The sequence below is a fragment of the Carica papaya genome, chromosome 6 (assembly GCF_054855325.1).
Source record: "Carica papaya isolate Zhongbai chromosome 6, ASM5485532v1, whole genome shotgun sequence".
Taxonomy (NCBI): domain Eukaryota; kingdom Viridiplantae; phylum Streptophyta; class Magnoliopsida; order Brassicales; family Caricaceae; genus Carica; species Carica papaya.
Window position 1 is genome coordinate 20,484,327 of NC_142314.1, and position 72,089 is coordinate 20,556,415.

The window sequence follows — 72,089 nt, forward strand, 5'->3', positions numbered from 1 at the left end:
CCCCAGATATATTGGACCATTTGAAATCTTAGACAAGATTGGTACCGCTGCCTACAGACTTGCACTGCCTCCTGAGCTCTCCCGGGTTCATAACGTGTTTCACGTATCTATGCTACGTAAGTACAACCCGGACCCTTCTCATGTCTTGGCTCATGAACCGCTTCCACTCCAAGAGGACTTGTCTTATGAAGAAGTACCGGTCGGTATCACGGACCGAGAGAGCAGAATACTCCGCAACCGGAAAATATCATTTGTAAAGGTCGTGTGGCAGAACCACACGCCCAGAGAGGCTACTTGGGAACTGGAATCAGAATTTAGAGCCCAGTATCCCCATCTGTTCGATCAAGAGTAAGAGGCAAATTTGGGGGACCAAATTTCTTTAAGGGGGGGAGAATTGTAACGCCCAAACAATTTGGGCACTTTTTGTTAGTATTAATTTTATTTAGTTTAATTTTAAAAAAAAAGAGCGCCACGTCAGTAGCCACGTCAGTGGCCCAGTCAGCAGCCCTGGCCAACCAGGACCTGCCGCGTGGCAAGACCACGTTGAGGGAACGGGCCACGTGGGCGATCTGCATGCGCGCGGATTGGACGGCCCAGATGCGTCCCCACGCGCACGGACGGCTCAGATCAAGCGTGCGCACGGACGACCCAGATCAAGCGTGCGCACGGACGGCCCAGATTTAATCAAAATGGACGGCTGAGATCAAAAGGCAAAAGGGTATAAATAGAACCCCCACACCTGACCACAAAAACCCTAGCCGCCTGCCCTCGCCGGAGAAGACGAACAAGACGTCGGAGGAGCCGGCCGCCGTCACCCACCGCCGCACCGGGGAGATTTTTGACCGCCGATCGAGGTAAATTTCATACCCCCGACTCGTTTTTCCACGCTGAGTTCCCCTGTGGCTAAATCGGAGCTAAAATCCCGGCCAAACGGCCGAAACCCATCGGCACCGCCGTGCACCTCCTCAGTTTTTTGCCTCCGATGAGGCCCTTCCCGGCCTCCGTTTGATGCAATTTATATATCACCGTGATCACCATTCTTTTTTCTACAGGTTGATCGAAGCCGAATCACCAAAACACGAACCTCGCCGGAGAGCCGCCGCACCCGAGATCACCGCCGCCGGTAAGCTTCGGTTTTTCGTAATTTTTTGACCCCCCGAGGGCCCTAGGGTTGTTTTATCACAGGGACCAATGTAAGTGTGGCCGAATTCGGCCGGAAACTGCCGAAAACGGCCAACCCGAGGCGAATCGCCGCTGCAAGCGGCGGTGCCGTCACCGGAGCACGGCGGAGCCTCCGTGCCGGAATTGCGATATTGGCCGAAAGGGGCCCTGGGTCTAATTTGGGATTTTTTGAAACACGTGCAGGTACCAGTAGTGCGTTTCAGTTCCCCGAAAAAAATTCAGGGAAAATTAATGACAGCCTGTAGGCGCACTGTGAAGCCGTGTTCGGACCCCGAAACGAGTAAGGACCCCTCACCCTATTTCCTATCACGGTATTAAAGTTCAATAATGATAAAATGGTATTTCTTGAATCAACGAATGTGTGAAATTGCTTAAGGTCGCTAATGGAGCCCGAGTCTAGTGTGTTTGTCGGTTAACTGTTATTTGGCCTATTTTACAGTTTTAAATGCAGTATGAGGTCTGATGTTTTCATTTCACAGTTTCATGTGCATATTTTACTGTTTCATTGATTATGGGTTGAATGACTGAGTAACGGATGCTGTATGTTGTCTTGTTTGGCATAAATTATTGTTTTGCTTGTTTGTGTGTGAATTGATGATGCTGACTGAGGAAAAGGGGAATAAAAGGTTATGTAAATTGATAATTGTATAATGTGATCAGCCTGACTAGATATCCTGGGAGATGGTGGACGGACCGGGTCCGTAGGGAACCCTACCGGGATTGTGGTCTCTCATACCGGACGGGGTATGGAGACCTTATGTGTTTTGGCGCCCATACCGGACGGGGTATGGGGACGGCCCGTTTCACCCTCATACCGGACGGGGTATTGAGGTTTATAGTTTTGGCGCCCATACCGGACGGGGTATGGGGACGGCCCTGGAATCAGGTTGTAAATGTTAAAGGTTCACGGGTAGCGGGACCCCTATGGATCCCCACGGATACTAGTAGGCTGGTAAAAGAAGAAAAATATGTTGTGTAATGATTGAATTACAAAAGGCATGATAAGTATTATGTTATACAGTTTATATGATTTCATGATGATGATAATGTTATTGCTTTTGTATATTGTTTTATCAATTTCATCGAGGTAAGTGGATGGTAAAGGTTTTATTATTGATAAAAGCATTTGTTGTAAATTATGCTCCATTGGTCTTTTTGTGTTTTCTACCCACCTTTACCTCCGTGACGGTGAGATATCGTGATGTCTTTACTGGGCTAGTGTAGCTCATTCCTTATTTAATCATTTCAGATCAGGAAGACATTGTTCCCGAGCCCGTTCCGCAGGAAGACGACGATGGGGACGCCAAAAGACTCCATAGTCATATTCATAGTTTTTACTTTCGAGTTTCTCTTTCAATTAGTTTGATCTTTTATATTTTGAGCACGTTTTTGGTTTTAGTGTAAGGGATGTTAATCGAAATTTTGACTTCGCTTCCGCATTTGACATTTTTAATATACATATTTCATTTTAAATTTCCGGGGTCGTTACAGACTGGGTGCATAGGGAACCCTACTGCGAACGTTGCCTCATACCGGACGGGGTGTCGAGAATTGGTATTTTGGCATTCATACTGAACGGAGTATGGGGATGACCTGTTTCACCCTCATACTGGACGAAATATTGATGGATGGTATTTTTGACGCTCATACCAGACGAGATATGAGACGGTCGGTTAGTTGACAATGTTGAATAAGGGTTCACACTTAGTGGGGACATCCCTATGGACCCCATGGATACTAGTAGGCAAATAAAAAAGGAAAAATTATTGTTCTGGTTAATTAAATATGAGATTATAATATTGTTTGTGTTATTGTCTCTATATGTCAGTTTTGAAAATTTCGCTACGGTAAGTGTACAATAAATGATTTTATTTATGATAAATGAATTTACTTAAATTAAGAGCTCCATTAGTTGTTTTCATGATTTTTACCAACCTTCATTTCTGTATAGATGAGTAGTCTGACATTCTTACTGGGTTAGTGTAGCTCACTCTTTCATTAACCATCCTAGATCAAGAGGACCAATATTCAGATCTCGATCTACAAGAGAGTTGGGAATAAGACGCCCAGTTATTTACTTTCTATCTATTTCTTTAATTTTTCGTTTATTCTTTTAGAATGGTCATTCCCGTATCCCTATTGGGTATTCTATATTATTGTGTAAGGAATGTAGACTCTAATACTATTTTTTCGCTTTTGCATTCAATTTATAATTTATTTTCTTTCAAGTTCCGGGCTGTTATAATTTTTGTGGGTAACAAAGTAACAATCAATTGTTTTCTAAAAGGCCATAAAAAAGTTCTTAAACTTAGCATAAAAATATATTCTGAAATACTCTTTTGATAATCCAACTCTTTAAGCATTGATATATTTAATTCACTAAACCTTTTGTGCGTAATGAATAGAAAAATATTGGATCTGACAATATCATTTATTTAATTATTTTTAGTAAGAACTTGTTGACAAGTCATGAGCATTAATCTTTTTTTTTTTTTTTCTAGAGAGAAGTTTGAAATCTTTAAAATAATTTATTTTCTTGTATATTCTATTTTTTAAATAGGAATTATTGAGATTATTTTATTGAAATCTTTGGATTTTATAAGAAAGATGGTAAATCTCTTGTATTTATTTTGAGGAAGGAAAACTCATATCAATTAATATTTATAAAATAGATTAACTAAAATAGTAAAAAGATCAATTAAAGAGAAAATGAGAACACAAGAATAGTAGTTAGTTACATAAAATCAAGTTTGCATGCTCTCTCTTCTATGATCTTTTAACTTATATAGTATATAGCATATTACAAATTTTTGGATCAATTTTAGCTTGTTTAGTTAATTTGCTCTCCATTGCACTATTTCTTCCTTTTTTTTTTTTTTTTTTTTTTTAATTTTGAAATACCAAATTCATCCCCTTATTGAGTGACCAAAACACTTGGCATAAAAATAGGGATTGGGTTGTTTCAAAATTGTTATAAAATCTCATAGTAATTTGTCCTTAATTATACCATGAATTGAATAGAGATAAGCAAAAGAAACAAAATCAAAACTCTATATTGGCCAACAATAATCCCCTCAAAAAGATCAAAACTTGTTGTCCAAAACCAACAAGAAGAAATAACATTCATTAAAGATACAAGGTATTAATTGATTGGTTAGCAAAAGCTCATTGTACAAACTAGAAAGAAAGGTAATTTATAACCATTTTTCCCATCATATATATATATATATATATGTATATGTATATATAGGCTTTGTTCGTGGATTCTTATGTAATATTAAATATTAATTTCATATATATTTCACCCTAAGGAGCTTTGTAGAACCCACATTAGCTTGTATCTCCATTGTTTGGAAAATTAGAGAACAATGTCATCCATACAAATGTATTTTATATTTATTGTATATAAAATAAAACTACATATGATTATTCTTTTTTTGAGGAAATAATAAACTATATGTTCTTTGTTCTAGCAATAATAATAATAATTGGGTGTGGTCATAACCTACCAACTAATTTTGAAGCTAACAGATTAGTTGGTAGAACATTTTGTTGATAAACCTAACTCCAAAAGGGATTTAAGGTTTATAATTAATAAAATTGTATGACTAATTAAATTTAGTTTGATTAATCAATTTAATTTGTCTCTTTTATAAGTCTTTTTGACTGTGAGTTGGTAGGTATAAATAGAGGGATATCATACATTATTTGGGCACAACACAGTTTTTAACTTGCATTATAAATATATCTTCATTGTACTCTTACCCACGTAAACATATCCCCACCTCATGCCAAAAATGAAGAAACTTGCATTATAAAAGTTAATATGTATAGTAGTGCATTGTTTTGAGCACAAGGCATAATTTTTTAACTTGCATTATAAATAAATATACATGCATGGATATACAGACATACAAACATAAATATTGACATCATAAAATGGTGAAATGTATGACTCTTTTCCCAAAGCTATACTTATTTTTAATTAAAAGTAGTTAATAAAAAATTATACTAAAAAATTAAAAATATGGTGCAATTATTATATTAACAGTCCAATTAGAAATTCTCTGTGTGACATTTGTCTAGCTAAAAGTTCTACTAAAACTGGAGTAGTCTATTAATTAAAAATTTTATTGAAATTAAAAATGATTATTAATTAATATCGTTATTTATTCACCAAAATTACTTATTGTACCAGGAAATTAAAGAACCAAAACCAGCTCATACAGAGGGTATATAAACTACTCTTTAAAAAAAAAAAAAAAAAAGTTAAAAGTACATTGAAAAGTAATGTTACTTGTAAGATATTTTAAAATTTTACTTTTAATTTTTTATTTGAGATGTATTCTCTTCTTTTTCTAGATTTATTAATTTATTTTTAAGAATTTAAGAAAACATACAGTTAATAAAATAGTTACATGAATATTTAAGATCCAACCAACTAAATAATCTCATTTGTCATTATCATCACACATTTTTTTAAATAATTAATAAACATATAATATTAAAAAAAAAACACATATATTTTTAAACAGACAAAAATATTATTAAAATATTTAAATTATTTTTTTCATAATTTTAATTTAATTTATAATTATTAATGCACATTAATACTGTTAACACGAAAGTATAAGTTTGATATGTGTTGCATTATAATTGGGTCAATAATTACCTCACATGTCATATATTTGATGATGAAATTTTTTTACTTTAAATAGGATTCTTTGGTTACAATTTGATTGTTTGGCTCTTCACCCTTTTGATCTTTTTTCATCTTCCACTAAGCCTTTTGAAAGCTCTATCAGAAAAACTCTACGGGCATGACATTTCTCAAGCCAATCTCTGACTCTAGTTCCCCTCAAGCTGCAATTTGCTTTTAACGGAAACCTTCTTCCTCAACAACCTTTTCCTCCTCTAGGTACTGTATAGCTTTGGTGATTGGACTTTCAACAAATGTTTCTCAAATATAAACTTCTGTACCACATGCACCTAGTAGAGCATTGAAACACACATTTTTAGAACAAGTAATGGACAACTTAAACCTGATACAATCTCTAGATTCATCAAACACTCCATTGTATGGGGGGTGACTTCTTCATTTAATCTTCCTCCATACGACTCACTTTCTCCAATTTGTTTGCTACTCCACTGTGTTCTTTTACCACCATCATCAACCATTTCTACTCTTAATTCTTAATCTGCCTCTACCTCCATTTAATTTCATATCTACTTCGCCTTCCGTCCGCTGCAACTTTTGTCCAATTCCAATTCACTATTAGCCGAATCATATCCGATTGTATTTCTACTATTAATTGTGTATCTGTCGTTACTTCTTAACTTATTAAACACTAATTTAAATGTCAGAGTAAAAAGATTAAACTACGCTGAGTTAAAATTTATTTTTTAAAAAGCAATTTTATTAACAATAATTAAAATTAAATCTTTTACATGCAAGATTTTAAATTAATATATTAAACACGTGACATCCTAGGTATATATTGATTTAAATCCACAAAATACTTCCGCTAATAACATTATTAGTATATATTAATGATCAATAACTCCAATTCAAAAATTTTTAAAAAGCACAATATCTAAAATTGTAAAAAATATATATATATATATATATTACAAAGATCATTTTGAATATTTTAAAATAGTATAAAATTAACTTAAATACTTTGGTCTCTTCAAACAGTATATAACAAAATAATATGTACAACATTTATTAATTTATTTGTAATTATAATAGTATAGTAGCTGTCATCATTCTTCTTTTCTCTATATAAAAATTAAGAAAATAAAAAATACACAATAAATACATATAACTATATAAAATTTAAAATGTAACCATTAAATAATGCCATCTAAATTCATAACCAGTTATTTCTTTTAATAATAATAAAATTTTACTATCTTAATTATGAAGAGACAATTCTTTGAAACGATGTATAGAAAATTGATTTGTGTACTATTTATACCTTTTTATATTTTTTTATAAGATGTCAATTGTCAATGTTTTTTGTTTACAAGAATTCTTTTCTCTACTTACATATAAAAATAGAAGATACAGATGGTTTAGTCCACTTCTTAACATTATTTAAAAAATAACAATGAACCTCCGTTACGCCATGCAAAAAGGATTTTCAAACCATGCTAACCACACCTTTAAAACGTTTTCCATTACAAATATCTTCCTTGATTTTGTCTGACAAAAGTTTTGACCTTGTGTGATTCAAATCTCTACTATAACAACCTTTTATCTTTCTGAAGAAAGCATCCAATAATCAGCAGTATATTTTTGTGTGTGTCACAGAATTCTTAAAAGGAGGCTGCACTACAATTTACCTATGCTTAACAAAGATAGGGGGTGGAAATTACCCGAAAAAGGCAGGCTACTCTATTCTGTATTTTGACTATCGATTTGACCTAAAGCAAAATGCTCCGTATCCTTTCTTGTGCTTATGCAGATAGTGGACGAACACCAGTGGAACATGAATGAAACAAATCAGATCATCTAGATGACGATAATAATGATGGGTGCCACCCTGAAGACAACCATTTCTTTCCAATCATGAACCTCAAAGAAAGTGGTTAACTAGAAATCATGCCTTACCCAAATTGGGCTACTTGTAAATCCATTCATTTGCCCGCCCTCCAGATTCATCCATATCTATGAATATGCTAACTGCCTGCAACAGAATAATGAGGAAAGAACATTAGTTTTGCATGCCAAATGATGATCAATTCAACAAAACAATGTACTTGACTCAGCTATGCATTTCCACTTTTTAACAATCTGCTTTGCTATGATCTCCTATGCTCTTGAATTCATTATTAATGCATTTTGAGGACTCTCTAATCTCATGCCAAATCCAAATAGCATTTCTTTTCTTCCTTTTCTGCTTTTTATTTTTTAACTTTCATTCTCAACTGTTATCATCAGACAACCATATTGTAGAGCCACGGGTTTGCGTACTTGTTCTTGTTAGTTTCAACTAGTGAGAGGAGTTTGATTGTGAACAAATGAGAATTCTCATGACAACTTGCTTCGAGGCTTAGGGCATGTTTCAAACAAATAAACTATTTCCATTGAATTAATTTGGATTTGAAATGTATTATTCCAATTTCCCTTGAAAATCCTATGAGTTAAATTTCCATCATATCATGGTTAAATTAAGCATATATTTCTAAATACTAGTGATTGTTAGGAGTACAAACTCCTTCCAATCAGACCAAGCAATTTGTCCCTTCAAAAGGAAAAAAGAGGTAGTAGGGAAAAGATGTTCCACCTACAAGAAATTTGGAAGTACAGGAAGAAAAGAACGGGCACATTTATATACTTTTTTGTTAATTATAATTCCGTTAGTCATTTTACAAGTTTGTAACTTGTGTCTTTTGTTGCAGCTCAGAAATGATCTGCTGTTTGAAAAACTAGGATTAGCTTGTAATCTTACCTTTCCAATCCGAGGCCGCTCTTTCGACTTCTCTAGGCTGTTACGAATGTGTGATACAGCTCCCCAACATTTTAATGTGTTTGCCACGTCATCAAGCCTCAGTATATACTCTTCTTCCGTAAGAGGAAAAGACCTCTGAATAAACGATAAAGAAAAAAAGATAAACTCATTATTACATGCTTTAATAATGGCTTTGGCAAAAAAAAAAAAAAACACATAGATATGCTCCAAATATCCCAGATATACTTTATGTTTATAGAAGTTGACAAACAAAATTACTGTTGAGAAAGGTATCTGAAAAAGAATGAAAGAGCAAAAGAGGAACACAGCTGAGAGAAGACATACCGAGAAGAAATAAGAGGAAAAGAAGAGGAGAAAAAGGAAGAAACAGAGAACAGACTGAGAAAGAAATCAGGAGTAAGACAGAGAAAAAAGCACCAACTTGGTAATGCCTGTCATACAATAGGTAGCTAGACAAGTTTCTAAATGCAGGCTGTGATTTTCAAAGAAATAAAAAGAGAAAACTTGATTCCAAGAATTAAGGATAGGAACGGAGAGACACTTGTTTCTAATCCTAGATTAAAAACTTCATTGAATAATTGGAAGGAATCATGCATAACAAAACTTATGCTGAATAGATAACGAACCAACTTTTTTTATTTCATAATTTAGAGATAAAAGATGATGACAGCTAAGGAGATAGCTTGAATCTAGAAATGATCCCTAAATTGAGAATATTATTTGATCTTTACGAACATTTGATGGATGTTAGAAATCACGAAAATATATTCAGTGTTCTCTAGAAAACTATTTTCTCGGTACTTGTATCATTCTATAAACGTGCAACTCTTACCAACTCTTACCAACTTCCACTAATCATGTGTAAGCCCATGAATTTAGAAAATGAAAACTAGAAAATTTATTCACATGCTAAATGAACCTAGATCAAGAAAATAAGACTTTTGAATATAAGGAAGGTAAAATAAAATGCTTTTGTTGTATGCTATGTAGAGAACAGCTTCAGTCAACACAGCCCACAAGCACACACTAACTGGGATTGAGGGAGACCAGGTTTGCAGCAACCTTTTCAAGCATCATTATGGCTTGGAGCTGCAGAGGAGCCACAGGATATCAAGGGGCTATTTACTTAGAGGAAACTTTCCTATTTTTCCAGAGAATTTTCCATTTTTTGGGAACAAGTAAAAAATGTTCAATTCACAAAAACAAAAATTATTTTCTAACCTTTCCAGTTTAGAAATCATTTGAAATATGCCTTCTACTTTCCTTAGAGAAAAAAAAAGGCGAAAATATTCTCAAAATAACAGGATAAAATCCTTTTGTTTACAAAGACAAGACAACAAAAATGGAGGGGAAATTTTTTCATCCATGAAAAAGCATATTTTAGCTGCATGTCCTACCAAAAGAAAAACTCAATTAATGGACTCAATGTTCATTTATCCAAGCCAAACTATTATGAGTTCAGAAGTTGAAAACATAATTATATAATATCACAGAAATTTCATATGCTCAGTGCAAATTGACAGCACAAGATTCCCTTACCTGCTCCATGTACTTCCACATGACATTCAGTGCAAGAAGACTTCTTCCCATGAACTCCTGTATTGAACCATGCACAGGGAATTAAATTCACCAGGTTCCAGAACAATACCTGAAGCAATCAGGTGAGAGAGAGAGAGGGGGGGCGGGGAGAGAGAGATCTCCATCTATGGAAGAATGATGACTGTACTAAATGAAGAGGTAACTATCTAACGAATGCACTGAAACTTTCCCATCTTGATATAGATGGATTGCTTGTTAAGAAAGAATGTTAGAGGACACACCACATCTCGAGGTCAGACTATAATGATCTTCTGTATCGTATGTTTTCATGACTTTTTAGGTGGTTGGGGATGGAAGACCTACAGAATGCAAGGCACGTGTGCTGTCTTGATTAATGGAAGGCCTTCTAATTTCTTCTCCTCTTCCAGGGGCTTAAGACAAGGGTGACCTGTTATCGCCCTTGCTTTTTTTTTTTTTTTTTTACTTCTAGTTATGGAAGCTTTTAACTAGATGATTTTAAAGGCTAGAGATAATTACTAGTTTTAAGGTTTGGTAGTGGGGGGAGGTGTGGGGAAGGTGTGAGTTGCAAGGACCAGCACACTTATTATTCGCCGATGATTCCCTCTTATTCTGTAGGTCTGACAGAGGCCATTTGTTAAATGTGAGATTTATGCTGGCTTATTTTAAGGCCAGCATTGGAGAGAAGTGATTCGGGTTAAATATGGGGGTTGTGATCGAGGCTGAAGGACTGGGAACGACAGGCAGATGTTGGGGACCAGCGTGTGGAGGTGGATCAACAGATTTTGGCACTCGTTTCATAAAGAATATTGACTTCAATGTTGGCAGACAAATTGTGTTTTTTTGGTGGATAGTGGTGTTATGATGATCCTTTATGTGTTAGGCACCCCAATGTGTAAGGTAGAGTTCCAAATTGTATTTTTCTATTTGCCATAGGAATCACTATCCATAAAATCACCAACTGCCACATCCTCCCCCCCCCCGTTCCCCAAATCGGTTGTTTAAGGTAGAATTCTTACTATGCATATTCTTCATAAAGAAGGAATTTTTGTCAACTGCTGTTCTTTGTGGCTTAAAGATTGGAGCCACCTAAACATCTTCCTTGGTGGACATTGTTTTGGGTGGTCTCCTCAATCTATTTTGGATGGCTCAGTGGATGAAATTGGGCTCGAAAGGAGATCAGAGTTTGTATCCATAGGAGGATGCTCTGCACTCTTATTTCTTTTTCTTTTTTTTTTTTGGTCAGTTGGGAAGAGAGGAAGAAAAGAGTTCTTGAGAGCATTTACTCTCCTTTTGATAGATTGAGAGATAGCAGGTCCAAGTCCCTGAGTGTTTTGTTTATAGGGAAACAGGTTACTCAAGGTTAGGACCTTGGGAACCTGTTAGATATTCTAACTTCTTACCTTTTGTAAATCCTTGGGTGCTTGTTTAAATACATCTTTTTTATCCCAAAAGAAATGTTTCTCTGAGTCATTAGATTTATCTACATCTAGAAAATCTATATAATTTTGCCCCGAATTCCGGAAAATTTTACTTTTTATATAGCATTATTATTTTTCACCTCTGCCCAACAGGATATAAGCAAGCTAAAGCAGACAACAGAAAATTGAGCTTCAGTTAATAAAAAAAGTTTGATGGTGACGAAGAACCAGAATGAAATAATTTATCAACTAATGACTTCGAATGGAAGATATTTTTTTTCTTTGAGAGGAAACTTCAGATTGAACAATAAAAACAAGCTAAAAGGAACATCCATGCTATGCATGTAAACAACTTTAGAACATCTTTATACCTATTATGACATTAAAAAATCCAATATACGCTTGCTTCTTTTTATTCCTTATATCCTAGTTACTAATTAGCTAACTAGCAAAAGGCAAGAAGTAGAACTTTGAAAACAATCCAAAATATCCTCTGGGACTTCAACAATACAGCAAAAACATGAAGTTGCGGGAAGATGAGGAAGAAGGAAAAAAATGTAAAACAAATGATTTCGGAGTGAGTAGGCAACAGAATAACCAAAGTCCTCTTTCTATGGGAAGGCAAAATAGACTAGCATGTAGGAGTATCATTAAATGCACTAGTAAGTAGAAAGATGTAACTTTAAGACAGAGAAGTGACCACATAAACTCTGCCTCTGCTATACCTCAAGCCCGGATAGAGGAAAAGTTTGCAGCACCTTAACAGTTAGCATAAGAATATAGCTGTATCTTTGCAAAGACAAATTGTAGATTAACTAACCCCAACTAGTTCGGGATCCAACTTTAATTAGTTGAGTTGATTCAACTATTTTAGATGTAAGTTCAGGTAGTGAACCGTGGGGAAATTAAGTAATGACAGAGAGATGAAAAGCAATTATGAACACTAATAGTTATAAGTTTTTGCAAGTAGAAAGGAATACCTTCTTTATTAGTTGAACATCATAAGATCTCCCATACTTTTTTCTTATCAGAGTTGCAAGGTCTAAACCACTGAAAGTGGAATCATCTCTACCCACAATTCTTTCAAGATTTTCTCTGATCATTTCATTGTTTATCTGAGAATAAGAGGATAAGGTTAATCAAGAATTATATTATGTAATCTAGAGTTGCACACATCACGATAACGTCAATTCGAAAATCTCAAGCATTAGGAGAAAAAAGGAGGCTTGGAACCTTCTGGTTGCAGACCAAGTAGAGAAAAAGTAACTTATCCAGTTGTGAGAGAAAGTAGGACCTCGTGAACAGTACAAAAATTCAGTCTCACTTACAGAAGCTCTTAAAGCAAGGATAGAAATAAAAAACTAAAGCAGGCTGCCAATTCTACCAATCAGTAAAGTCAATTCGCTTATCCACCCCATTGATGGATATAGCATTCAATTTTTGGAATATTTATCCATTTAATTAAAAAGCTGTATTTTGAAACTCAAACCTGGATGCCAAGAAAACCGATTAAGATAAAGCCCAAAATTAGGTAACTTATGCTACACATGCTACTTCGAGGAGACAAATAAAAGAAAGTACTAAAATGCTTGAACATTAAAGATGGTCATTACATATCAACCTATACACACTACAGTGGTGTATAAGCAGGTGAGGAAGTTTTAATGATACGCAAGAATAGAAGACAAGAAAGCCGTATTTATTGGCCCTCGGGCTTTTTCTTCGAGTAATTTTTACTTCAAAAATAAAATGGGAAATCAGAAAATTCACATATGTTGTTGAGTTTTGTCTTTGCAGGGAGATTATTAGAGTGAAAGTGGCATGTGAGAGCCCTTAATAGTTAAAGTGAACATTGTGATGAGTCCCATAACAAGAAAGTGAAATTGCAATACAATACGTATGTTCCACAGCTGTTGAATTAAGTCGGAATTATTAAAAATGAAACAAATTGACACGCATACCCCTCCACTTTCGCTTTGTCCTTTGTCAATAGTGGCATCGTCGGAGTTATCTGGATCAATGGTATTACCATCATCAACAGTACTGGAGAATATAGGCCTAGTTTTCATGACAGTTTGGCTGTAAGTAGTAGAATGGTGTAGACCATGAGGAAAACAGAATCTTCCAGAAGGAGAAAACGGAAGAAAACATCTGGAACATGGAACCTTATAAAAGCTTTCCCTGTAAAAATGTTCCTGAAATCCGATTAAGGAATTATAATTGTGGCTTGAGGTAATGCTCGTCATATCCTGTAATTAGTTAGAAAAGAAAATTGTGAAGAGCCAGTGGATTATGTAATAACCAGGAACAATATTAATATAAATAATTAAACTTAAAATTTTCTGAAAATTGCCAGGAACACGTGTATATCTAGCTGGTCAAGTTCCATTAATATAATATTTTAAGCAAACTCAAAATCTACTGGAAAAAAGAAAGAGAGAGAGAACCTGATGGAATCTGCAAGCGGAAGCGAGGAAGGAGGAATTTGGATAGCACTCAACTCAACCATCAATCATTTCGTTTACAGAGTTACGAGGTGTTGATGAAACAAAAGAGAACCACTGGTTTTGCCAGCTCTGGTCTAGAATGGGGACGGGACCACCCCCCATTTGTTGCTTGGAGGCAAATACCAAATGCTCCACGCCCTTGCGTTTTTTACATGACCTATCGATAATCCATCATTTTTAAATTCCTCCCCTAAACTATAAGTCATATATAACTTATACATACATACATATATATATATATAGTATGCAGCGAAATTACATAAAAGAAAATTCACAACTGATTTTTAAATATGGACGAGAACAAAAATAAGCTCTTTGGTTAATTACAAAGTGTTCTACATTCATTATTTCTTTTCTTCTATTTCTCTTTCAAAAATTTTATTTTTTGTATAAAAATGTCAAATTAATACAACTAGAACTTATAATCCTAAATATCATTTAGTGCAAACTAATTAATATTATTAAAAATTTTAACCCACAAATATAATTTATATAATGAAATTTGTATTATATTTTTAATAAAATACTAATGTGTACCTATAATTCTTCATAATGTTATTTTGACTTTTTTCTTCGTTGACTGATTACGACATATTAAAAGATAAAATGCAAGAATTTTCAGAATATATATATATATATATAATGCAACTATCAAAGAATTTCTGCTAGCCATCTCCATTGCCAACCAAAAGAGCCTGCCACATTAAAATGGCAAAGCATAAACAAAATCACTTTTGCCCTACATATATATATATATATATAGATATATATATGTAAGGACCAATTGAGTCGTGTACTACTCGAGCATCTATCAGAGACACTTGTTTTTTATCCAGTTGAAGATGAGTTTACAAAAAGAAAGCTTAATGACTTGCCTTCCTAGGAGATCTAAAGAAGAGAACTCTTTTCCCATTCACAAAAATCAACTACAACATCCCAAAGACGGGTCCTTCCAATTTCAAAGTTGCCAATCTATGGGGATGATTCCCATTTTCTCCAAAAGCTGGTTTGTGCGAGAAAAGTGCCTGTCAAAATATGGGAACAACTAAAATAAATAGATATAGCTACATGAACAATTTTCAATTTCTTCTCTACAATCTATGGAACATTAGTACAAATGGGAAAATGTTATGCTATCACAATATAATGTACCAATGTCAAATTCCTCCAAACATTATCATGAATTGTCAAAATCCATTGCCAATTTCAGACTGCCCGCTATATTATACCAGTAGTTAGTTATTAGATGTGCAGTTCTGTAATAAATAAGCATGCCAAAATTACATAAAAAATTAAACTTGAACCAACATAAATATATTATAGTTCAACATAAATTCAGAATGTAAGGTAGCCTTTCAGAAGGTGATTAGGGCCAACTTTGTGATTCAAAAGAGAAGTAGAAAACCATCCAGTCTAGAGGTCCACATGCCTCAGGCCTGTAGAAGAATACTAGTTCTGGCTGGAGTGAATTCTTGGATTGTACCAAGACGAGGATTGGCGCATAGGCTAAGCTTCTGGCATGATGTTCAGTGTGGTGATGAGGCCCTTCTTCACCAGTGTGTTCTCTCTTGCTAGAGGGAAAGACGCAACTGTGATTGACTTTTTCTCATATTCTTCTAGAAAGGGTGTGGGTTATGAATCCTTTGAAAAACCTCAACAATTGGGTGGTTAATAAATATGAGTCTCCTTCAGCATCTTAACCACTCTAATGCTCCTTTGATGGTAATCATAAACTGGTATTAGAGTTGGATGCTAAAAGGCTCCTTCGTGGTGAAATTGTTATGTTTGCACCTCGCTTATTTTGGCTTGCCATTTTTTCCAAATTAAGATTTTGGTAAGCATCATTCTAGCCAACTTGGCAAAAATTGATCTCTAGTTTTGAAGTAGTGAAACATCAAGATAGAAAGACTCAAACATGCTCTTTAAATGTTTAAAAAGTCAAGGCTTTCCATAATCGTCATAGAGACATTGAAGGTTAACTAATATGTTTCACGGGATCATAAAATCAATGAGGCAAAATGAAATTCCCGATAAATCTGTTAAATGGTGTCATCATGGAGGAAAACCTTTCAATAGTAGCATGAGGTGGAACAAGGTTATTGAAAGGAGGAAATTGCTAAACGTCATCAGCATGAACAAAAACAACTTGAGCAGAAGCCAATATTTCTTGAGCTGCCATTAGTGATTTAAGAAGAATTTCAAATAGAGAAAACTTAGGTGAGAAACTGAAGAATAAAGGTACACAAACAGAAATTAGAGATCAATACGAGATACATGGAAAGAAATAGACTGAACCGATAGATTAGAGAGGAGTATTAAAAAAAAAAGACGAACACAAAGAGAGATAAAAGGGAATAAAACCCTAATAAGGAATTTCTTAATTCGTCATTGTCCATTCTTTTTGTTGATAACTATTAACCTTTATGGAGGCATTAACTACAACTAATATGGAGAATTATAAAAGAAGAAATTTAAAAGATTACAAGCCCTATAATATTTAAAAGCTAACTAAAAGGAAACTAAAATATTATAATGTCTAAATAAACCTATAAAATGTAAATAACTTTTAAAACTAATAACAATGATAATGACAAAAAATTTCTTTAATAGAAAATTTTCATCATTTTTTTTTATTAAGATGGTATCCCCTTGGTGCTTTAGTAATATATACTTTTTCTTCTTCAAAAAACGTTCTCTTATTTTTTATTAGAAATTTAAACATTCAATTGGTAACCTTTTAACTAAACTTCAGAAAAACTATTGATCTCATAATTATATTAGATAATGTCACATTAGTAAATGGTGGATACACCTATCAAAGTTCTTAATCTAGAGCTTAAGAAATTGCAAAAAGAGGACATTTTTTTAATGTAGCAAAATAAAATAAGAATATTCTTGTAATTATATTTAATTCAAGAGAATATCTTTGTAAATCATTCAACCTTATCTCTAGACAATGCATGTATCTACATGTCTTCGTTCGTGAGTAGTGAATGCAATGGGTGCCCGTGAAATCAAACTAACCTGCAGCCAAAAAACCCTCTGTTTGCAGACAATCCAGAAGGATGCGCAGCTTTGAGTATGTGATGTTTTCTTTCATCAATCAACCTGCAAAGAGTCTTCCCAGTAAGTAATTTGTTCCAAGATAGTTTTAAAAAAATATTTTTTATTTTTGAATTTTTCTTATGTTGTTGGAGTGGAATATCTTCCTTTTTTTAGATATTTGCCTAGCATTCAAAAATCTAGTTGTCTTTTATAGGGAAGCTCAACAGTGGAATAGCAGGCAACCAATATCCTTAAATATTTAATAAAAGAACTTATTCAATTGACCTAAAACTTGTCACATCTTTCTTTCTGCTTAAGTACTTGTGAGGCAAATATATATAGGTTTGTCAAGCATCTGCTCATCTCCTTCCCATAGATTTCCAGTAACAATGCAGTTGCATGATTCTTTTAAATGTCAATTCATATACAATGGCATAACCAAAAGTGAAATGTACAAATTCTTGGAAGAAATTATGGGAAAGATGGGGGAGGAGAAGATAGATGTTTCAGTTGTAGGGAAATCTCTCGGTTTTAGGACAATGAGGGTTGATCGTGAATATTTTCTTGACAAAAAATAAAGCTAACAACATCAGCGAAAAACCTTGATTTATCTTGAGCAAAATTTCCCCAAAGGAGGAAGACAACTCCTTCCTTCTTTTGTGAAACACTTCTAATAACAGCATCTGTAAATTGCTCCCATCCTTTCTTTGCATGAGAATTAGCCTGATGATGGCGAACTGAACAGGAAAAATCAAAGTAATCAGGTAATACAAATAAAACACAAAAGGAATACCTTGTTCCAGAACCAAAGGAAATGAACAACACATAATTTTTAGTGTAAAGTTGTCGCTTCGTCTCCACAAGTACTGTTTTAACTCTTAGCATTCGTTAAGAGTTAAGGTGAGACACATGACTGTTAAATACAAGTGCAGAAGAAACATCAGTAAGATGAACCATAAGGTTTGACATGCAAGCTATATACACTGTTTTGCCTTTACATAATCAACCAAAACAAAAAAGATGAGTCATGAGCAACAACTCAAGATTATGCATTCTGAGACTTATTACTCTCTACACAACGAAACATTTTCTCCAAGTCATGATTGTTGCAATATAGAATATATTTCCTATATGATTATTTCCTAGTGCAGGTCTTACTTATATAGCCAAGTGTTTCTTTCATAATTATTTCCTTTTCTTCACATAGGAATCCATATATTTCCTTCTCTTGGCAGAGAGATCCCTGTAAATATTTATATAAATATATAGAGGTGGCAAACAGTCGGTTTCATAATATATAGTAAAATTAAGCTTTTTTCTCCAACATTGTATCATAGCATGGTTGGTTAGAAAAAAGAGAAACAATGTGCTGGTGACAAACACTCTTTCATTCCAGAACTCTATGAGAGAATAAAGCTAGTTAACATTTACAGAAATCAGTTTCTGTGCATCCACCTAAATTCAATCTTTCCGGCTCCTGGGGACCTCCTTGCCAATGGTCTAACAAGTGTCCTACTTTTCACGTGCTATTGATTGCAGGCACATAAAGCTTATATGCCACTTGTTCTTAGCTCTGGTGATCGACTCCAACATGCTCCTAATTGACTTGAGTAGTTCTCTACAATGTGTCTTCCCAGGGTTTTTGGTTGAACTGGTTTTATGGTGATTGGGTAGTGAATGGTATAGTTCATATAATAATCTTTTGAAAACTAAGCGCTCTATTCCAGCAGGATTTGCAAACAATTTTTTGTTTGTGAGGCTTTCTTTTTGGGTGTTAGTAACTATGGCTTCAAATAGCAATATAGAGAATAAGATGATCCCATCTACGCAAAGCTTAGGATCCCCAGCTTACTACCAGATGTTTGATAGGAATTATTGCATACAATGATCTAAATTAGTAATGATGCATATCACAGGACATAGTAATATGAATGTTGCCCAACCAGAACAAAATGATCAACCACTCAAAGAATCCATTTGAGTCTTAAATGGCTGTCCCAGTCATACCCTAGTCTAATGAGAATTTGATGTATCCGCTACATAAATCTATTTTGGGAAACAAACTAAAACTTGCCAAAATGTCTAACTGGAACAGGAAATTGATATTTGATAGTGATCTGACTACTGGCACTAGCCCACACACATTCTCCAAGTCCAATCTTTTATGGTTTAAAAGCACAGGAATAAAGCAAGGAGTAAGGTTATGTCCAACAATTCCCTTTAGTAAAAGTTCTTCCAGTTGTCTATTTAACGAAACACACCTTTGCGTTCATCATATAATATGGAAGATCAGAAAGTTAGAGTTTAGGGACAAGACTAATAGCATGTTGGATGTCTCTTATGAAAAGTAATTAATTAGGCAGCTCATCAAGAGTGACAACATGAGACTTTTCCCATTTTTAAAAAATTCATGGGCTGAACATCCAAAAATATCTCGTCAACATAATCATCCATTTGGATTGATACTAGACATCTTTCACTTACAAGTAAAGTCTAACCAATTAACCCTAAAAAGTTGAGGATGATGTTCAATGTACCCTTAAGACCCACTTCATGGTAGTACCACCAGCTCAATAACTATTTTTGTGTGATCTCTACAAACACTTCATAAATGCAATGAACATGCTAGTTCACTTCCATTTATCATTATCTCCTGCTCGACAACATCTTTATTTGCAAGTTGTTCAATAACTCACGACCATCATCTTCTTCATCACCTGAATACTCTATGGCTATTTGATCCTCATATTCAAAACGAGGAAAAGCCTGATTGCTTCAATGTAAGGGTAAATTGAGAAAAACGAAATGTAACTCATCCTTGATGCTAATAGTGTTAAAGATTAATATATAAATTATAATTTATTTTATTTGTTAGTGTGAATTCAAATAAGTTTTATCTTTTAATTAAATTATGTGGTTAGTAAGACTTTATTTTTTTAGTAAATTTGATTTATATTTATCTTTTACATATCGGATAGTTAGTGGTATCTTATTTTTAAGAGATTAATTTATATGTAATCCTATTTAAAGGCACATATAGTTGTTAATTCTTGAGTTAATGAAAATTCAAGTTTTCTTCACCTAAAAAAATTCCAACAAATGATATCAGAACTTTTCTTGATTATGGTTCTGTGAGGAAAAAATATAAAGAGAAAACAAATAAATTCCTTACGTTAAATATGACTTCAAGCATTTTTTCTTTGGTTTCACCTTCCATTTTCATAAGGAAAAATGATCAATTATAAACTCTGAAACTACAAACATATTTTCAATTCTTTTATTTGTTGGATTTGGCTGCAAATGATGGTGAACTCCTACCATTGCCACCTTATCCAACTGCGGTTCAATCAAAGAGTCACAATGAAGAAAAATGCAAGAGAAATAGTAAATTTTGATGAGTAGTGCATCAACAATCGAAAAGAAGTACTTCAAAATAAAAAGAAAACAAGACATATTAGAGAGAGGTACTCCAACAAGATAAATTTAAGACATGTGATTCATACAAGAACTATAATTTATTTTATTTATTAATTTGAATTCAAATAGAGTTTATCTTTCAATTAGTTTTTATCCATATTTATTTTTTAAATATCATATAGCTAGTGGGAGTTTATTTTTTAGAAAATATAATTCATATTTATCTTTTAAATATCATAAGTTAGTGCTATATTATTTTTAGGAAAAGTTTATAAGAGTTCCATGTTAAGTAGGATATTACGTTAAATATGATATTTCGTTATTTAGAGTTCTAATAATAAAGTAATATCATGTAATTAGAATCCTCCTACAATAAGAATAATTCCTTATATATATATATTCTAAATGTAAATACAAAAAATAAGAAATAAAAAAGCAGTATATTGTTTTTTCAAAAATCGTAATGGTATCATAATAAAATAAATCTGTTTTAAAATTTTAATTTTAGAGTTTTCTTCAAACCCTAAAAACCTTAAAAAGAGCCAGATCAGAGGAAGAGAGCCAAATCTGGGAAGAGAGGTCAGATTAGAGGAAGAGAGAAAGCAGCCAGTTTCTTCTTCGCCATGTGACCACATGCACCCAAGCTACGCCTCCCTTCTCCACGTCGATCTGATCACACCAAGAGAAAGGGATCACCCTCTTCGCACCTAGAGAGACTGAGAGGCATAGTTTGAGAGATCAGCATCACACAAAGCCGCTGGCCGCGACTCGCTGACCTTTTGCATCACACAGATGCACGCGGACTTGCCCTAATCTGCCGCGCACCAATCTTCCTCTTCCACCGCACGCAAGAATTTTTTATAGTCGCACTATGTCAAACCGCTCTAAGCTTATGAGCCGAGCCGATTTCAACATGAGTTGAGCTGTTGTTGAGTCGAACCGTTTTTCAACTGAGTCGTTTTTCAACTAAGCCGTATTTTGAGCCGAGTCATTTTTTAGGGGAGTCGAGCAAGATCTGATTCCAATTTTTTCTATCCTTTTCTGCCCCTTTTGGTGCATATTAAAAAGTTTATTTTTTATTATTGAGTATTGTTCTTCTTGTCTTTAGCATTCTAAAACAATATAAACAAAAAAGGTGAGTGTTGCTAGTTTCGATAACCCTTCATTACAAATCAATCCCGTAAAACTTGATAGACCTAATTATCTTAATCAAAATCTTATTTATTATTTATCAAATATAGAGGATTGCAGAGTTACATTACTAGTGAGATGAAGAAAGCAAATGTTGATAGTTTAGAATATAATAGATGGGACTTTGAGAGCTCATTCGTAATGTCATAACTCATGAATTCCACACAACCCCCCATTACTAGAATATATATGTTGCTTAATACTGCCAAAAAAATATAAAATGCAGCGTCTCTTATAAATTTACAAGTGGGTAATGACCTCCAAATTTATGAACTTCGGAATAAAGTTCATGGCACAAAGTAAGGAGGTACGACTATTTCACAATATTTTTCTAAATTAAATGGATTATGACAAAAATTATACTAGTATCAAAAGTTTTAGGGAGATTGTCCTACAGATACAATCAAATTTTAGAAAGCAGATTTATAATTTTTTAACTGATCTTAACACCAAATATGATCAAATACAAGTCCAAGTGCTTAATAAGGATCATTTTCCTTCATTAAAATAAACTTAATCTTATGTTTAGTAAGAAGAAAATAAAAAAAATGTCATATTTCACATTATACCAGCTAAGGTTGGATTACTTACTCAATCTGACCAATTTAGAGATATGCGGAAGTGTGATTATTATAACAGGCCAAAACGCACTAGAGAGATGGAACCACGAGAGTTCAAGCAAATTTTGTTAAAGTTAGAGAAACATCTTTTATACAGACATTGGTTCAAAAGGCATTAGTAGATCACACAAAGAGAAGCATGACGAAGATATTACAATGCTAACTGGTCCAATCACAAGATTTCAAGCCAAGATGCTAAAACATACATTACAAGTCTTTGTACCAAGATGGATACAATAAGAACTTAATACATGTGGACTGTTTGAATAATTAAATGAGCCAAAGAAAATTATTAATTTCGTCCAAGTGTGTAAACAGAATTAGAATGAATGTTTAGGATCATTTTGATCATTTTTTAGATAATTAAATTTTGTTCATATTTTCCTACACTATGCAATACTATGTTTTCCTATATCATTTAATACCATATTTTCCTACATTATTTAATATCATGCTTTCTTATGTTATTTAATACTATGTTTCCCTAAATCATTTCATAAATAATGAAATTTTGTTCATGTTTTCCTACATCATCTAATTATGAACTTTTGGCAAAATTTAGATGTTTTAAACTATAAATATCTTTTTTTCAATGTAATATGACAGACCTCGATTATTGAATAAATTTTATTACCTTTAATAGAACTTTGACAAGGGAGAATTCTTATTCTTCTTGTTGCATTAAGAATTGAATTAATTTATCAAGTTATCTTGTGGTGTTTATTCATTCTTACTTCTTTCATCCTCATCACTCAAGTTTTCAATTACAGGCTAATTGTGAGTTTGGTAGGGAGGATTTGTTTAACATTCTGAATTATTTATATTAAATGTATATGTAGAATTCTGCATGTAATTTTTGATTCTTCGGTTCTGCATCAACCTATCTCACCATCCGTTGGAGTTTTTTCAATAGAAGAGATTCAAAACCTGAAGCGCCTTCTAGCTCAACTTAACTCTTCATCAACTATTGGTATATCAAATATGGTAAAATCAAATATTGCTCATCTCCTTCCTATTTCCACTCCTGATACTTGAATTATAAACTCTGAAACTAACAGACATATGACAGACTCTTCTAAATAATTTCTAACATATTCTTCTTGTACTTAAGGGAAAAATGTTCGTATAGTAAATGGGTCATACACTCCGTGTCTGAAACAGGTTCTATTAATAGTATCCCTACTATTATACTATTTTCAGTTTTACATATATCTAGTTTTTAAAAAAAAAATTATCTATTAATTACATCATTAGAAATCTCATTTGTGAAATTAAATTTTTTCTGATTATTACATCTTTTAAATTTTTCAAATTAGAAAAATGATTGACACTGGTAGACTACAAGATACCTTATATATCTTGAATAAAAACCATAACTTAATTAGGAATCAAGCCACCATTGGGAATAAGGAAGTCAATATGAAAATACTGCTATGACACTGATGATTGGAACATCCTTTATTTTTTGTTTAAAAAAATTATATTATAATTTTTTTAAAAGAACTTCCACAGATTCTTTATTTTGTGATGCATGTGAACTTATCAAACATAAAATGAGCTCCTATCATTTAAGTAATAATATAAGTACTGATCCTTTTATGACTATTCACTCTTATGTGTCTACCTACTCAGAATATCTTTTTATCTGTTTATACATAGTTTGTTATTTTTATTTACTGTCGTACTAGATTAACATAAATTTATTTGTTAAAAACCAAAAGGTGATGTATTTTCATACTTTCAATCATGCCACAAAATGATATGTACACTGTTTAGTGCTAAAGTTAATATTGTGATAACTGACAATAATACAGAATATATGGATAGTGGGTTCCGCGCCTACTTGGATTCAAATGCGATAATTCATCAGACAAATTGTGTCTACACTAGTGAACAAAATGAGATTGCTGAAAAAAAAAAACACATATTGGAGGTAAGTAGGTCATTAATATTCTCTATGAATCTACCAAAAAGTTAATGGAGAGATGTTGTAACAGCCCCGGAAAATATTAAAAAAGAAATGAGTATTTAAATATATCGAATGCGGAAGCGAAATCAAAATTTCAGTTAACACCCCTTACACGAAAAAAAAACCCAAAAAAACGTACTTAAAATATAAAAGGTTAAACTAACTAAGAAAGAAAACTCGAAAATAAACTATGCGTATGACTACAGAGTCTCTAGGCATCCCCTTCGTCGTCCTCCTGCGGAACGGGCTCGGGAACCATGTCTTCCTGATCTGAAATGGTTAATTAAGGAGTGAGCTACACTAGCCCAGTAAGAACATCACGATATCTCACCGTCACGGAGATAAAGGTGGGTAGAAAACCACAAAAAGACCAATGGAGCATAATTTACAATAAACTCGTTTATTAACATGAAAACCTTTACCATCCACTTACCTCGGTGGAATTTATGAAAACAATATAAGAAAAATAATAACATTATCACAATCATGGAATAATATAAGCTGTAAAACATAGCACTTATCACGCCTTTTATAATTCAATCATTATACAACATATCATTTTCTCATTTACCAGCCTACTAGTATCCATGGGGGTCCCTAGGGGTCCCGCTACCCGTTAACCTTTAACATTCATAATAAGTTTCCAGGGCCGTCCCCATACCCCGTCCGGTATGGGCGCCAAAACCATAAACCTCAATACCCCGTCCGGTATGAGGGTGAAACGGGCCGTCCCCATACCCCGTCCGGTATGGGCGCCAAAACCATAAGATCTCCATGCCCCGTCCGGCATGTGAGACCACAATCCCGGTAGGGTTCCCTACGGACCCGGTCCGTCCACCATCTCCCAGGATATCTAGTCAGGCTGTCCCCATCATACAATTACCAATCTATACAATGTTTCATTTCCCTTTTTCCTCAATAAGCATCATCAATTCACATTTAAACAAGCAAATCGTAATTCATGCCGAACAGACAACATACAGTATCAGTTCTTCAGTCATTCAACCCATAATTAATAAAACAGTAATATATGCATTCGAAATTATAAAATGAACACATCAAACCCCATAATGCATTTAAAGCTGTAAAACAGTGTAAAACATGCCAAACAACAGTAAATCATTAATCACACTAGACTCGGGCTCCATTAGCAACCTTAAGCAATTTCACACATGCGTTAATTCAAGAAATACCGTTTTATCATTTTGAACTTTAATACCGTGATAGGAAATAGGGTGAGGGGTCCTTACTTGTTTTCGGGATCCGAATACGATTCACAGTGCGCCTGCAGGCTGTCCCTAATTTTTCCTGAATTTTTCCCGGGAAACTGAAACACGCTAACAGTACCTGCACGTGTTCCAAAAAAAATCCAAATTAGGCCCAGGACCTCTTTCGGCCCAAATCGCAACTCCGGCACGGCGGCTCCGCCGTGCTCCGGCGACGGCGCCGCCGCTGGCGGCGGCGAGTCGCCTCGAGTTGACTGTTTTCGGCCGTTTTTGGCCGAATTCGGCCACACTCGCATTGGTCCTTGTCAGAAAACAACCCTAGGGCCCTCGGGGGGCCAAAAAATCACGGAAAAACGGAGCTTACCGGCGGCGGCGCTCTCGGGTGCAGCGGCTCTCCAGCGAGGTTCGTGTTTTGGTGATTCGGCTCCGGTCAACCTGTAGAGAAAAGAATGGTGATCACGGTGATATAAAAATTGCATCGAACGGAGGCCGGGAAGGGCCTCGTCGGAGGCAAAAACCGAGAGCGGGCGCGGCGGCGCCGCTGGGCTTCGGCCGCGTATTCCGGCCGTTTGGCCGGGATTTCGGCTTCGATTTGGCCATAGGAGGAATCAGTGGAGAAAAACGAGTCGGGGGTATGAAATTTACCTCGATCGGCGGTCGGAAATTTCCCCGGTGCGGCGGCGAGTGGCGGCGGGTGGCGGCGGTCGGCCTCTGGTTCGTCTTCTCCGGCGAGCAGCTGGCGGCTAGGGTTTGTGGTCTGGTGTGGGGGTTCTATTTATAACCCCTTGCCTTTTGATCACAGCCGTTCATTTCGTTTTAATCTGGGCCGTTCGTTTTTGATTGAATCTGGGCCGTCCGTGCGTTTGAATCTGGGCCGTCCGATCGCGCGATTGATCTGGGCCGTCGGATCGCACCCACGCGGATCGCCAACGTGGCTCCTTTTGGAGTGACGCGATCTTGCCACGTGGCAGGCCCCGGTTGGCCGGGACTGCTGACCGGGCCTGCTGACGTGGCCCCCCCCTTTTTTTTTTTTTTTTTTTTTTTTTTTTTTTTTTTTTTTTTTTTTTTCCCTCCTCCTTTCCGGGCGCTACAACTCTCCCCCCCATAAAGAAATTTGGTCTCCAAATTTGCCTCATTACTCTTGATCAAACAGATGAGGATATTGGGCCCTAAATTCTGATTCCAGCTCCCAAGTCGCCTCCCTAGGCGTGTGGTTCTGCCACAAGACTTTTACAAATGATATTTTCCGGTTACGGAGTATTCTGCTTTCTCGGTCCGTGATACTGACCGGTACTTCTTCATAAGACAAGTCCTCTCGGAGTGAAAGCGGTTCATGAGCCACGACATGAGAAGGGTCCGGATTGTACTTGCGCAGCATAGATACATGAAACACATTGTGAACCCGGGAGAGCTCAGGGGGCAGTGCAAGTCTGTAGGCAGTGGTACCAATCTTGTCTAAGATTTCAAAGGGTCCAATGTATCTGGGGTTTAATTTTCCCCTTCTGCCGAACCTACTAATTCCCTTGAAGGGGGTGACTTTAAGAAACACCCGGTCACCTTTCTCAAAGGCCAGGTCTCTCCTCCGGGTATCAGCATAGCTCTTTTGCCTACTCTGAGCTGTCTGGATGTTCTTCTTGATCTTAACTATCTTGGACGTAGTTTCTTCCACTAAATCCGGGCCAAACAATCTTCTATCGCCCACTTCCTCCCAACAAATCGGTGACCTGCACGGACGCCCGTATAGCGCCTCGTATGGGGTCATGCCGATGCTTGCTTGGTAACTGTTGCCACGTGGCAGGCCCCGGTTGGCCGGGACTGCTGATCGGGCCTGCTGACGTGGCCCCCCCCCCCTTTTTTTTTTTTTTTTTTTTTTTTTTTTTTTTTTTTTTTTTCCTCCTCCTTTCCGCGCGCTACAGATGTAGTTCTCTCAGTTGTTTATCTTATCAATAAAATATCTTTACGAATCCTGAATTTTAAAAGTCATATGAAAATTTTGCAAGGAAAAAATTCATACATTGTTTCTCCAAAAGTGTTTGAATGTGTATGTTTTATTCATGCTATAAATGTAGATAAGCTAGAACCTAGAGTTCTTAAGTGTGTATTTGTTAAATATTTTTTTAACTAAAAAGATTACAAGTTTTATCATCCACTGTCTACAAAATACTTTATAACTATGGATGTTACATTTAGAAAAATCGAATCTTATTTTAACTCAAACCCAACATCTCTTCAGGAGGAGAGTGAGAAGGAAAATGTGATACCAAATTAGGTAACACTTGACAGTCATATTCAAGGGGACAGTTCTATTGCAGAAGGTCTTACTCAAAAAGAAAATGTTGAACGTCTGAATAAATCAGACTTGAAAAGGTATTCAAGGAGAGATAAATCATAAAAAACCATCATGCAGTCTGTCCCAGGTCAAGAATCTTCTCTGGTTCCAGAAGATACTGATGAGTTATCTTTCTCTTATGATTTAGTAGATAAACCTATTGCTATTAAAAAGGGAGAGATTACTTGCATTAAGCATCTTATATCTAACTTTGTTGCCTATGACTCTCTATTTCCTTCCTATAGAGTTTTTGTCTTATTTATTATCTCTGTATCTATTCTACAGGATTTGAGAGAAACTTTAGGAGATCCTAAGTGAAAGAAAATCATGACTGAATAAATAAAAACATTGACAAAAAAGGAAATATAAAAACTTGTTTCACCTCCACAGAGAAAGAAGATGGGTGTAAATGGATTGTTCACTATAAAATGCAAAACAAACAGATTGACTGAAAGGTACAGAACTAGATTGATGACTGAAAGATTTACTCATACCTATAAAATTAACTCTCATGAGACTTTTGCACATGTTGTGAAAATGAACACAATTAATATTTCTATCTTATGCAACTAATCTTGAGTGGAATCTACAACAATTTAATACAAAAAATATATTTCTCCATGGAGACTTAAAGAAAGATGTATACATGAAAATTCCACTTGAATTTGAAGATGAAATGATGCAATGAAAAGTTTGTAAATTAAAAGTCTTATACTAATTGAAGCAATCTCCAAGAGTATGGTTTGAAATGTTTAAAAAAGTTATGATCTCTTTTGGATATCAACAAAACAATATTAATCATACCTTATTTATCAAACATCATGGGGGTGAGGTCACTCTTCTTTGATCCTGAATTACTATAGTTGCAAAACCTAATAAGTGAATTAAAACTACTTAAAGAAAAGAACTATCCCTTTTTTGTGACAATAAAGCAGCCATTAACATTGCTCATAGTTCAGTTCAACGTAACAAGACAAAACACATTGAAATTGATCGACACTTTATAAAAGAAAAAGTGATTGATGGCTCCATATACTTATATCATGTATTTTTTGATAATCAAATGACAGATATTTTCATTAAAGGATTATGTAATAAATCTCTTCAAAACCTAATTTGCAAGTTGGGCATGTATGATATTTTTGCACCAACTTGAGGAGGAGTGTTAATAAAGGTTCCCTATTAAGTAGGATATTATATTAAATAGGATATTTCATTATTAGAATTCTAATAATAAAATAACATCATGTAACTAGAATCCTCCTACAATAAGGATGATTCTCTATATATATCTTAAGTGTAAATACAAAGAATAAGAAATAAAAAAAGTAGTATATTTTTTCTTCAAAAATATTCAAAAAATTAGTTATATGTAAGTCTATTTAAAAGCACATTAAGTTGTTAATTCTTTATTAAATGAAAATTTAAGTTTTTTTTCATCTAAAAAAATTTCAATAAATAGTTATAACACTAAATGTAAGGCCCGTAATATTCATTAAGAGAATCCCTTAAATGGAACGCAATAGAAATGACGATTATAGGGCGAGGGTTGGAGAAACTAAATTCAAGGATCCTAATTAATTTTATTTTGAGATATTGACCTAGATTGATATTGGATAACCCACCAACACTTCTTAGCTAACTTGGTCAATTTTATTTTAGCAAACAAAATCGTACAACAATGCAAAATAAAAATATTCTAGAACTAACATATCTCACCATAATGAAATATTAATATAACTGTATTTTTATGTAGTATTAACTATATTTAGCTTATTAGGAACGATTAAAATAACTTTATTATTGTTTTAGGAATTTTCTTTCTTATTTAGTTAAAAATTTTATTTTATTATTATTTTCCTATTTAATTGTTCTAGTTATTATTATATCTATTTTTCAAGTTATCTTTGTCAAACACCAATCAACTTTTAACTAAAAACGTTTGTACTAATCATCTATTTTAATAAAATCTTTAAAACTCATAACACAAGTTACAGGCGCCTCAAACACCCACTTAGACTCTAATACCAACTAACGATAGGTCAAGAGTTTGAACACTATATTTAGAGAAATTTTTAAAAAGAAATCTTGAATCTTAAAATTCAAATCAACATCTAATTGTTTGTCTAATAATCATATGAATGGTCTACCAAACAACTAAGCTAGGGAATCTGCTGAACAGGAAAAAAAATCAGGGTAATCTACTTAATGGGAAAAACTAATTAAGTAAAACGCTATAATAGAAAGGAGCTAGAAACGAAAATCAAATCTTCCAATTCCTTTTGAAATAAAACTTCTCAAAAGGTTTCTTTTCCTTATCTACATCAATTAGTTTCTTGGTCATTGAATCAAAGAGGATTCAGTAAATACTACCTAAAGTACTGAAGACACCAAGTCAATGAAGCAAGAAATATTTACATGTAAACTATAATGTTCTAGAAATAAATGGAAATATTTTCAGCCAATGGTCCCTGTCTATTCCCATATTTACTAACAAACAAAACTTCTCAACCTGAAATAGACCAAAGCCCTTATCTGCTTGAAAACTCTGAAGTTCTTTGAAGTCCTATAAATGATTTCAGAGTTTACGACTTGATTCTGGATTAGTTGCCCACTCTTTATTTCCTGGTTTGCTTCCTCAGACTATTATTGCTTCCTTAAAACATTGCTTAGTCTCTAAAAGGTAGTGTTGCTTAATTTGATCCCTTATTATGCGTTATAACTTTAGACAATAAAGAAAATTATCTTTGTAATATTTCAGTGAGAAACAAAGTACATTGAAATCCAACCAATACTTGCATTAATTTATTTCTCATCACATATTCTTCAACAGGAAACTTTATTTCGAAAACAACTCTTCCATAGGAAATCTTGTGTTCTTTTTAAGAAGGAACCCTTCTGAAATGTTTAACCATAATTGTCTTCTGAGTTTTAAAACCATGAAATAAGTTACCAAGCTCCCCATTGGATAATGTAGTGAGGATATAGATTGCAAGTGAGTTTTATCAAGGATATTACCTGTAAGAACAGTGTTGAGCAAGAGAACACCCTGAAATAAAATAAAATTTACATCAAAGAGAGAAGAACAACTGTTGCAACCTAATCTGCATTTTTTTTATGGAAAAAGAACACATTATTTAGAGAGAGAGAAAGAGAGTACAAAATAGTGGGAGGATAATACATCCTCCGAAAAATAAGAAAGAAATCCAAAACAGAGAAATATGCAAAACATCAATCCAATAAGTCTTCCCAATCCCTTTGCATGACGAACAAGGGTTACTAGTTACCCTGAAAGAAACCATGCGGCGCCTTGTCTACAGTGAGGCTATCTAGACCGATATGAAACTACCGTGTTCCTTTTGCATATTAAGTATCATATGAAACTAGTTCATAGAATAGAACAAAAAGAAAACAGAAACTGTATTTCATTCAATAGAAGGTTCTAACCTTATCAATAAACATACATGGTGTAAAAGTATAATATCACCTATATATACATGAGAAAATCCTCCCAAGCTACCTTCGAAAAAAACATCTGCCAATTCCATAAATTTAGAAGACATTATTACAATGCTTCAAAAATTAGCAAGAAAAATTAGGTGCATTAGATTTTTTTTTTGTAATGCTTAAATTCTTTATGTCTCTTTGAAAGGGAATGCATGTGCTTCTAGAGTATTATTTATGATTTGAGTTGTCCTAAAAAGAAATCTTCTCTAGTTGTGAGAAAGATGCTAACTTTTATCTCATTCCTATATCACTAGGAAAAAGGACAACGAAGAACTAGAGTTGTTGTTTCTTTTTTTTTTTTTGAGAAGAAAGTGTAAGTATATAACAAGAACTAGGCTTTTTGTTTCTATCCAACCTGATTTAAGACAATCTACCCCAAGGCACTATTTTGTATCACATCCAATTAAGAATGTATTAGCTATCCAACCTGATTTAAGACAATCTACCCCGAGGCACTATTTTGTATCGCATCCAATTAAGAATGTATTAGCTATTATCTACTTTATCACAAAGCATAAATTAAAATCTTGAAAGCTGCCACTTCATGCAAATACTCGAAATAGGATCCAGAATACCTCCTTAAACTCAGGACAGTATTAGTGGAACCATAACTGGGTAATATCCCTTCTCCAGCTATACAAGCTAAAGATACACCCTCAAATCCCCCTTCTTAGAAAGGTAACTAGCTTTATTAGCAATTCATTCTCTGCTATTATGGAATAAATTCATGCACACCATCCATGTGATTTGATAAGATTGTCAAAAGCCTGGGAACATCAATTGATAGCTTCAGCACCATATTGATCTGGTTAACTCCATAATAGTCATTCTCTTCCAGAATCAGAATTAGGAATATTGCATGTCATAGATAATATCTTAAAATTTAAAGAAAAAAAAACAAACTTAAGATATTAACTCCAATTTATATGTCAGTAGCTCTTTAAATTTCCAAGTCCTATCAGTTGATTTTGAGGCCATTTATAGAATTGTAAGAATGTTTTAATTGAAGAGCAGTAACTGAATGTTAAACCCATGCTCAAATCCACTAAGTGCAATACCACCTGGATATCTCTTTCCTGTTCTTTTATATTGACCCATTTTAGCAGAAGAAGAACAAGTAAGCTTCTAAAAAGGTTAAAATGATTGCACAAAACAGAAGAAAATGCCAATTCCAACGTTTAACATTAAAGCAATTTCACCTGTACAGCCCATTTCTCCAGATTTCCATGAGATGGAATGGAACAACCCAGATCTTGCTTAAGTTCCTTAAATATGTTCATCAGACTAGAAGGGAACTTCACTCCTTCTGGCACCGAAAATGAGAGACCCATTGCCTGACCAGGTCCATGGTAAGGGTCCTAGCAAGAAGAGAATTGGAAAGGGTGTCATAAAAATATATATTTACAATCAAAGTACGGGAGAATAAACTAAATAAGCAAGTAATATGACATTACTAATAAAATTCAATCCCTAAACAAGATAATGGTAGAAATGAATCAAAACAATATTTTTCTTAAAACTTTCACCAAAAAATCCATCAGACATATAATTACTAGGTACCCAACAAGAGCAAGATGGGATTTTTTTTTTATAAAATAAGAAATATATAGAAGATAAAGGAGAAAAAAGTACAAAAATAGAGAATAAGATACCCTACAAAATCCTCCTAGAACCAAAAATCACAGCAAATTAATCTTTGTAGAGAATGGAAAAATAAATAAATTACGACTTAAAAGTTATAAACTTGTCAAGTATTTAGCACAAAAATGTCCGAAATTTAGATATTTAAGAACAGATAGTCACATTTGTACATGTTTTCTTCAACTTATAATCACATTTATACATGTTTTCTTCAACCTAATTAGAACAAATAATCATCTCCTCACATGATGATAATCTCTAATTCTACATCATCATAAGTCCAAACATGCACATCAAGTGTTAGATACAAATCCCATACGCACAAAAATGCCCTGTCGTATCTGACAAGGGTTTGACACTAAAACTAAAGAGTCTGAGCACAAAAGGCCAACCTAAACATCTCTAGAACACAAATTTGTCACGTTAGATTTTAAGATATTAGCATACAAAACAAGCAATAAAACGAATAAGGACATGTAATTAGGGTCAAAATTTTTACTGATCTCCAATGCAAAGCGACTTGGAAACTGCGAACAAGGATGTTTGATGAGCTCAAGTCACAAAGGAATGGCAGTGAGAAAAGCTGCTAAACCTCTTTGGCACGGAGCTTTTCATGTTCGGATGATATAGAACGAAATCAAAGAATCTTTTAGGACCATATACCTATCACATCCATGTTTCTGGGATGGATAGACACTTCTAATTGTTTAATGGGCACAAGCTCATGGGGAATTTTTTAATATGCCTATATCAGTGTTATATAGGAGTTCGGAGGCAACAATATATTAATTTTTGGTGTTTATTGTTGTAACTGTATCTTACTTTGGATCCTTCTTTTAGAAGGCTCTAGGAGGATATCTTATTCTCCATCATTGTATTTTACCCTGAAATTTTTTGTTCATGGGTCACACATTTTAGTACTGGCAAAGATTTAGGGGATCTAATTGATATACTGGTTGATTTTAGATACTTTACATATGGGTCTACACTCTCGTGGTTTTGAGTAGATGATCATACTTTTCTACTAAAAAAAATGGGTCTGGCAGACAGGAAATGTTTTACACATAATCAAACCCAAAATTTCATCCGCATTGTCAATTCAATCGTATCCTATATCCGTTACATTTTTTTATTCTTCTTGCTTCCATTAGCTTTTGTTGTTATTTTGTTTCCCAACACCTTGCTGACCAACCAAACAGGCAGAGCTCAGAAATATATAGAAAAATTATTCAACAATTACATAGATTACTACAACTAAGGTGGGATTTTAACACTCTCCCTCACGCTAAGCGTCAAACTAGAGAAAAACCATGAGCTAGAATTTAGGCTGATATCATAATAAAATCTTAGAGAAAAAAGATTATGGGTTACATGGGATTTTACGCGAAGTAAAAGAAGAGTGACTGAACAGATACCTGGCCAATAATGATAGCCTTAACTAGATCAAATGGAGTACAGTTAAGAGCATTGAAAATAAGCTGTTGTGGTGGATATATCGGCACCCTGCCAGCGCTGATCTCGTTTTCAACAAATTTCTGCAAGCTCTTCGCGTACGGCTTCTGTAGCTCTCCGGGAAGGGCTTCCAACCACGAGTCCTCCACCAAGAGCTCTTCCAATCGCACATACCCTACACCCTCGGCTACAAAGCCACATAATATTTCCCGTTTATTCCAAAAGAAAGCGAAGAAAGAGGAAACCTTAGAATTAAAAGTTAAAAGAGGATGGGCGAATTGAGTGCGTACCTGTGGATTTGACGACTCTTTGTGAGCAGATTTTGATATTACGCTTGGATTTCGCAAGGAATTTGTTGAATTCCATACGCGACTTTTGCGCGGGGGTAAGGCCGGAAGGATTAGAGTCGGGGATGAGCCGGGAAGATTCAGATTCAGGAGTGGAGGATAATGAGTTAGATAGAGTTTTTGCCACTTTGAAAGGACTGAGTTGTTGCGGTTTGGAGGGATCCGGCGAAGAGGATAGCTTCAGACGCTTTGCGGGTTGGAATAGATCCATAAGGGTTCTGGAGGAAGCCATCACTCTCTGCCTCTGCAGAAAGAGTTTTGGCGGGAAAAATTGCCCAGATGAATGCAAATGAATACGAGGACCTTGGCTTTACGCCTTTTTGTTTCGCGCTACTGGAGCTACTGCAATCAATTAGGAGCCAGAAAATGAGTAAATAATAAAATATTCAAAGTAGATGTGAGTGAAAGAGAAAATATTAGTGACGTGTGTAAAAGAGGCGTGGAAAGTTTCGGTATGGATTTATACTGCCTCATAAATTTTAAATAATCAAGTTTAACTAAATTATATTAATAATTAAGATATTATCTAAATATTATTTTATTTTTTGAGTAAAATTTATTTGAACATTGTTGGATAATACAAAATGGCAAATTTTTAAATATATTTTTTGGTAAAAAAATAATTAAGTAGGATGAGTTTACTATAATGAAAGTGATGAATGATAAATAGAGAATGTCACGTTGTATGGTATATAAAATTAACTTATAAAAATAGGTAATTGAATTTAAACTTACTTTCGGTATGAGATATGTAAAGATATAAGTTTCTTTTTCGATGATATGTTTAAGAAAGTTACATATTTTCTCGTATCAACATTAGTCATTCAAATTTTAATAATAAATTAAAAAAAACGAAAATAAATATCATTATTTCTACTTTTAAAAATTTTTCCTAACTTTTTAATAAATTACTTTAAAAGTAAACTAAAGAAAGAAGAAAATAAATGTCATTATTTCTGCCTTTTAAAGTTTTTGTTTGTTTTTTAATAAATTACTTATTTACTTTTATATCTTTTTTAAACAGACAATTAAATAATAATTTAAACTATTTTGTCATAAATATCTTATTTTAAATTCTTATCAAAATAATTGCTTATTTTTTTACAAATATTATTTTATCTAAATTTATAGTTATTTGTTCTTAATAAAATTTTTATTTTGATTAACTTAGATAATGAAAGCTTAAAATTGACCTTATATTATTTAAAATTATTCAAAGAAGCACTTTGAAAAATTTTGGGTTGAATTGAATATAAAATTATTGAATGTGATTCAAACAGGAAATTAGTTGTGATAGATAATGTAGCATTTTTTACAGTATGGCAATGATATGACATCTATAAATAATTAAATTTTGAAATTTTTTTCTTTTTGTTTTAAGACAATCATTTTCTCCAAAAACAAATTAAATTATTAAATAAAGTTGAAAATATAATTTTAATTTTTTACTTAGAAACCCTTATATAATATTCTAGTCCAACTTGTAGGTCTATTCCAAATTACTTATTATTTTAAACTTATTTTTATTCATATGGTTGGTACACTAAAAAATAGGTAGTTTTCTCCCTCCTTTATATGATCGTGGAGCTACGTCTCACTCTTCATTCATTTTTTAAAATTAAAACCCTAAAAATTGATTTATACTTTTCATACCTCTATCTTCGTCTCCTCTACCTCCTAAATTTCATCATTATCATGTTCATATCTTTCATAGTCAACTAAATAATGTTGTTATTAAGTGGCACATACTATGTGACCAAAACATTCAAAATTTAAAACTTTTTTACTTAATTGTTAATTAAACGAATTATCACATTTTAATCCAATCAAATATAGGTAAAGTTCAATCTCTCATTAAAATATAAACATGTCAAATCAATGTGACTATATTTTCTAAGTCATGTATTAAACTCAAAACCAAGTTTTAGATTTAGAATACTTAGTCGTTGTGTGGCTAAAATCCTTTGAGAAACAGTTTAGAGGATGTCTATATCTCCCTTTAGCTTTTTTTTCCCCTCATATATTGATTTAAGGTAACATTTAGGAAAAAAAAAGCATTTTTCTCTTCCTTAAGGTTTTAATTGTAACTGTAAAGGTTCAGAACTTAAAGAACTAGAAATATTGAATTAAGTAATTATAAGCATAAGTAATTTAGAGTTTATGGTTTACATTCTTTATGTAATAAATTGGAATGTCCAATAAAGTTATGAGAATGTCCTTTTTTTTTTTTAGTTTCGGTAACGAACTTAAAAAAACGTAACTAAAGATCCTATGAAGTTAACCTCCAAAGGACAATTCTGATTGGATGCAGGAAGCAACTTTTATTCGCAACCTTCTTGCAGTTCAGGATCTAATATGAAATAGTTAAATGAGGGGGATGACCTACAGTAGTACAGTAAGAATATCACACCTAATACCGATACGAAAAATCAAATGTTGGTAAAAATCGTCAAACAATCAATAGAGCCATTATTTTTTTTAAATCAATTTGTTTAACTTAAAAATCGTTATTTTATACTTACTCTTATGAATTTGAAGAACTGACATATGAAAACAATAAACCAAATAATATTTTTATTACATATTCGAATGAACAATAACAATAAACTTACCTTCTTACCTACTTACCAGTACTTCTGTAGATCCATAGGGATATCTCCCTGCGCATGAACCCAATATCCAAATTATCAATCAATTGGCAATTCTCATACCACATCCGATAATGGACGCTAAACATACCACCACCTCGATATCTCATTCAGTATGAGAGTGATTTATACCTCCTAATCCCTTCCGGTATTGGATTTCTTAGCCCCATTCGATTAAGGAATTGTCCACGGTAGGATTTTTTCTATGCACCAGGTCCGTACACAAAACCTTAGGGTACCCGATAAGCCCTTTTACAAGCACGTTCACATCATTCACTACCCACCAATTATAACTACAATCCTATTTCATGATTACAGGAGAAATAAAACGATGATTTAGTAGAGTATATAGTTTAAAATTGAACATTTAGAGAGAAACATAATCAAACATTTATTTCAAAACTAATCAATGATAGGGATAAACAGTTAAGTAAATTAATAAACGAGAAGACAATTAAACCTACGAATTTAAAGTGCATGCACTAAACAAAAAATAACAGTCTCGCAATAATTGAACAATATCGATAAAATAGGTAATTTTGTATTAACCTGTTACCGATTCTACTTGTGACCTGTAATTAATTTTAGGGTGTTCTAATTTTTACAAAACACTTTGTTATTAATTATTTAAACTTTAATTTACCATAACAGAGCGGTGAGGGATTCTTACCCAGGATCGGTGTTCGAAACATCATTATTTTCACTGTGTCTCTTGACGGTTCCCGAGTTTCTTAAATTTTTTTTGAAGATATTAAAAATAGCGTCACGTATTTCAAAATACCCCAAAAAGGCCAAAATAAGTATTTTTAAACTTTTTCAACCGGTTTAGGATTTCGGTGCAGTAGTGGCGTCGTGCTCCAACGCTGGCTCCGCCGCCCACGACAGTATTTCCTCTTAGCCTGGCTGTTTTCAATCAGTTTTGGCCGATTTTGCATGAAAATTTACGAAAAACAAGGTTAGGGAGCCATGTCGATCGAAATAAAGAAAAACCGAGACCCTATTGGGCGGGGTTTCTCCAGTGTGGCGACTCCGTCGTTCCTCTCTTGCGGTTGGGGTTTTTCTTCGGCTAACCTACATAAAAAAGAGACGATGAACACATTGATCAAAGAATCGAAGAAAACGAAAAATGTGAATGGTGTCAACAGAGAGGTTTTCGGTTTGCGACTACAGCGGCTTGACCGAGCTCCGTTCACATTTTTCGGCTCACTCATTGCCCTTTTGGCTCCGATATGGATGTGGAGAGGGTCGAAATTCAATTCTAAATGGAAAGAGAAAAATTTTACCTTTTTCGTCGTCGACGGTGACTCCGGTGCGGCGGTGACAGTGTTTCTTCGACGACTGAGCTTTCCTCCAATTGCCTTCCTTCTTCTTCTCCGGTCAAGGGTGTCGACTAGGGTTTTGGGAGTCGACTGAAGAGAGGTTTAAATACCTCTCTTCCCCTGATCCTAACTGTCTATTCGCTTCAACATGGAGCAAGGAGAGTCATTCGATTCGAGACCCGTTTAGGTCGATCCATGTGCGACTCTAAGTTATCCATTGCGATTAAATTCAGCAGTATAATCGCACCTGAAGAAGAAACGGATCCGGGCCGCCTGTGCGCACAAGATGCGATATGGGCCATTGGATCCGCTGACACGAGGATCGCCCGCGTGGCCTCCTTCATGGACGTGTGTCCACGTGTCTTCCACGCGACGCGTGGAGACTGGCTGCGTTGCTAACGTGGTGGTCCACATGGCCAAACTTTTAAAATTTTTATTTTTACCCCAGTTTTTCAGATTTTTTTTCAAATAGGTCCTCCCTTATTTATACTTTAGCTCTAATTTTTTGAAAATATTTCAAATACATCCAAAACCTAATTTTCATCAAAAATTCTTAAAAAATTAAAATTAAAATTATTTTAATTCACTTTTCTTATTAATATTAAATTATCTCAAACCAAATTTTCAGGGCCGGGTCTAACAGTAACTCTCGCTCTAATAAAGTTCTGCAAATTTGATCTATTCACTTAAGAAGAAGATTTAAAGAACTAAAATTATAATCTTAATTTCAATAAATCAATATTTGAACTCTTTGAGTAATTCTATAAAGATCAAATATGCTGGCAAGGTTGACAAGACCATAGTTATCACACGAGTCCATCGGCTTCCAAACAATATATTATAAGGAATGATATCAAGTACTTAAAAATCCACCAAAATTAAGAAAGATGTCATATATAGAGTTAACCAGATTTCTCACATGATGGATCAATTGGTTGACTTACAACTACTTTAATTGATTGTATCAAGATGTCAAACTCCAATTGTATTTGATCACAAATAATAGCAAAAAATGTAATATGATAACAACAATAATGAAAATAAAATTTTATTAAGCAGTAATTGTGGAAGATTAAAATAAAATTTAATTTTTTCTAATTTTATATTATTATTATTATTATTATTATTACGACTACTACTATTATTATTATTATTTTATTACTATTAATATTATTCTTATTGTTGTTGTTGTTATTATTATTTTATCATTTGCGTTTTTACTATTTCTTGTATTATTTTATTTTTTATTTATATTCTATTTATAGTGAATGAAAATAAGTAAAATTTTTTTAAAAAAATTAGAAAATAAAGAAGTCAAAGTAAACTTTCTTTTTTTAAAAGAAGAGAATGAGAGATAAGAAAATATTATAATTTGTAACTAGAAGCTCTGCCATAGAATAGAAGATTGGCCCAAAAAGAGAAAGAAAATAAATAAGAAAGAAAAAGAGGAAGAAGACTCAATCCATTAGTTCAAGCCCATAGAGAGGAAGGAAGAGAAAAAGGAGAAGAAAAAAGGGAAAGCCTAAATGTGTGAAGACCTAGTCCAACCATGTGTGCCCAAAACTAATGGACTCTAAAATGATGTTGCTTCAAGTAATTTTTGTTTCTTTAATGAAGATCAATGAAATAACATCATTTTGTGATGCAAAAACTAGAAACCTGAGAGTTTTTGGTTTTTGAAAAAAAAATAGAGGGGGTTGATGGTGGTGACTAAATAAAAGGAAAGAAGATAAGAAAAAGAAAAAATGAATAAGATGAAATGAAGGAAGAATAAATGAGAAGATTTCATGCATCTCAAGGAAACTATCCATCATGGGAAATTTCAATAATTTTTTATAACAAAATTTCCTAAGATATCATGATGTTCAGTAATGTGAAATAATGCTCCTTAGTCAATCACTTAAAAATAAAATGATATTTCAAAAAACAAACGTAAAGTGTCATATATCTTACTAGCGACTACATATAGTGGTGTTTTTATATTTATTGTCTTTAATCTTCTTTCAAGACCCTACAATTCTTTTTTAAATCAACCATTTTACTACATTTTTAACATTTCATATTCCTACCATTCTTGATTTGTTGTTCCCATTCTTTGATTTTTCCTATTACCATGTCCCTTTTCATTTTTCTAATGAAGTATCTACCACTATTCTTAATATTAAGGGGCAAGTTTAATGATGAGGCTTCCTTATAATCGTTTTTAGTTATAAAATCTTTTGTTTAACATCAACAAACTCTGATTTTACGTTCTCAATAAAATTGGTAATTTGCCACTCTTATGCTTCTTAGCTATTGGGTAACAAGGCTAGGAGAATTAAGGTAAAAATCTCATTAACAAACATGATCTCCATAGAGATATTCATATATTCGACCATAGAAGCACCTTCAGGCATCCTCAAATTAAAAGGCTATTTTAGTAGATGTATTTTATTATTGTTAAAGACTTTTTATACATCTCTAATAGGGCCTTTATCAATTTTGATGTAACCTTTTTTATTGCTACATTTGTGGGCAATATTCTTCAACAACGCCAATGAATCACGCCAATACTTTTTTTATCAAGGAGTTTCCATTCTTTATCCTTCATGCTTAGGGGTTTATCTCCTAGTCTAAGTGAAATTTCTTGCTATAAAGATAGTCGACCACTTGCATTCTCTAGAAAGAATAATTTGAACCATCAAATTTAGTAAGACCAGTGCCAACCCCTCTTTATTCTAGGTTGTTCTCAATTCGAACCAACCAAGCTCTAATAACTAATGTTAGGAATTAAGTCTCCTAATTATAAGAACACTAAGAACAAATAATTGCAAAGAAAAAGTAAAGGGAAAAGAGATATCAAGATTCTATATAAGTTTGCTCAAAATTTAGTTTATACCATATTTTTGTCACTATAGATTCTACAATGATGATAAAAACATATAAGATTATAAGAGAAATTGTACATAACTTCTAATTTGCATTTTCCAATCAATATCTCACAATTCTAGTGTTTAAAAACTCTGTAATTGAGTTCTCTAACTCTCAAACTCCTTCTTTATTATATATTTTCTCATAGTTTGTATAAGAATATTTATATTATTACATGAGAGATAAATCCTCATACAATAAGGATTTAAATTTCTATTTCAACAAGGATAAGAATTTGAGTTATTATCCTACTAGGACTTTGAGCCATTCTCTTCTTTTTACCATTTTTTCTATGGCTTGGTGGATTTTCAAACTTAACAAGTAACACATTATAAAGTGTAGTGGTAATATAATATAGATTATTAGTGATATTTAATTGCATATATGTAAATATAGTATAGATTTTTGGTAACATTTAATACTTCTATGTGTTATGAAAATTTAGAATTTTCATAATTATTTTCCAAACACAAATAATATTAATGAAATCACTAAATTAATTTTTTTTGGCACTATAATGCCTTAAAAGATAATACCATTTGTGTCGTAATTAATAAATAGGATCATTAGTATCTATAATTGAACAAAAAATTATAAGAATATTTTATTATGATTTTATTAGAATAGGTCAGAGATATATATACACATACAAAAGAATCTATCTAAGGTAACTAGTATAAATTAGTCTATTAATCTGTTGCCTAAGATTACATTAATATATATAGAAAGCCAATTACCTATAGTTATACTAATATATATAGAAAGTCAATTACCTGTGATTTTGTTATTATACAAGAAAAGTATGTTGTAATATTGTAACACTCTCCCTCGAGTTAGGGCATAAATATTAATTATGCTCAACTTATTATAAAGACATTCAGTACGAGTTATATTTAAAATCTTTGTGAATATATCACCTAGTTATTTTTTTGTCTTCACATAGCTAATAGAAATCAAGTCTTTTAGAATCTTTTTATAGATAAAGTGACAATCAATCTCAATATGTTTGGTTCTTTTATGGAATACCAAGTTTGAGGCATTATGAAGAGCAATATGATTATCACACTAGAGTTTTGCAAGTGACATAGGCTTCAAATCCACTTTAGCTAAGAGGTGATGTATCCATAAGAGTTCAAATGTGGAATGGGTCATAACCATGTATTCGAACTTTGCACTAAACTAGAACACAATGATCTTGTTCTTACTTCTCAATGATATCAAGTTCCTACTAATAAAAATACAATAACTCATAGTTGATTTCTTATCAATTTTAGATTTAACCCAATTAGCATCTATACAACATTCAATATGAGTATGCTTATGATTGTTAGACAATATGCCAAGTTCCAAAGATTCTTTTAAGTAGCACATAATTTGTTATAGAGCCTCCCAATATTTGACTGTAGGTCCACATATAAATTAGCTAGCAACACTGATAACATTTGTAATATCTGGACGAGTCATTGTGAGATAGTTCAATCTCCCAAGTAATCACTTGTACTTTTATGAATCATCAAGGCGATCACCATTATCTTTTATAAGATGAATATTTGGCTTTATTTGTTGCATGACTTGGCTCCCAACTTCCCATTTTATGCAAATAGATTAAGTGTATACTTCTTCTGAGGAAAAAAAAATATTTTTCTTGCTTTTTATTACGTATACTCCTAATAAGTATTTCAGCTTACCCAAGTCTTTGGTGTGAAATATGATATACAAGAATGACTTGAGAGAAGATATTCCTACACAATCATCTCCTGAAATGACAATATCATTAACATAAATAATAAGAAATATAATATCAGTTGTTGATTGTCTATAAAAGATTAAATGATCATATTTGCTCTTCTTCAGCCTAAATTCCAAAGTTACTTCAATAAATTTTCAAACCCACACACGAGACTCTATTTTAAACCGTATAAGGATTTCTTCTAATGACAGACTTTCCTACACTTTCCTTGAGTAACAAACTCAGGTGATCGCTTCATATACACTTCGTCTAGGAAATCATAAGAATGAATGTTTTTTTCATATCCAACTGGTGTAAGAGGCAATTTCGAAATGCTGCAACAGAGATGAATAAATAAACATATGTAAGTATGGCTACCGGAGAAAAAGTATCAAAATAATCTATCAAATAAGTTTGAGCATAGCTTTTTGCTACGAGTCTAGCTTTAAGTCTTGCAACATAACCATTAAGATTAATTTTAATTGAAAATACTGATTTGTACCCTACAACCTTTTTACCTTTGGGTAAATCCATTAAATCCCAAGTATTATTTTTATTGAGAGCATTTATCTCCTCAAATATTGTATTATACTAACTAGGGTGATTCAAAGCCTTTTTAACTATCTTGGGCATGTAAAATGAATCTAAAGAGGCAATTAAAGAGCTAGACAAATAACACAAGTGATCATATAAAATAAAATTAGCAATGAGATAAGTAGATTTAGGAAGAGTGCATTGACATTTACCTTTGCGAAGACTAATGGAAAGATCAAAGTCATGTGAGACAGAATCAGATGATAAAGAAGTTGGTGCAAGACATGTATCATTAGTTTGTGGACTTATTGAATAAACATGAACTATTGGCAGTTGTACTTGAATCGAAGGCACACCAACAACATGATCAGAGTGCTCAACTAGAGTTATAGATACATCATTAGAAGAAACATTATTATTTAATTACTTAGTAAAAACATTTCGTGTGAACATATAGATAAACCACTCACTATACTCTCTTGACTTGTAGATATTAGATGATAAAAGGAATAACAATGTATTCTCTGAAAAGACCACATCAATGGACACCAAGTATTTATTGAGATATGGAGAGTAACACTGATATAATTATGGTTTCTCAATATATGTACATAAACATTGAATTAGGTTTTGACTTTAGCACAAAAGGCACAAAAGTGAAAAAATACTTCAAAATAATTTTTCATAAAATATATGCAAGTTATTTGAGAAAAATCGTCCACTAAGGTAATAAAATATTTAAGCTATGTTTTAGACACAATATGATAAAGACCCTAAACATTAGAATGAACCAAGTCAAAAGTATACTCAACTCATTTTTAAATTCTTAGATCTGACGTGTTGTGATGATGTTTTGCAAATTGACATGACTCATAATTTAATGAAGGTACATCATAAAATTAAGGACATAGCTTCTTCAATACATGGATAAAAGGATGTCCCAATCAATAATGTGATTCAAATAGAGGGACGACAATAGAGCAGGCAACCGATCGAGGCACCTGGTATCAAGAGTGTAAAGACCATCTGATACATGTCATTTACCAATAATATACTTTGTCATAAGATCTTAAAAAAGAAAATGAACGAAAAATAATGAGATACAATGATTAAGGTATTTAATAAGCATACTCACGTAAATTAAATTAAAAAAAGTTAAAATAGACTTAATATAGAGAATATAGTAATAGAGAAAGTTGGTTTTATAGTTCTAGAATCCACGATATTATAGGTTGAACCATCAATAATTGTTACAAAAGAAAGTGTCTTACATGATCAAAAGCTATAAAAGATATTAGGTTTACTTGTCATATGATTTGTAGCACCATAATCGATCACTATTTGTTTGAGAATGAAATAAAACATTTTTTACTTAATTCAACAAGAGTAGTAACTAGAGTGGATCCCTTTAAAGATTCCTAATACTGAGAGAATTTAATATGTTTCTTAGTTGAAACCTTAATAATTATTTTAGTAGAGGAGTTAACAGTTGCACCAACAATTTAGTGGTTTGTATTCTTTGATTGTAATTATGCAATTTCTTGTAGTGCCACTCTGTGTATCATTGCTCATGATAGTATTAACAGACAATATTACTTAAATCATTGTTGCAGTTATTCATAGGTTTGTTTCCTCCCTTGTTATTATTAGTTGTGTTTCCTCTCTTGTTAATATTCCTCCCTTCACGTGTGGCAATAAAAAAATTATTTTATTAGTTAGATGTAGTATTCTTTGTGCGTAAAAACCTGCTGAAAACTTTCTGAAGTGTTGTGATCTCAGAACAAGAGAGAATATAAGATTTGGCAGTTTGAAATTCAAATGAACAGCCAGTTAAAAAACCCATTATGGCCATCTGCCATCTCTAGGTTTGTTGTACCTTAATATTGGCACTAAATGATGAAAGTACATTGAGCTCCTCATATGTCTTCTTGAAGTCCATAAAATAAGTTGTGAATGATTTGATCCCTTCTCAGCTCGGTAGAAGCCCTTGCAAACATCATATATGCGATACATAACTCACTTATTTGAATACAAGAACTCTAGATAATCTATTCATTTTTTAGCAAACTCACAGTGATTGATTAATCAATTACTTCATTATTAATTGCATTTCTAATTTGTAAGAACAAACGTTCATCATCTCTTAGTCAAATTTTTTTAGTTCCATTAGTAGAAAGGTCTTAAATCAAATGATCATCCTCGCCAACATTATGTAGGTAGACCCTAATAGTCTTGATAAACTCCAAATAATTAGTGTGATTCAGTTTATATTTAGCAATTTTAGACCAATATGGAGCTATCTTACTTATAGAGATTTTGTTATCACTTATTTTAATTCAAAAATTAAAATGTTAGATGAAAAACGAATAGAGAGTATTACCACTATTAGAAACAAATAACCACTTATGGGAGAACACCACTACGTAAAAAAAACCACCATCATGCGCCAAAATAGAAACCACCATGAGTAACCATTGAAACCCTACACACCATCATATGCGCTGCCACCGAAACTCTATGTGTCACCACTAGAACCACCACGCGTCGCTGCATTTTGACTTGAAATCACCATAGAACCACAGTGCACTTGTCGCATCTCATAGATCTGCGTAACTTTTTCATGCATAGAACCCAATAACATAAGATTGTCATAACCCATCACGACACGTAAACCTATGTTCTTCCTCTAGATAGGACCACTGTACACTTAGGGTAATGTGAGCATAGATCACTTTAGACCACTTAGAAGAGATATCATCATGCTAAGTGGGTCCATCAAAGGAGCCAGACTAAAAGATTACAACAAGCTCTCCAACTCTTCACCCAAGCTTGAATTAATGAGGAAGATAAGCTTGGATCCATTAAAGAAGCTCAAGAAAATAAGCTACCCAACCAATTAACCCAAGGGCATAATGGTCTCATTAACTTGCTTTAAGCACATGATAGAAATAAACAAGAAAAGGAAGTAATTGGCCAAGAAAAAGGAAAAAGGGAAATTTTGGGCGGCTATCAAGGGAGCCTTCATGGCTAGCCCTAATTTACTATAAATATTCCTCCTAAATCACGCATAATCTCTTTTAATTAAAGGGAAAGATCATATCTATCATAATTAAGAATTTGGATTTTAATTTTAATTAATTTTCTATATAATTGCAATTTTAATTAATTCCTTAAATCACTCATAATTTTCTCTAATAAATAAGGAAGATCATATCTATCATAGTTAGGAATTTAGACTTTAATTTTAATTAATTTCTTATATAATTGCAATTTTAAATTAGAAAATCTTTATTACATTTTTATTCACATAGACCATCAAGTCTTCATTGTAAGCATTCAAGATTGAAATCAATAATATTATAAGTCTTATTCAAGAAAGGTATCTTTATCTTTTTTATTGAATAATGAGTGAATCTACTTATCAAGGTAATTCCTTATAGCGTTTTTCTATTCTTCTTTTAATCATTCATTTCTTAGTAATCTTAGTTCCTATCTTTTTTATAAAGAGTTAAGTAAATAAGGTTTTCATAGGATTAAATTATATTTGTGCCTTAAATAAAATTGTGTGAGTTCCTTATCACGTTGGTTAATCTTGGGTTCTGCATTATTTGGTATCAGAGTCTTGGCTCCATCTAAACTTTATATCTTTTACTTTTGCACTTTTAATTTTGTTTTGCACTGTTTCTTTTATATATCTATTAAAAAAAAAGAGAGAGTAAGTCTCACAGATCGATCCAAGCAAGAAGCAATGACTTATAGTTATCTTTGTTTGTAGTTCCTGTTGAGCATCAATCTAACCACTAGTTATTTACTTTATTTGCAATTTACATTTATACATCATTAGAAAAAAAGAAGAGAAAAGAAAGAAAGGAAACTAAGGAAAGAAATCTCGATCAAGTAATCTAGTAATTGAGAAAGTAGTTACCTTTTTGGTGTTTAACTATTCTTCTTACTACAGTGCAAGAACGAAACTCTTTAAAGGCAAACAAATAATCATTCTTTTGCAATCAACGCGCATTCATACTTACACATATAATCAAGAAACAAGGTTCCATCTTTACTATAGAATGCAGCATACAACAAGTATAAATTGATAGGAACATATTTCGGATTTCCCTTAAGGGTAATACTGAATCCCTACATCTTCTATAACTATCTTTTCTTGTACTATCAATTTTTTTTATTGCTTTAAGCTCTAGTTCCTTAATATATTTAAGTATTTAATTCGCATCTTAGTGCTTGAGATCTTAACATAACACAATCTCTCTTTATCCGTGTGTTAAAACTATTACTTATAGTATTTAAACTATATTATTTTCATAGGACTCCTTGTAGTATCTTGAACAATATTTAAAAATATTTTAATTCAAAAGGGTCTAATAGACACTCAACTTGATGGCAAAAGACAGAGTGGTAAAATACAATAGTGGGCGAGATTATCAGAGGATAAAAGCCAATTGAGTGAAATACAAGAACTGGTGAGAAATTTTTGTTATTAACCCTTTTGCAGGATATCTTCTTAAGATGTCAAGTGAACATTAAAGTCCCACTGACATAAGGCTCTTTATAGAGGCTATGTAGGTAGAATTGGCATGACTTAGTCAGAAGGTAGATAACTTGAGTAGTGGTTGAAATAAAACAAAACACAAGACCCGTAACACAAGGTGGCCTAGAGCTCAACATCCTGAAGATAAGGTTGAGTCCTATAATAATGAGGAAAAAATCAAGTAGAAAAGAGAGAAAGATAGGAGTGATGGGAATATTAGCTCCATAATGATGAGAATACCACTTTTCAAATGAAGGAATGATGCTGAAACATACTTGGAGTGGGAGAGGAAGATTAAACTAGTCTTTGATTGTCATAACTACTATGAAGAGAAAAATATCGAAGTAGCAGTGGCAGAGTTCACTTATTATGCCATGGTGTGGTGGGATCAACTACTTCTTAGTAGATGGCATAACGGAGAACGACCAGTCTTCTCCTGGAGAGAGATGAAGGCATTTAAAGACAAACGGTTCATACCCTCTTACTAATATAGAGAAATGCATTAAAAATTGCAGCACTTAATACAGAGATCTATGTCTGTTGGGGACTACCATTAGGAGATGGAGATAGTCATGATAAGGGCCAATATTGAAAAAGATCTCGAAGTAACTATGGCGAGATTTTTAGAGGGTCTCAACAAAGACATCACCAACATTGTAGAACTGCAACACTATATGGAGGTAGAAGACATGGTCTACATGACCATGAAGATTGAGAGACAACTGAAAAGTAATGGTAAATGGACTTTCCATACCATTCCTACCTTTAACTTAACGTGGCTAAGGAAAGAGGAGAAGAAAGTAGTTAAGGTAAAGAAAGAGAAGGAAACCACACCCAACTATAAAGGTAAGACACTTATCTCATCTCATAAATATAGTATTATCAAATATTTCAAGTGTTTAAGATCTGGGCACATCACTTCCCAATGTCCGAATTAGAGGGTTATGTTATTAAGAGACAATGACGAGATCGACAATGACTCTAAAAGTGATAGCATGCCATCATTAGAACATGTGGATGCGGATCATGAATAAACAGCTCAAGGAGAGTCCTTGGTCATAAGGAGAGCCCTCTATATCTAGGTGAAGGAGGAGGATGATCAGAGGGAGGACATATTCCATACATGGTATCTCGTGTATGGAAAGTATGTAGTATGATGATCGATGAAGGGAGCTGCACCAACATAGCTAATACAACACTCGTTAAAAAATTGAGGTTGACTTGTACTAAGCATCCCAACCCGTACATGCTATAGTGGCTAAATAAGTGAGGAGATATCAGAGTTAACAAGCTGGTAATGATAACTTTCACCATAGGAAAGTATCAGGATCAAGGTATGGTGTCATACCTATTCATGCCAGTCACATTCTCTTACGTCGACCATGGCAATTGATGCGTCCTATAAAACACTAGTAAGTGCACTAGTCTTATCAGTAATACAGATATGAAAATTCAAATATCGTCTCACGAATACCAAATTTTATAAACCAATTATTATACTAAAAACTATTATTTGAGAAATAATGATCAAATGAAAGTAAATTATAAGAGTAAATAAAATTGTAGAAAATTAAATAATCACAATAATTAAGATAAATAAATGAATAAAATAATATTAGAGTCCACAATCTCCCTAAACTTGCCTAAATATCAATATTGATAATGAAATCTGAGTTAAGATTGGTGGGTTAATTATACATCATGGTTAACTTTATTTAGGGACAATCTTTCATGTTTAAATGAAACTTTTATTGAGACACTTTATAAAAATCAACATATAATCAGCCCAATTATCCGACTTTATTCAGGAACATAAATACATGCCACAAGTCAATTTCAGATTATCTATTCGAACAAATCTATTATTAAACTTGTTATAAAAAATACTAATAATCATGCATTGAAATCCTATTGATTAAAAACCCTAACTCTTCTATTCGACAGATCATTAAGGAATTCAATTAATAAATTATCAATACAAGCATTAAGCTTAATGAATTTGCATAAAACTAACTCAAATATCATTAATCAAAATCAATACCCATCATAGTTTAGGGTTCATGTTTTTCCTAATGAAAACAAATCTACTCCATAAGTAAATCTAGAAAGCAAAAATTAAACCTAAAAGAAAATATGATAAAATAAAATCAAACTCCAAATTGTGTCTTCTTCTGGAGCTTGATCTCCTCTCCAATAGAATTTTCAGTCTTCTAGAAAGAAGAAGAAACTCTTTGACTTAGAACAATCTCCCCAATAGAAAAGTGCAGCTCTCTAGAATACTAATAATATGTCCTATATATATTAGGGTAAATAACAAAATATCCTAAATACAAATTCTAAGTGAAATAGGAAAGAAAATAAGGCATCTTAAACAATTTAGGAAAAGTAAAAATTTTGTTCTTCCCATGCATGACCATCTGCATGACCATATAGATTTCTTCAAAATTCTATGGAGAGACTTCAGGACTGATGTACATCACCACCTACATGAGCATGCATATTCCAGTGCAAATTTATGCCCTTTTGTGCCTTCATCCAAAACTTTTCAAATTATCCCAAAATCACCTAAAATTCATAAAATAAATTAAAATAATTAAATAAATTAAAATCAAATGAAAAATTAATGAAAATTACTCAAAATTATAAAAAACTAAAGCAAAAACAATCCAAACTATGTATAAAATACACACTTATAAAACCACCCCACACTTAGCTCTTTGCTCATCCTTTAGTAAAGTTAAAATTAAACCAAAGTGAAGAATCATCTTAACACAACAATTAAACTCTTAAATTCAATAACATAGATCTCATACTCAACTTCAATCGACAAAATCCAATAGAAACTCAATTAATGAAAGCTAGAGAATGATAAGATTATATTAATATAGAAGAAAGCCTCATTCATCCATAAACATACAAGAATTGCAAATCATTAACAATAATGCCCTCTAAACTCTAAAATTAACACCTTTTTTGGTTTTGATATCTTTTTTATTTTTATTTTTAGCACCTTATTAGCTTGCGTAGAGTGTGATATAATCTTTTGACTCGAGGGCAAGCATTGGTGATGCATGCACCCAGTTACTCAAATAGTCACAACTTTATATGGTTACTAACTCTACTCATAACCACCATTTTATTTTTCGAGCCAAATCGGTCCACTAGGGAGTAAGTCCCCCTACCAAAGGCAACTGCGTTCCTAGAGCTCAAACTTGAGACCTTTGGTTAAGCTAGCATGGCCTCAAATCGCTAAACTACGCCACTTGGTGTAAAATTAAGTGAGCAGCTGAGTAAGTTTCCTTTTTTTTTCTTGCTACTAGTTCTACTCATAACCAACATTTTATTTTTTGAGCCAAATCGGTCCATTAAGGACTAAGACCACCTTACCAAAGGTAGTTGCATTCCTAGTGCTCAAACTTGAGACCTCTGGTTAAGCTTGCATTGCGTTGAATCGCTAAATTATGCCACTTGATGGTATAAAATTGAGTAATCAGCGAACTAAGTTGTTATGGTGCTTTTTTTATTTTTAAGAAAATGGGGACAAATAAGAAAGTATAAGGAACACAAAAATTCGTAAAAAACAAAATCAATACTACTTACATCGTTCACTAGGTTAATATATTTATCAATATAATATAAGAAATTCTAAAATTTTTAAAAAATTTAGGTCACTTGGAATAAAGATGAAATCCATGGAATGTACTAGATCTACAAGATTGAAATAAAGAATTTTAACTATTACATCAAAATTCTCCAACACTTAGTTCAGCAATTTGTCAACAAGCTCAAGCTTGACAAGAAAAATACTAAATATGCATGAATTCACAAAATCTTCAATTACCCCACCCCACACTTTTAAAATAAGTGTTGTCCTTAATGCTAAGAAGAATAATCAAAGGAGATAATAAAGATTGAAGCATAAAAGTATAGAATACTTCCCTAAAATTTGTTTCGTAAAGACAAACTACTTGTAATCTCTTCTAGTGTGATGGGGAAGAATGATCATGGTTGGTATGTTCCTAGCAGTCTTCTTCCATGTAATCATCCAATTACTGCTCAATTCTATCCAGGCGATCATCGTGGCTATAATGATACCTGAAAGCTCTTCAAACTTGGCATTTATATTAGTAGTAAAAATTTCAATTTCAAGAGAAATAGATGAAGAGAAGGTCGTTGGATTTTCATTTAAATCTATAGTTTGGTCAGCTTGGTGACCATCTGTTTCTAGTAAACAATATTGGTCCCCCACTTTGTTACACAAATATATAGTCCTTAATGCTTCTAAATCTATAAATTAAATGTCTACTAATGGGGTTCCTAACTCAGTAAGTCTCAAATGATTTATTATTGCATTTATCATTCCCCCAAATAATATGTCATCTTTTTTATGGTTTATTACAAGGACAAAATGATGGGGGAGAAATTCTCCTCTATTTACCTATATTCCATTTTTTATGCACCAAATAACAAATAAATCAAAATAAGTGACCGTTTCATTGCTAGTTCCTCTCCCAAAAATAGTGTGGCTGAGCACCTGATGGATATACTTGTGTGAAGGTTTAAGAAAACTATATGCTCTATATTGGCTAGCTCTAAAAGTTTCTGTATTAGGTACGTATGTTCTCCAAACATCACTAGGTGAAAAAAATGATTGTTCATTGCTAGTTTCTTTAAGGTGCCTTAGGCCATAATTTGGGAACATAAAGACCTCATTTATTTCTCGTAAAGTAATAGAAAAATTTATGTTACACATCCTAAAGGTAATCCTATCATGGTCATAATTTAAGAGTACTAAAAAATTTAATTGTTGATACATGATATGAGGGCTTTTGTATGCTGAAAAATTGTGTCCATCCTATATTTTCTATCAACATAGATATCTCATCAAACAAATTCAAGTATTGTAAGGTTTCAGGATGAAAGTACTTGTTGGCGCCAATTGATCAAATTTTCAGTTTCTCATACCTTTCTTATTGTGCTGCATTGACAAATTGAATTGAAGTTGATCCTAATGTGGGTTGGACAGGTGTAGTATTTTTTCTTTCTCTTTTTGTAAGTTTATGTTCTATTGTCTTCATTTGGGAGCAATGCTTGAAAACCCGGTGTGGATGAATCTCTGCAACTAAGGTTATGAAAGAACGGGGGTTCTTATTAGTAGATGAAACAGCAGAATTACAAAAGTATAATTATATAAGGTAATCGTGCGAGGGAATCACGTGATTATCGGTAAATAGTGGAAAAAAATGCGACTTTAAAACGCAACTAAAACATGATTAGTGGTGAGGGTCGCAGGTAGTGTGCGCAACTAGTTACCAATGGCGACAATAGTGAGGTAAGGTGTCGCTGTGCGTGATGAGATCGCGTCAGTAAGCAAAGGTCAGCAGCGAACGACAGCTGATCATGAGCTGGGTATGTACTTTGTGGATGTTGGCTGCAAAGGATAAAATAGAAAAAAAGAGTTAGGGTTTTTTTATTTTTTTTTTCCAATTTTTTTTTTACCAGCATGAACATGCAGTTGCCCATGCTGTTTGCTACCTGGAACTCTCATTCTCCGTCACCCTTTTTTTATGCATAACCATATGCATGACTATGCAGATGGTCATGCACCTTATTTTTCCCTTTTTCTGGTTAAGTTTGATTGTGCCATAGCAACTGAATGGCCATGCTAATGCTCATGGAACTTGCTGCCCTTTGTTGTTTGTTATGTCTAACACCTCCAAGACCCTGTCAAATAATGAAAAACTCACTTAGACTATCCCATGAGACAAATCTATGAAGGAACTTGATGCTTAAACTAAACATACCACTTAGAATTGACTAAATATACTGAAAAAATGAATGGTTACTCTTAAAAATTAAAACTAAGAAAAGAAATAATTAAATATAAAGGTAGAGAAGTAGTTCTAAAGTATAGTCGTTAGCTTGACTTTTTTTTTAGAGCTCAGTCTCTTAATTTGAAATCTTTGGCTGCTGGATTGAACTGCCCTTCAAAATATGGCTTAAGTCTATGTCTATTAACGTTTAAAATATTTCCAGATTTTGGATGTTTGATCTCTATTGCTCCAAAGTCAAAAGTACTTATCACTTCATATGGCCCTCTCTATTTGGATTTAAGTTTACAAAGAAATAACCTCAATTTACTATTCTAAAGTAGCACTTTTTGCCTTGGTATGAACTCCTTTTTGACAATTTGCTTGTCATGCCAATCCTTTGTCCTCTTTTTATAAAGACTTACATTGTTACATGCCCATTGACAAAACTCTTCTAATTCATTTAGTTGTAATAAACATTTATAACCTGCATCTTAAATACTAAAATTTAAAAGCTTAGTAGCTCAGTAAGCTCGATACTCAAGTTCAACTGGTAAGTGGCAAGCTTTACCTAAAACCAACCTAAACGGTGATGTACCAATGGGTGTTTTAAATGCAATTCTATAAGCCCATAGTGCATCATCTAACTTGATTGCCCAATCATTCCTAGAAGCACTAGCAGTTTTCTCTAAAATTCTTTTTAGCTCTCAGTTAGAAACTTTTACTTGTCCATTCGTTTGTGCATGACACGGTGTAGAAACCTTATGTCCAATCTCATATTTCTTTAACAACTCTTTAAATTGGTTGATTATAAAAATGTTTTCCATCATCACTAATAATAACTCTAGGGATTCCATACGTTATAAAAATGTTTCGTGTAAAGAACTGAACTATAATTTTTGAGTCATTGGTTCTTGTAGCTATAGCTTTTACCCATTTTGACATATAATTCACAGCTACAAGAATACACTCATTCCCATGTGAAGAGAGAAAATGTCCCATAAAGCCTATATCCTAAACATCAAACATTTCGCACACAAGAATTTGGTTAGGGACATTTCATCCCTTTTTGAGATATTATCTGTATGTTGGCAACGATCACAACTAGAAACATACCTTTTTGCATCATGAAATAGAGTAGGTGAAAAGAAATCTAATTGAAACACTTTTGCAGCTATTTTATTTTCTTCAAAATGACCACCTCAGTCCCTATCATGACAATGATTCAGAATGGAATTGAATTCCCTTCAGGTACACATCTCTTAATCACTTAGTATGGGCAAAGTTTGTATAGGTAAAGATCATCCCAAATAAAGTACTTGACTTCACTAATCAACTTTTTTCTCTGTTAAAAATTAAAATCCTTTGCTATCCACCCTCATGTAAGAAAATTAGTTATATCAGCAAACCATGGTAACTTAGAAGAGATGGAAAACAAAACATATAACTTCTTATCAGGAAAAAGTTCATAAATCTCCTCTTTTATAGGTAATGGATCCTCTAGTCTTGATAAATGGTTAGCTGTTAGATTCTCCGTTCCTTTCTTATATAATCTCCACATCAAACTCTTATAGTAGCAAAATTCAACGAATCAATCTTGATTTGGAGTCCTTTTTAGCAAAAAAAAATGCCTCAAAGCTACATGGTTAGTGAAAACAATTGTTGTTTAACCTATTAAATATGATCTAAATTTCTCAAATGCAAAAGCAGTTGCTATGAGCTCTTTTTCAGTGTTACTATAATTGAGTTGTGGACTTGTGAGAGTATGACTAGCATAATAAATGGTTCTAAAAACTTTATCTCTCCTTTGCCCAAGGACAACTCCTACTGCATAGTCACTAGCATTGCACATAAGCTTGAATCGCTCACTCTAATCTAGTGCTACAATCACAGGGGCTGTCACTAGCTTCTCCTCAAATATGTTAAAGACCTACAAATAATTATTATCAAAGTTTAATTTAGCATCCTTCATAAGTAAATTACTTAAAAATTTGGCTAATTTAGAAAAATTCTTGATAAATCTTTTATAAAAACCCATATGGCCTAATAAACTTTGAACAACTAGGACATCTTTTGGTGGTGGCAACTTTGCTATCACATCCACTTTTGCTTTGTCTACCTCAATTCTTCTTTTAAAAATTTTATGTCCAAGAGCTATTCATTCTGTTACCATGAAGTGGCATTTCTCCTAATTCAATATTAAGTTTGTCTCCTCATATCTCTGCAAAACTAATTCTAAATTATATAAACAAGAGTCAAATGTTAGTTTATAGAGAGTGAAATCATCCATAAAAGTCTCCATAAATTTTTTAATTACGTCATAAAAAATAGACATCATATACCACTGAAACATAATCAGTGCATTGCACAACCCAAAAGGCATATGCGTATAAACAAAAGTGTCATACATACAAGTAAAGGTTATTTTTTCATGATCTTCTAAGGTAATAGGAATATGAAAAATACCCGGAATAACCATCTAAAAAGCAATAAAACCAATTACTTGCTAGCCTTTATAGAATTTAATCCATAAATGGTAAAGGAAAGTGGTCTTTTCTAGTGGCTGAATTTAATTTTCTATAATTTAAACAACTTTGCCACCCTGTTACTGTTCTAGTAGAGATTAATTCATTATTCTCATTCTTAACTATATTCATACCTCCCTTCTTAGGAACTACTTGAACATGACTAACCTAAGAACTATCAGAGATAAGATAGATAATACCTGCATCAAGTAACTTTACCACTTCCTTTTACATTATCTCTTGCATGGCGGGATTCAAATGTTTTTATGGTTGAATCGTCGACTTGAAATCATTCTCCATGAGAATCTTGTGTATGTAAACGTTTGGGCTTATTCCTTTAATATCAGAGATCGACCACCCAATTACTTTCTTGCGCCTCCTTAAAACTTTAACTAACACCTCTTTCTTTAATCCTTTCAAAGAAGTAGAAATAATTATTAGGTTAGACTCCTTCTCAAGAAATATATATTACAAATGATCAGGTAAAGACTTAAGCTCCATTTTTGTTGTCTCCATATGTGGCTCCTCCTTTGTTCCTAGTACAATGTCTAATAGAGATTCACTTTCTAACTCTATCACTTTTTTTTTTTCAAATTAGGATTCTTCTTTTCAGTTGTTTTAGATAGCATGAGACAGTATCCTCCATTAGAATGGCTTGTTATTGTTCATCTGCATATTTATTAATAATATCAATTGCACAACACATATCATCTAAACTAATAGAAGGATTTTTTATTGTCTTCTTGATATCAAAGATTATCTCCTCCTCAGTGAACCGAAGGGTTAATTTACCATTCTTTACATCTATTAATACTCCAGCTGTGGCTAAGAATAGTCTACCTAGAATCAATGATAACTCAAACTCAACATCCATATCAAGTATAACAAAAGCTACAGGAAAAATAAACTCTTTTACTTTTACCAAAATATTCTCAATGATTCCCATATATCTTTTAGTTAATCTATTTACAAACTCTAGGGCCATGTTTGTCTCTTTCATCTCCCCAAGATTGAGTCTCCTACAAAAAAAAATACAGGTATTAGGTTAATACTAGAACCCAAATCACCTAGTGCCTCTTTAAATTTAAAATTTTCCAGTTCACAAGGTATAGAAAAACTCTTTAGATCCTTAAGTTTTGTAAGCAACTTATTTTGTATAATGGTACTACAATCTTCAATAAGTATTACCGTGCCATATTCCTCAATCTTTATCTTATTAGAAATGATATCTTTAAGGAATTTTGCATATTATAGCATCTGCATCAAAGCTTCAACAAACGAAATGTTAATATGTAATTTCTTAAAAATTTCTAAAAATCTAGCAAACTTAGCACCATTTTTATCTTTTCTAATTCTATCTGGATAAGAAAACTTATAAATATTTAGACTAGATGTAATAACTAGTTGTGCGCTTCCCTATACCAAATTAGGAACTAATCATGAACTTTATTTACTAAATAAAATAAATAAATAAATAGATATAAATTTTCTAATAGTAGAAATAAAAATTATAATATGTAACAAAAGGAAATAACAAATTTAAATGTAACCATTCTAAAATCAGAAAAAGTAAGCTTATAAATTTATAGGAAGAAAGATGTTTTTAAAAGTTTTTAAAATTGTTTCAAGTGAATAACACTAAAATAAAATCTCTCTTACTTTAAAGAAAATAGTAAAGAAGGATAAAAAATTGAATATATATATATACACACACACATTAAGATTGAATTATATAAGATTTCATCTAGATAAAATTATTTATAGATATATATAAATATAATATAGGAAGAAATAGGTAATGTATAAACATACAATAGTAAGAGTGTGAGTATGTATAAAAGAATGTGAAGAAAATTTATGTCAATAAGCTATATATATATATATATATATATAGAGTTTTACATCTAATAAATTGGAAAAATAAATTCTACGTACAAATTAATATATATAAGAATATATATGACTGTACATTATAATAACGGTGAATAGAATATATATATATATATATATGTACATGTAATTGTATACACCTAAATATGTGTACAAGGATATAAATATATATTTAGAAAACATAAGTATACAAGAAAACATATATAATAAAATCTTATTTTTTTTAACTACTTAAATTGTGCATATATAATTTCATATAGGAAAGTATGTATGCATAGATATTTATATATGTATATAAACAAAATATAAAACCTTATCAATATATATATATTAGAAAAATATAAAAATATATAAAAGTATAATTATAAACCATGTTTCCTCTGGATTATATGACTATTTTCTGCATACTTATATATAAAATGGAGTAAATACGTATTTCAAATAATCATCACCTTACTTAACTTGACACATGATTTCCACTTTCTTTTTCTTTAATTTGGTCTCAATTCATCTAATTACATGTATAAATATATTGAGTATAAATACATTGAAATGTTAATTAGTTGCCATATGTGAGTGGGTCGGATATATATATATATATACATATACATATATGCATAAATCTATGAATAAACAAATATATAAATAAATATGTATATAACTAAAACTAGGAGAGTAAGAAACCAGAAAACAAAATGTAAAGATTAAAAATTTAAAGAAAAATTTTCCACCAAGAGAAAACTCCCCACCGAAGAAGCCTTCAAACTAATCTGCATCCAGAGCAATCGGTGCTCTAAGTTGACACCATTAATTCTCTCAAATATGGTCAAATTTTAACCATCTGGGATGCTACTTTGCAAATTTACCCCGGTGTCAAGTGCAGCAATCGAGTTTCTCTGCACCGGTCGGCCATTCATCCCAGCAACGGTCGGGATGTATTGCATGTCTTTGAACGGCTTTGATGTTGCGTAATTGGTAGATAAAAGCGTCTATTCTCTTTTTTATTTCGTTCCTCTTATTCTAGAACCAAAATCTTAGTAAAAGATTGTGTAATCTGCAACCAGAAAGCAAAATCTCCGTTATGTGTATACGTTTGAAACCTCTTCTTCGTTACAAGGTGAGTTAGTTCCTTCTCTTTCTGGATTATTTTCTTTGGTTCAGTGAAGTCCTAAGATCGTTTTTATTGTTGTATTTGGTTTTGGAACTCAAAACAAAGCGCATACCGTTTCCGCTCAACCTTTCCTCTCGGGTAACTGATTCATCTTCCATTTTGACTTACTTTCTTACTCGATTTTTTGTTGTAAATTGTAGTAAACTATTATAGTAAGATGCTAGGATAATTAGAAGCCCGCTTATAGTTGATAAATCGTTTAGAAATTTTAGAAACTAACCAATCTTTATTTTACGGGTTCTACAAACGCACCAAATTTTGTAGCACGGCATAAAAACTCATTCTTCTCTTGGTACATCCGAGTGAAATACTAAATCTACTTCATGGTTAATATTGCATCAGATAACTTATTTAAAATTCAAAATATGAATGAGGTTTTAAATGGACAGAGTGCATGCATTGTTATTATGATTTTTAATTAATGATTTTACGAGTTTTATTATTAGATTGATAAGTATATGGAGTATAAGCTAAATCAATGGTTGATTGTTGGTCAAACAGGAAAAAAAAAAAAAAAAAAAGGATGAAAATATGAGCTCATTTGCCTCTATTCGTATTTGTCAGGCGCCAATGTGCCCTTTGATTAGGGCAGCACTCTTTTGCAGTGTTGTTTCACAGAGGAGATGAATTCTAGATGTCTAAATAATCTGGAATCATCTCTAGCCGAATGCCAAAGTGCAAGTGTTATGCCGTTGATGGCAGAAGATCAGTTGGTGTCTGAAAATGGATATGGCAAAATGGGAACCCGGCAGTGTGCCGCTGCACACAGCTTGTTTCGCTTGGCCCGGTTGCCCTGTGTAGCAAGCCATGGGCTGTGCTGGCCCGACAGGCATGAAATCATGCCGAGGGGTCTTCCCAGCAGAAAGAAAATTTGTTTCTCTTGGGGCAAAAGCTTTGACAAACTTGGCTTGTTTGGGAAGAAAATTAATAAGGTTTAACAATTTGGGAAAAATGTTATTATCGATATTGAAATTGGAATGTTATAATATTTGTGTGAATGGGAGAATGTAATTGGAAATTATATAGAATTTAAAAGAAATTTTCACATGGACCAAATAATTAAAAGACAACAAAATGAAGTAAATTAATATAATTAATGTAAACTAATTAATTAAAATAAAACTGATTAACAAGAATAAAATTATAGAAAATTAATATTGAATAACAAAAGTGGGGAAATTTTGATTAAGATAGTATTAATAAACTAAATATTTTCAATACATGTACATATATATGGGAATTACATAAAATAAAAAAATAAGAAGAAAAACAATTAAAGGTCTAAAGCACAAACAACACATTGTCCAATTAAATCTGATTCATTATATTTTCTTTCAGGAGTATTTGGTTTGATTATTTATTTCAAATACCGCTAGGTTGTGGGTGTTGGTTTTTATTCCTTTATGGAACGATGTAGTTCATTTGTCTTAAGGGACTCTAAATAATTTGATATCTATGTCTGATGCTCGAGGGCATGGGTGTTAGCATCGTTGAGAGATATGTGTACTAATTTTATATGCATATGTTTAATTGATAACGTTTGTGCATCCACCCATAATTAGTGATAACCCGTTTGTTCTATTTGAAAATAGGTTTAGACGACTGCGCACGTAAGTTTGTAATAAATAAAATATTTAATTAAGATAATAATTGATAATTAAAAAATGAGTTAGAAAAAGGGTCATGTTTGGAATATATGTAAGGAAATATGTGTTAGTTTGGCAAATACATTGAATATAATATGGATCGCTATTGATGGCTAAACTATAATGATGTAAATTGGGGATATGGTATTTTGGATTTTTTTTTAATTTGGTTACTGCCTTTATCCATTGCGTTATTTAAATTTGCATTAAAGAAAAATATTTTCAAAGCATGTTTATATGCCTATAATATTATCTATCTTAGTGTTTAAAACTCACCTAATTTCTCCTTCCCCAGATGCAGAGTGGGATGAGAATCCTACTGATCTTGGTCATGATACCTTCCAGGAGAAGTAAGTAGAGCAAACTTATGATCTATTTTTTATTGACGCTAGTATTTTGTTGTAGGGTATCTTTTATTTTGTTATGTATAGTGTAGATAACCCTCCTAGCCTCTTGTATATAACTTTTATAAAACTCTGTATGGGATGTATAATTCCGCTACGAGATTTTTTTTTTTTTTTTCTGTCTACTCTTTTGGATGTTAGTGTCTGGTTTGGCATCGGGATGTCACACTAGAGTTTGAATTGAGAATTGTAGAGTTTGTATTTTCTTTATCTTACTCTTCCACACTTATTTCAACTGGGTTTAATTGAGTCTCCTTATTAGCTCTTACCTTTTATTTTGGCTCTTCCAATACCTTCATATTTCTTAGTGTAATGGCCTTGACATTCTCATTGGGATTAGTCTATGAGTTACTTGATAATAACCCTTAAGTTCGACCCGCAATGGCATTAACAAGCTGTCCAATTTGTGTCTCTAGATTTTTTATGGAAGTCTCATGATTTTGAAACCTAGCTTTAGTAGAGTTAATGAACTTTGTCATCAACTCCTCTAAGTTAGATTTCTTTTCTTATGGTGGATGATGGTGTTGATGATAAAATCTTGGTGGTGGTTGTCTGCCTTGATTATTATTACTGTTTCATGAGAAATTTGGGTAATTTCTCCAACCAAGATTGTAAGTATTGTTGAAATGATCATTTTACCTACGAAAATTATTAACAAAGTTAACTTGTTCAGGTATATTATTAGTAGCAAATGCATTACCTGTTTGGCACTCTTGATTTGAGTGCCCTCCTTCACAAAAATCACAAATAGATGCCACTACAGCTGATTCTTGCAATTCTAGCCCTTGCAGATTCTTATTCAATGCTTCCATTTGACCTATATATACTGTAAAAACATCTATATTATAAATTCTAGCTGCCTTCTTTGTAGATTGTCTTTCAGTAGGCCATTCACTTAAGTTGGTACCCATCTCCTCTATCAGTTCATGAGCTTCTTCAGACGACTTCATATATATTGAACCTCCACATGAAGTGGCTACCATGCTTCTGACTTCGTTATTAATTTTATTGTAGAAGGTTTGTATTTTTTGTCAAATAGAGAATTCCTCTTGAGGGCCTCTACTTAGCATATCCTTGTATCTCTCTCATGCCTCATATAGGGTATTTGAATCTCTCTATGAAAATGTAACAACCTCATTAACTAATTGTGCAATTTTAGAAGGAGGAAAATATGTACTAAGGAATTTTTGTGCCAATGCATTCCAAGTAGTTATAGAGTTTGGTGGTAGTGATTATAACTAATGTTGTGCTTTATCCCCTTAAAGAGAAACGAAAAAGCCTCAGCCTCTTTGCATCTTTAAAAACTCCATTGTACTTGAAAGTATTACAAATTTAGAGGAAACTAGCTATGTGTTGGTGTGGATCTTCGGTAACAATCCTCTAAATTGATAAATATGTTGGATCAACTATAGTTCTGTTGGCTTGATCTCAAAGTTGCTAATTTGAAAACAGGTCTCAAAATGCTCGGACTTATGCCTTCCAATAAAAGCATGACATAGTTTCTTATGGTGCAAATAGGTTGAGCGCCTCTAGCACCATTATAATTCTTGCCTCCTTCAAGATGATTGTTTTAATTCTCCACCATGTTGAATTGACAGTTTGCTCTTCTTCTTGAATGAAAAGTTTGTTCAGGTTCCGGATCAAATTCTACTAATGACTCTTCAGAGTTTTTAGTCATACATTAGCAAAACTTGAAAAAGAATATAAATAAATTAAAAATTTAAAAGAAATCAAATTAATAGCTAATAACAATATAATAATTTCTAAATAAAGCTTTGGTCCCGGACAACAGCACCAAAAACTTGATACATCATAAACAACACTACTAAGTGCACTAGTCGTATCAGTAATACAAATATGAAAATTCGAATATCGTCCCACAAACACCAAATTTTATAAACCACTTATTATACTAACAACTTTTATTTGAGAAATAACAATCAAATGAAAGTAAATTAATGTAAATTATATGATTAAATAAAATTGTAGAAAAATAAATAATCACAGTAAGTAAGAGATAAATCAATGAATAAAATAATGTTAAAGTCTATAATTTCCCTAAACTTACCTACATATCAATATTGATAATGAAATTTGAGTTAAGATTGGTGGGTTAATTCTTAAGCCTTGTTAACCTTATTCAGGGACATAATCTTTCACGTTTAAATGAAACTCTTATTCAGACACTTTTATAGAAATTTGCATATAATCAATCCAATTATCCGATCTTATTCAATAACACGAATACATGTTATATAAGTCAATTATAGATTATCTATTCAAACAAATCTATTATTAAACCTGTTATACAAAACACCAATAATCATGCATTGAAACCTCATTGATTAAAAACCTTAACTTCTTTATTTAACACATTATTAAGGAATTCAATCAACAAATTATCAATACAAACATTAAATCAATGAATTTGCATAAAACTAACTCAAATATAATTAATCAAAATCAATATCCATCATAATTTAGGGTTCATGTTTTCCTCAATGAAAACAAATCTACTCCATGTAAATCTAAGAAACAAAAATTGAAACTAAAAGAAAACATGATAAAATAAAATCAAACTCTGAATTGTGTCTTCATTTTGTGTTTGATTTCCTCTCCAGTGGAGTTTTTTGTCTTTTAAAAAGAAAAAGAAGAAATTCTATAACTTAGAACAATCGCTCTAATAGAAAAGTGCAACTCTCTAGAATACTAATAATAAGCCATTTATATTAAGGTAAATATCAAAATACTCTATGTACAAATCATGAAATATGAAAGAAAATAATGCATCCTAAGCAATTTAGGAAAAGTAAAAATTCTGCTTTTTCTGCATATGATAATGCAAATTTTTGCCTTCAAAATTATGTGTGGAGGGACTCAAGGATTAATGTGCATCACCACCTATATGAGCATGCATTTGCCGGTGCATGTTTCTGCCATTTTGTGCCTTTATACAAAACTTTCAAATTCTCCCAAAATCACGTAAAATTCATAAAAGAAACAAAAGTGGCTAAATAAATTAAAATCAAATGAAAAACTAATGAAAAATTACTCAAAACTAACAAAAACTAAAGCAAAAATAATCAGAACTGTGTATAAAATACACACTTATCAACAATACGACTGACAATTTACTCATGACAATTTCAGGAACTGCTACACCTTTAGTTTTAATGAGAGAAATCATACTTTTATCTCGTTGACAACTAAGGAGGTGTGTAAAGACCAGCTAAAAATTAAGAAGTCCATGGAAGGAATATCAGAACAACACAAATAAAAAGAAAAAGAAAAATAAACAAAATAAGCCAAAAAGAAAAAAGAAAGCCCATTGAGTGAATGAAAAGAGGCCCAAAAAATAGAAGGCCCAATGAATGATAAGGAGGCCCTAAAAAAGTAAAGGCCAAATGAGGGTAAGAGGCCTAAAAAAAAAGAGGAGGTCTAATGAAAGACAAGAGTTGGTAAAAAAAAGAGTGTCTACTTGTGAGGGAGAGAGAGTTGAGGAAAACAAATTGTGATAAATTAAGTATAGTCGTACTTCGGTACAAAAAGACTTATTTGAATTTAACTGACCTTAACCTCTCTGTGCCTACTGTTTTATTATTCTTTTGCAGGAATTCAATAATGCATTTCTAGAAGAGATACAAGACGAATTACCATCGATATGAGGGATCAAGCACCAAATAAACTGTGGCCTTAGATCATCAATTCCCAACTAACTTACCTACCGAAGCAATCTCGAGGAGATAAAAAAGCTTCAAAGTATAGTTGTACTTCGATATAAAGAGACTTATTTGAATTTAACTGACCTTAACCTCTCTGTGCTTAGTGTTTTATTGTTCTTTTGCAAGAATTCGACAATGCATTTTTAGAATAGATACAAAACAAATTACCATCGATATGAAGGATCAAGCACCAAATAGACTTTGGCCCTAGATCATCAATTCCCAACTAACTTGCCTATCGAAGCAATCTCGAGGAGATAAAGGAGCTTCAAAGATAAGTAGAGTTGCTAGCGAAGGGAGATGTTCGTGAAAGCTTGAGACCTTGTGTACTGTCAGTCCTCTTGGTTCCCAAAAAAGATGGGTCATAGAGGACGTATGTGGATTGTAGGGCTGTTAATAAAATCACGGATAAATATAGACACCCTATTCCTAAGCTCGAAGATATGCTCGTTGAGTTAAGTGGTACAAACATCTTCACCATGATAGATTTGAAGAGTAGATATCATCAGATCTACATGAAGGCTCGTGACGAATGGAAGACTACCTTCAAAACTAAATAAGGTTTGTATGAGTGGTTAGTTATGTCATTTGGGTTGACTAACGCTCTTAGTAATTTCATACATTTGATGAATCATATCTTGCGACTGTATCTTGATAAGTTTGTAATTGTATACCTTTATGATTTTTTGATATATAGCGAATCATTTTGAGCATGTTAAGAATATCTTGAAAATATTACAAAAGGATAAACTCTACTCAAATGTCAAAAAGTGTACATTTTGTTGTGATAAACTAATATTTTTGGGTTTTTTTGTCAGCACACAAAGCATCAAAGTAGATGAAGAAAATGTAAAACCCATTAGAGATTGGCCCACGTCTAAGATTACAAGCGATGTGATAAGTTTTCATGGGCTATCCAGTTTCTACCGATAGTTTGTGAAAGATTTCAATTCCACGGCTGTACCTTTAAATGAATTTATTAAAAATAATATAAAATTTGGATGGAATGATAAGCAAGAAAGTATTTTTACTTTACTTAAAGAAAAGTTGTGTATTATGTCTATTCTAACATTACCGAATTTTGACAAAATATTTGAGCTTGAATGTGATGCTTCAGGTATTAGTGCAGGAGTAGTACTGTTACAAGAATGACGTTCTATTACTTATTTTAATGAAAAGCTCAACGACGTACCCCTTAATTACTTTACTATGATAAAGAATTGTATGCACTAGTGAGAATATTGGAGGTATGGCAACATTATCACCTGTTTAAAGAGTTCACAGATCATGAATCATTAAAATATCTAAAGGAGTAAGGTACACTCAACCACCGACATAATAAGTGGGTGAAATTTATTGAAAACATTCTCAACCACCGACATAATAAGTAGGTGAAATTTATTGAAAACATCTCCTTACATCATCAAATACAAGAAAAGTAATGACAATATTGTAGTAGATGCATTATTAATGAGGTATGCATTACTTATAACTCTTAATTCTAAATTACTATACTTCGAGTATATTAAGGAATTATATTCCAATAATAGTGACTTTGCTAATGTTTATGCAGTATGTGAAAAATCTGTGTTTCAAAAATTTTATAGGCACGATGAGTTTTTGTTTAAGGATAGAAAACTATGTGGACCTGTATACTCCCAACATAAAATGTTAGTATATGAGTCACACTGTGGGGGACTCATGAACATTTTGGCGTAGTTGACTCTAAATATTTTACAGGAACACTTTTATTGGCCTCACATGCGTAAGGATGTAAAATGAGTGTGTAAAGTGTATTACATGTAGATGGGCCAAGTTTAGGTCTTTACTGCACGACCTATACACTCTGTTACCAATTCCATCAGCACCATGGACGAATGTATCTATGGATTTTTTATTAGGACTACCCAGGACTAGGGGAAGGAGTGATAGTATATTTGTTGAAAAGGACATGTTCAGTAAAATGACACTCTTTATAGCGTGTCATAAAATAGATAATGTAACAAATATAACAAATATATTTTTCAATGATGCTATACGGCTACATGGTATCCCTAGTACCATAGTTAGTGATAGGGATGTTAAGTTTCTAAGTCACATTTGGAGAGTCTTGTGACAAAAATTGGGGACTAAACTATTATTTTCTATTGTCTATCATTCCCAGATAAATGGACAAATAGAACTAGTTAATAGGTCTCTAAGATCCCTATTAAGGGTAGTGGTTGGAAAAAATTTTAAAACATGAAAAAAGTATTTACCTTCAGTGGAGTTTGCTTATAATAGGACTATTCACTATTCCACCAACTTATCTCATTTTAAGATTGTATATGGGTTTGATCTACTAACCCCACTTGGCCACTAATATTTTTAAGAGTTGACTTGAAGAAGAGGGAGATGATGTAAGCATAGATCACCTTAGGCCATTTGAAAGAAACATCACCATGCCACGTGGGCCCATAACAAGGAGTCGGACCAAAAGATTATAGCAAACTCTCCAACTCTTCATCCAAGCTTGGATTAATGAGGAAGATGGGCTTGGATCCACTAAAGAAGCCCAAAGAAAGAAGTTACCAACCAATTAACCTGAGGGTATAATGGTCTCATCAGCTTGCTTCAAGCACATGGTGGAAAAGAACAAGCAAATGAAGCAATCGACTAAGAAAAAGGAAAAGTGGAAATTGTGGCCGGCTATCAAGGGAGCCTTCATGACCAACCCTAAATTACAATAAATCTTCATCCTAAATAACTGATAATCTCTTCTATAAAGGGAGAAGATCATATCTATCATAGTTAGGAATTTAGACTTTAATTTTAATTAATTTTCTATATAATTGTAATTTTAATTAATTATCTAAATCACTCATAATCTCTTATAATAAAGGGGGGAATACCATATCTATCTTGGTTCAAAATCTAGACTTTAATTTTAATTAATTTTCTATGTAATTACAATTTTGAATTATGAAATTTTTATTACCTTTTTATTCATATGATATACTCTATAAATAAGCCATTAAGTCTTTATTGTAAGCATTTAAGATTAAAATCAATAATATTGCGAGTCTTATTCAAGGAGGTATTTTTATATTTCTTGTTGAGTAATGAGTGAATCTACTAATTAAAGTAATTCCTTGTGGTGTTCTTCAATTCTTCTTTTAATCATTTGTTTTCTAATGATCTTGGTTTCTATCATTCTTGATAGAGAGTTAAGTAGAAAGGGTTTTCATAGGGTCAAATTTTTTTGGTGTCTTGAATAAAATTGTGTGAGTTCCTAATCACGTTGGTTGATCTTGAATTTCGCATCATAGGAGTTTATCTCACGAATATATTTGATTTAATCTTGATAATGCCTTAATCTCGCAGTAAACACCTTTTCTAGATCTAGTTATGTCGAAACTCGATTCCTCTGGTAAGTTGAACAAATTTGGTCATATCAACCTACCACATGATCTACCGCTGTAGATCTGGCCACCACTTGTCTGGAGTTAACTTTGTCAACTGCTGCTGTCGCATGCCTTCTCGTTTTAAATATGGTCGCACACTCAATTTGTTCGTTCCTTCACTCACCGGATGGTCTAGCGCAAACAGACAAGCTGCGACCACTCTTCCCGCTAATGTTCCTAATATTGTCACTACTTCATTGATTTGATTTTCAATCAATCCAAAACTCTGGTACTATGTAATTTAACATAAAAATATATAAATATTTTCTGATGATTTAAGTCCAATATATCAAATATATATATAGGGTTCTATCTAAGGTAATTACTATAAATTAACTTATCAATCTATTACTTATGATTGTGCTATTATATTTTAAAAGTCAACTACCTATAATTATATTATTATACAAGGAAAATATATTGTAATATTGTAACACTATCCATTCTTAGCTTGATACTTTTCACATTTAAGTATAAGCATGCAAAATATAATAAATAAAAAAAATTGTAAAATCTTATAAGAATTTCAAGAAATCTTTAAAAGATGTTTTATTGATGGAGTACAAGAAAAAAATGAATTCAAGAGAGTTTAAACAATAAAGAAAAAAATGGCATATATTGTTTGATTATAAATATTTGCTTGAAATTAAAAGAATAAAGAAAAATAAGTGGAAGTCAATTAAAAGGTGGTCATTTTTTTCCAAAAAGTTTCTTTTTCATTTTTAATGCATATTTTTCATTTTCAATAAAAAATTTAAGAAATTGTATGTAAATAAAATCAAATACTAAGAACAAAATAAACATTTTTAAAACATGTCTTGTCTTTAATAGCGATTAATAATCTTTTTGATTTATTACTTTAAAGAAAGTAGTAATCAGACTTGAGTGGTTAGCTAAGGAATGTAATTATTGTGGTATATCAGTCTATGCTATTGGTTAATTTTTTTTTAAATAAAAATATAGAAAAAATTATTTAATTTAGATCTAAATTTTTCATTGGAATTTGGTCATTATATTTAAAAATGTAAGTTTAATGACAACAATAAAAACTCATTATTTATTATTTAGTGATCATAATTTTAAAAAATAAAATATTTCTAATTAAAACTATCATTTAAGAGACCTACAAAAAATATTTAATTCCAGATACTTTTTTACTCTTTAATTTATGTTATTATCATATATATGACTTAGATAAAACAATTACTTATTATTATTATTATTATTATTATATTTTTCAAAGTATAGAATAAAAATAATTTTATAATTTTTTATTAATTTTTTTTTGTAATTATATAAAAATATTATGAACTAAATAATTTTAATAATAAATTATGAATTAATCAAAAAATAGTTCAAAAACTTAAAATCTAAGTAATAAATAAGCAAAGCTAATTAATTTTCTCTAATGCCACTGGACACCAAAAACCAGATCTGCCGCGAAACGACCGCATTTTGCTGGTCCTCTCGTCTTCTCTCTTTAACAAGCACCAGATGCCCTCACTGCGTCGCCGTTCTGCGGTCAGTTTATTGCCGGAAAACTAAGAAATAAGTAAACTCATCTTCATTTTCTTACCAGACCAGCCTAAGAAGTTGATAGAGTTAACAGGGTTCTGAATCCAGTGAAAAGCACGAAGAGAGAATATATCTGTTCCAACTTGTTTATTCATTTATTGGTTCTCCTTTAAAATCACCTTATCAATCAGGTATTAGTTTATCCATTTCCTTAAATTTTCAGTGCAATCTTTCTCTTTCTCTTTCTCTCTATGTCTCTCTCTTTGATCGCAAACTGAGTTGATCTACGCTTTAAAACTTATTCATAGGTTTTAAATTTGGCTGCGGATCGGATCTTCAGAGCTTTCTGGTATTTCTTTCCTGACCGTATTGAACGTATTGTGCAAATTCGCATGAAAATGAATAAAAGAAAGAAAATCCAACGTTTTCCTTTGGGTTTCTGTTGCTCGTTGAATGCATTATGAAATTCAGCTGAGAAATATGGTTGCAAACTTACTATTCTCTTCAGTTTTGACTAAATTGTCAATCATTTGTTGATGCCGAGAGTTTGATTTTTTGTAGCAATGGAAGAACTGCATTGTGTTTATGTTTTTTCCTTCTCTCTCTCTCTCTCTCTCTATCTATATATATATAATATTTTGCATCAGCCTACCTGCTAACTTTTTGTTTAGAACCTTAAATAGAATGGTGAATTATAAGTATGTGTTTTATTGATCCAGTTCCTGCTTTTTACCATGTTTCCACTAAGTTTTGCCGGTAAATTAAGTTGATTATTATTTTTTTTTTTCGTTTATGCTGATTCAGGTGCCTGTAAAGGAAAAAATTAACGAGACAAGAGTATTCCGAAGCAATGTTATCATCTAGGTTTTCTTTCTTGGGAAGCGGGGGTTCCAACAAGGTTGACGAATCCTCCAATGTTCTGGAGAGTAACCTCAAGCCAACTCTTAAATTGCAGACGGACAAAGATGTCTACAGACCTGGTGATTCAATAGTTATTACTATTGAAATTTGCAACCCTGATAATGGAGCTGCTCCAGAAGGGAACCCAACTCTTTTGGTTGAAAGGCTTCGGTTTGAGGTAAAAGGAATTGAGAAGTTGGATATTCAGTGGTTTGCCACTCAGAAACCATTGCCTGGATCAAAACAAAGGAGAGGTTCTAATTCAATTCTTAAAGCTTTTTTATAATAATTATAGTTATCTTTTGCATAAGGGTTGCATCTCCTTGTTGCCTTATTGTTATACTTTTTTATTTCAAAAAACTATAGTTGATATCATAAAGTTTACTATTGAGTTTAAACTCTTTTTGAAGGAAACAAGAAAAAAGATTTTTTGTTCACTTTGGGAAGGGTTTAATCTCTATAGTAAACTTTATGATATATCAGTTTTT

The 72,089-nt window shown here is 32.6% G+C and overlaps 3 protein-coding genes and 1 long non-coding RNA gene across 7 annotated transcripts in view; 2 read left to right on the forward strand and 2 right to left on the reverse strand.

Annotated features, from left to right (window-relative positions):
- Positions 1 to 7,325: 7,325 nt before the first annotated feature.
- LOC110826002 (uncharacterized) lies at positions 7,326 to 14,326 on the reverse strand. 2 transcript variants are annotated; one of them, XM_088222836.1, is made up of 6 exons: positions 14,086 to 14,321; positions 13,600 to 13,887; positions 12,619 to 12,753; positions 10,200 to 10,256; positions 8,640 to 8,774; positions 7,326 to 7,874 (listed from the first exon to the last, which is right to left on the reverse strand). In XM_088222836.1, the coding sequence occupies exons 2-6, from the start codon at positions 13,882 to 13,884 to the stop codon at positions 7,809 to 7,811; spliced, it is 678 nt and encodes a 225-aa protein (XP_088078962.1). In that variant the 5' UTR covers positions 13,885 to 13,887; positions 14,086 to 14,321; the 3' UTR covers positions 7,326 to 7,808. The 2 variants fall into 2 exon arrangements, with proteins under 2 accessions (XP_088078962.1, XP_088078963.1); XM_088222837.1 differs by lacking the exon at positions 10,200 to 10,256 and having other exon boundaries at positions 14,086 to 14,326.
- A 468-nt stretch (positions 14,327 to 14,794) lies between these two features.
- UNG (uracil dna glycosylase) lies at positions 14,795 to 35,249 on the reverse strand. 2 transcript variants are annotated; one of them, XM_088222144.1, is made up of 7 exons: positions 34,833 to 35,248; positions 34,506 to 34,729; positions 32,649 to 32,807; positions 30,961 to 30,991; positions 17,792 to 17,927; positions 17,170 to 17,253; positions 14,795 to 15,170 (listed from the first exon to the last, which is right to left on the reverse strand). In XM_088222144.1, the coding sequence occupies exons 1-7, from the start codon at positions 35,119 to 35,121 to the stop codon at positions 15,104 to 15,106; spliced, it is 990 nt and encodes a 329-aa protein (XP_088078270.1). In that variant the 5' UTR covers positions 35,122 to 35,248; the 3' UTR covers positions 14,795 to 15,103. The 2 variants fall into 2 exon arrangements, with proteins under 2 accessions (XP_088078270.1, XP_088078271.1); XM_088222145.1 differs by lacking the exon at positions 14,795 to 15,170 and adding an exon at positions 16,046 to 16,317 and having other exon boundaries at positions 34,833 to 35,249.
- A 24,249-nt stretch (positions 35,250 to 59,498) lies between these two features.
- On the forward strand, positions 59,499 to 65,879 carry LOC148253392 (uncharacterized). The gene is made up of 3 exons (XR_015821637.1): positions 59,499 to 60,049; positions 61,913 to 61,967; positions 65,633 to 65,879. It is a non-coding gene; the product is annotated as an uncharacterized LOC148253392 (long non-coding RNA).
- A 4,705-nt stretch (positions 65,880 to 70,584) lies between these two features.
- Positions 70,585 to 72,089, forward strand: part of LOC110824349 (immunoglobulin) — a 26,315-nt gene continuing 24,810 nt past the window's right edge. For both annotated transcript variants that reach the window (XR_015821386.1, XM_088222067.1), the window contains exons 1-3: positions 70,585 to 70,892; positions 71,010 to 71,050; positions 71,506 to 71,855. Coding sequence is in view for 1 of the 2 variants with exons in the window: in XM_088222067.1 (XP_088078193.1) it covers positions 71,552 to 71,855 (304 nt within the window). In the remaining variant the exon portion in view is untranslated. The remainder of the gene's footprint in view (positions 70,893 to 71,009; positions 71,051 to 71,505; positions 71,856 to 72,089) is intronic.

What these genes read in the sequence shown, in the direction of transcription:
- LOC110826002 (XM_088222836.1), bottom strand. Translation starts at nt 13,884, where the DNA reads ATGACGAGCATTACCTCAAGCCACAATTATAATTCCTTAATCGGATTT. An exon ending in GACAAAGCGAAAGTGGAGGG is followed by an intron (nt 12,754 to 13,599) that starts GTATGCGTGTCA and finishes TCTTATTCTCAG; the next exon opens with ATAAACAATGAAATGATCAG. An exon ending in ATGTTCAACTAATAAAGAAG is followed by an intron (nt 10,257 to 12,618) that starts GTATTCCTTTCT and finishes GGTTCAATACAG; the next exon opens with GAGTTCATGGGAAGAAGTCT.
- UNG (XM_088222144.1), bottom strand. Translation starts at nt 35,121, where the DNA reads ATGGCTTCCTCCAGAACCCTTATGGATCTATTCCAACCCGCAAAGCGT. An exon ending in GCTCAACACTGTTCTTACAG is followed by an intron (nt 17,928 to 30,960) that starts GTAATATCCTTG and finishes TTTCCTGTTCAG; the next exon opens with TTCGCCATCATCAGGCTAAT. An exon ending in TTTGCTCAAGATAAATCAAG is followed by an intron (nt 17,254 to 17,791) that starts GTTTTTCGCTGA and finishes GACTCTTTGCAG; the next exon opens with GTTGATTGATGAAAGAAAAC.